Source organism: Adiantum capillus-veneris, chromosome 6 (genome assembly GCF_014529385.1).
Source record: "Adiantum capillus-veneris isolate H3 chromosome 6, ASM1452938v2, whole genome shotgun sequence".
NCBI classification, from domain to species: Eukaryota; Viridiplantae; Streptophyta; class Polypodiopsida; order Polypodiales; family Pteridaceae; genus Adiantum; species Adiantum capillus-veneris.
In genome coordinates, this window is record NC_140936.1 from 125901972 (window position 1) to 125974060 (window position 72089).

Sequence of the window (72089 nt, forward strand, 5' to 3'; positions counted from 1 at the left end):
TTTCATATAGTGTGAAGTTGATGCAACAAGGTGAGTGTGAGGTGGTGAGAGTGAAGCAAGGCGGGAGCTCTATCAAGGGTTTAATCCCTTTGTAAACTACTTCTTCTTTTGAAGTGCTAAAGCCATTGAGTGGCTGCTTTCCCGTGGACGTAGCCTACATTGGGTGAACCACGTATATCGTGTGTACTCTCTCTTTCTCTCTACTCTATAATCTCTTGTGTGTGAAATCTATCTCTCTCCATTAAGTAATCTACTCAAAAATCTATTTAGCTACGTCTTATTTTCTATCACCATCTGGGACCCAACTCTTTGCTTTGTCTCTCCTAATTAGGGCCCTAACCTAATCAGATTATCCTAACCTAATGCAGCCTGCACCTATAAAAGGGCACTAAGAGGTCACTATTGGGGACTGGCAACACTCGCATCAAGAGAGAGGGGATTTTGGGGCAGCACTTTGAGAAGTTAGCACTATGAGAAGGAAGCCATGTCCACACCCTGCCTCCAAGGGTTGTCACACATACACGAGAGTGAAATCTCCGTGCTTATGAAATCACCTCTAGAAAATGCACTATTAGGCTCTCTCTCTCTCTCTCTCTCTCTCTCTCTCTCTCTCTCTCTCTCTCTCTCTCTCTCTCTCTCTCCATGGTTTCCATCTCGCCAAAGATAAGGTTTTTGTAAATATTGCATTGAATCAATTTTCCCTCACATCCCGAGGGGTTTTCATCACCTCTCTCTCTCTCTCTCTCTCTCTCTCTCCCCCCCCCCCATTGGTGCATAGTGTTTGTGCTATTTTAAATCACCGTTATCCGCATTCAAAGCTAGGTGGTGCCCCCCCTGTTCATTTCCCGTGGCCAGCTCAGCGTACAAGGTCCTAACGTTTGAGTCCGTCGGGGTCTGTGTTGTGATTTGCACTCGTCAATAGCAATGTCTCTATGTAACTTTTCTGACACAAGGCAATACCACCATCACACTGCTTAAACTGTATGCCCAAGTAATGATGCAACAACCCCAAATCTTTCATCTTGAAAGTAGCATTCAAATGAGCCTTAAATTCAGCAATATGTCTCTCATTTGGTCCCGTGATAGCAAATCATCTACATAAAGAACCATAATGAGAAGTACATCATCCTCACGCTTTGCATATTGATGTACTTTCTATTGGAATCTTACGAAACACTCGTTTGACCAAATGAGTGTCAACTTTCTCATACCAAGTACGAGGAGATTGCTTCAACCCATGCAAAGCTTTCTTATCTGCACACTTTGTCCTCTTGTCTTTTCACGACAAAACCACAAGGCTGTGTTACATAAACTTCCTCAAATATGTCACCATTCAAGAAAGTAGTAACAATGTCTGATTGATGTACATCCCAACCAAAATGAGCTATGAATGCACATAGAAAATATTAACAGTAGTCATACGACAAGTGGGAGCAAAAGTTTCTTCATAATCTATGCCTTTTTGTTGTGCATAACCCTTTGCAACAAGTCAATCCTTATGGCGATCGATCTCACCATTTCTATTGCGTTTCAACTTGTAAACCCACTTTGTACCAATGGCCTTTTTTCCAGGAGGCAAATCATATAAATTCCATGTGTCATTTTCTTATAAGTGCATCATATTCTGATTCCATGGTAGCCATCCAATTTTCTGAATTCTATGCTTTATCAAAAGGTTCCTCAACATCATGTAAGCTAGACATAGCCAAAGCATAACAATCTGATGCATAAGATGCATGGCGAGAGCCTAAACGAGTTGGACTAGACAAAGCTGCATCCAATTTACTATCACACAAAGTATTCACCAGCCATTTTGGCATACCTCTAGCCTGCTCATTTTAAGTCCTTTCCTCATCAAGGACATCATGACATCTGAATCACTAATAGGCTGATTTATAACATTTTCAAAAAACCCCATAGGTTGTACATTTGCCTCATTGGAATTTACGTTCAAACTTCCACCACTAAAAAGAGGCAACAAAGTGTCATAAATGTCCTTTGAGCTTACATTATTGTCTCTAGTACACGACAGCAAGGGCTGAACAGAATCTTCCACAAACACTACATCCTGTGAAACCAAAATACGCTTTGTTTGCGGATGATACAACCTGTAACCTTTGCTTTCAGCACTATAACCAAAAAAAAAACATTGTACAACCTTATCATCCAATTTTTTGCACTGTGTTTGTGGCACCAAACCATAGGGCCAAACAACCCAAAACACGCATGCGCTATGAAAGAAGGCTTTCTATGATGCCATGTTTCATATGAAGTAATAGACTGCAAAGCTTTCGTACAACACCTGTTTAGTACATAAGTGGCACACATGATGGTCTCAAGCCAAAAAGATTGCGGCAAAGCTTGACTTTTGACCGTACATTGTGCCATTTCTGTAAGTTACCTGTTTTTTCTCTCAGCAACACCATTTTGTGAGGCGTATAAGGCATTGTACATTGGTGTTTTATCCCACAACTAGCCATAAATGCATTGAATTCATGAGACATATACTCCCCCCCTCAATCGGAACGGAGGGTGTCCATAGTACATTTCGAGACATTTTCAGCCATAGCTAGAAAACTTTTGAAGCACATAAAATCTTTGGACTTTGCTTTAAACAAAAATACCCATGCATGCCTGGAGTAATCATCAAAGGAAGTAAGGGAAGTAAAGGTAATTCCCCAAGGACGAAGTTTGCATGGGCCCAGAAACATCACTATGCACATGCTGCAAGCTGCATGTGGCCCTAGCTAAGCCATCCTTTGGAAAATTTGAACGCTGCATCTTACCCAAAATACAGCCTTCACAAACATGTTTGACAGGTGCTTCAAGAGGCGGCAAAGAAGCAACCATATCAGACTTCTACAAACGTAGCAAACTGGCAAAATTCAGATGACCAAAACGTGCATGCCAAAGTTTTGCATCTAAAATAGTCTTTGAATCCACAGTTGTATTTGCTAAATTTTGCCCACACTTGTCATACAAAGTGATCTTGTACAGCCCATGGCATAATATGCCAGATGCAACGATTTCATCACCAAAACTGAGATCATGAACTGTATATCTGTCATCCACAAATTTGACTATAAGTCCAAGTCTAGCAAGTGCATATATAGATAAAAGATTCTTCTTGATCCTAGGTAGATAAAGTGCATCAACAAGTGTGAAAGAACTACCATTCCCAGTAGTAAGCACAATCTGTCAGACTCCTTGAACTAGAAAAGAGGCATTGTTGGCACAAGTGACAGAATTCCCATGAGGGATAGACTCGAGAGAGGTGAACAATTCATGATGTGAGGTAATGTGCTTTGTAGCACCACTATTGAAATACCACACATGTGAATCTGCTGGAAATGGAGTCTGAAATTAGAACGAATCAGAAATCTGAGCAGACAGAGATCTACGAGTACACCCGAAATACTTGGTGACTTGCGAATGCTTGTGAAACCTCACTAAAATCGAAGAAAGTGAGCAGGCGTGTGCTGGAGCAACTCGCGACTAAGCCCAAAAGGACGCAACCTGCTCTGATACCAATTGTTGAAATTATGGTGCAGAGAAACGCACACAGCTTGGAGAAGAGGAAGGAAGCACAAGGCACAAAACAGAGAGTGTGTTACTTAGTGTGCAATGGAAAGATAGATAGCCCTAGAGTGATGGGCGTATATATAATGCACGGGGGAAAAAACCTCCTAAAGAGGGAAAAAATGCCCTAGCGGTCCTAGTGTGTTCACACACATCACTACCACATGTATATGGTAACAGTAACTCAGGGTGTACCTTGCTCCTAAATCGTGATAAACACCTTAATTTTGGGCATATATCTCAATTGTGTCGTTGGTTTGACATTTTTAAAAAATGCCAAGCAAATGGTTTTTGTAGAGAATTGGACCGAAACATATCTTATACGGACACTTTCACGCATAGCCTTGGTAGGGGTAGAGTGCACGTTGCAAAGGGGGAAATGGGAAAACCACTAGCACACTAACTGAATGCCTCTCTAAAGCCTAGTGATCTCGCAGCACCCCTATCCCCTAGCAAACACACACCTCGACTCCCAATCTGCAAACAATTATTGTCCAACCCCGATCCCGACCAACCCTGACTAGATAGATTCGATTGCAAAGTAGGTTCAAATAGCCTCCATCCATAATACTCTAGAGCACCATGTGAAATATAGGCAGTCCAATAACAATCGACACTCAAATGCCTAGCCCATCTTTGACATACACCCGTTTATCTTCAAGCTTGCAGACTTGTGCACACCAACATCCATATAGAAAGCACGTATACACCCATCGCCTTCGGAGATACACATATACTTGACCAATAGATAACAGAGAGAGAAAAGAGTGATAAATTTGGGGATAGATGTAACCAATATCAGGTAGACAAAAGCTCCCAAAGAGGGTGTACAATGATGGATCCTAGTTTGATTGCTTGGCCCATTTTCTGGTAGCTCCCAACAATACACCTTAGCTGGCGGACCCTCCCTCCTCGGTGTCAATCTCCCACAGGCTACTCTCGGCCTTCCTTTCTTTTTATATGCCGCGTCAAAAGATGTCGCACCCCTGTTGGCCGCTTGTAGCCCTGGCGGCCCCTCACCTTGGTGGGACCCGACCCCCAAAAGCTTCAACTCTGCAGCCCTCACATCAACAGCTCGGCCAGCCTCGGCCCACTATCATCCTCGGCCACCCTGTCGCCGAGTGCTCAGGCCCGCCACCTCTTGAGGCCACTTCTATCCTCCTCTTGCAAACGACTCCCTTCACCACCAACTGCGGCTCTGGCCAATAGCGACCTCGCTATTGGTCGCTCCCTCTATAAACTGGCTTCCCCACCGTACCTGTATGGTCCCCCTGTCATCCACTGGCGCTTCTCCCTAGTAGCAAAGCTTTTGAGCTTGGCCCCCATGCCCACACACCGCAACCGTCGTCTTCGATTGTCGATCAAGAAAACCTCCATCGGGACATCCCTTTGCATAGCCTTGACTTCTCAGGTCCCATTGTCTCATAAAACACCTTAATGTGGTTCACCGCTTCGGGAAGCACACAGCCATTATGAGGACCAACGAACTGTGCCGCAATCTGATAGAACTCTTTTCGCACAACGTATCCCGGATGAAAAGCATCACACCAAGAATGGTCTGGCTACCATCGTCGTTGACAAACCGGAGCCGAGCTACTAGCCCTCGACTTTCAAGAATTCAAAGAGGTTCGAAACCGTCGAAATGGTGCCCTCATTTTGCAACACTATAGCATGAACCGACAGAGGTGCCCATCAATCTTCTCAATACCTTTGAGCCTCCCAATCAATGGTTTTGAAAGCCATTCGAGCCCTGCCATATGCCATATCTGACATACACATCCTGGCCGGTAGTGTGTCCTGCAGACATCCCGCACAAAATCCCATATCACAAACTTGATGGTACCTGCATCCAGCATTTCTTGTCCCATTTCCAAGCTTGTGATATCTATACTTGCTCCTTCCTCCTGCAATAGCAACAACCCTCACAGCTCCTGCTAGCAAATGCTCCATCCCGATGTACCTGGACCCTAGCACCATCAAATACTTGCCAAATGCACCTACCACTTACCTGCAAACCACCATGAATGGACTTCTTGCACCTCCATAGGTCGACACAGTTTGGTTGTACCATCATTTCCCACCCCCTCGTTGAGCATTCATGGTCAACCACAGTATTATTTAGGTATTATAGTACTGCATAGAGAGAATGATATAAAATAGATATATAGACTGCATAAGATATACACATATTTAGGAATTTTGGGAAAAATGTGTAATTTTGGGACAAATGTTTGTGAACCAAGTTCTTGGGTGGTGGTTGGACTATGCTAGGTTGTGGTGTTGTAAACCATTGTTGTCAAGTTCCTAGGTAGAGTTTCCATTATGCCAAGGGGCTACTGACCCCCCATCAGTTTCGAGGTAAATTTCCCCAATAGTACCCCTCTCAAAATCTATAGCACTACTCTTGTACACTCTTACAACAAGGCTCAAACTAGAGGTTGAGGCATCAAGTGCCACCCACAATTCAAAGATTCCACTTTGGTACTTGAGTTGTAGCTAAGATTTTTGAAATAGAAAACTATAAGAGGAATGAAAACAAAACAAGATGAAATTTGCGAGAGATTTTAGACATTCTTGGTGTAAGAAACTCGGATTAATGAGCTTCTACTTGGGAGGCATTGCGCAACATTTGAGAGAAAGGGACCACATGTGCCCCCCATCAACATTGTGATCCTTTGCCCCAACAACACCTAGCTAGGTATACGGTGCACATTTCACAAAAGCTCATGCGTTTTTTTAGGTCATGGTTTAGAATGTATGATGAGAAATTGTATAAACACACTTGTGATACATAATTAAGGTGCCGAGGCAAATACTATTGGAGTAGAATGGAGATGAAGCACTGACTGAAGTTGTATAATTCCTATTTCGTATAGTTTGTCTCCTTCATGAGACGCTATACTCCTTTGGGATGATTGTCATGAATCGAGTCTCTCATAGCAAACTTGAGAGAAAAATGATGTTGTTGCACAAGAGAACCAAAGATATGGAATTTACAAAACCAACCCACCCTTACCAAAGTGCGATGCGTAGACCACTCCACTAGTTTGTTACTCGTAGGCCTGGAGATTTGGTGCAATATGATACACCTTCAATAACATTAGTAATGGGGGCCGTTACAATATTGGCCCCCTTACCTTAGGATTTGATACTTCTTTTACAATTGTTAGAGCTCCCCCCCCCCCCCCCCCCCCCCCCCCCCCCCCCCCCCCCCCCCCCGCCCCAGCCTGTCGAGTATGTGTAGGGCCTTCCAACTTTGGAAAGGCCTCTTAGGCGAGATATGCATGCCCATAATATCATTGTTGCGTATGACATAAATGCTACAATCCAACTCAAAGCAACTAAAACACCCTCGAGGTGGTTGAAGACTCCTTTTGACTAGTTGTGACAGGTTTGGAGATGATTATCTATTGTGGAGGGTGGTTCAACCAGCCCGTAGCTTGGGGGCGCCTAAGGAGACAACTTATTTCACAGAGTTGCAAAGACAACTTACATGTACATCAGGTCGTAAGTACAAGGCCCTCTATAATCAGCTTTGATGGATCTATGGGGAGTGTTGTTGAGGCTCGCGCTTTAGTTTGAGCAAGCTTTGGAGGAAATTATAGTCATTGACTAAGTCCGTCTAAATTAACGACTATGTTAGATTTCTCCATCAAATTTGAAACCCAACATTAGTTTTGAAATTTGGAAGTGACGATGGGCGCCTTGTTGCTATCCCCTAAGCCTGCCATGTCGCTTGCTGCTTTACTGTGAGCTCCCCATGAACTAGGCTAAGGAAAGATCTTGAAGCACCATGAACTGTTATGCCAGCTTGAGCCTGCCACGCATTGCAACATGTCTATCGCCTCAGCCGCCACACCTCTTGCTGTGGATCCATGTCAGCCATGCCTCTCATCATGAACTGCTGCATGACGCACCGATGATAAGGTGGCAGGTCGAAAGCAGAGGGCCGCCATAACAGTTGAGGGCACAGCTATTGGAGAGAGAGGAAAATGGCAGGTGAAGCAAGATCGACGCTACCCTTCAGCCTGATGCAGTGAAACAACACCCTGCCCTAAACTGTGATGTCTTGATCCCACCATGAATTGCAGCATTAGCTAAACGTCACCTCAGTCGCCGTGGAGGAGCCATTATTTGTCCGCCTTTGTCATGAGCTAATTTTCTTCCAAACCTGCACTGCAAAAGCACACTGAAAAATGTCGGCTCTGGAGAGCCCTAAATCCTCGTCTATATCCCAAAAAAGCTGCAGAGCGCGCTTGTGTGTACAAACGAGAAGCCCCATGTTGTTTTCAATTGCCGCTATGCTTGCTTCCCTCGTCCTCTCACGGCCCCCAAAGGCCCCTGCAGGTGGTCGCCTCAAAACTTCTACAGGTCTTAAAAAGCCTCTATTGCCTCTCAGAAAGCATGTGCCTACTTTTGCAGCATGATGTAGAAGATGGCCAATCCTTGCTTACTCTTCTGTAGCAATTGAGTCGTTGAAAGTGTAAAGTCCTAAGCTACACATTAACTAGCTTGTAAATACCTTTTTTTAATGTGTGCTGAGGTGGTATAAGAAAACTCAAGTGACATGCAGGTGTGCGGATATTTGACTTGGATGTGCAGTCTACACTGTCATTTTCCACCAAGCTTACAAGAGAGGAAGAGCTTGCTCGCCTGATACCTGTTGTGGAGGCAATTAAGAAGCTTCCATCCATGGAATCTGTATGGTCTACACCTGAATGTGGGCACATAATATGGAAAAGAGGACCTCCATACGAAGCAAGTGACAAGGATAAATATTGAGCAAGGGCTGCATGCATGCGCGCGTGCAACTGTCATCCATGCTCACCACATCCTACAAAGACAGTGACACTCGCTCTCTCTTTGCCAAAGGATCCCCCCCCTATTTTGCTGCCCTTGTGTTTTTGGGCAGGTATGCTAGCTCCTTTCTCTCTCTCTCTCTCATGCTTCTTGAAACAAAGACTTGCAATGTTCTTTCTAAGTAGTTGAGCATTTAGTCTATTGCTCTTAGGCTAGAACTTAAGTTCGACCCTCATATTGACCTGGATAGTTTTCAACAGGCGTCATGAGCACAATATAACTTGTTTTAGTTGAGCATTCAATTTTTGGATTCAAGGCTCCAACTTAAGTTCGAGCCTCATGACATAGACACTCAATTTTCAAGCATGAGGCTCCAACTTAAGTTTGAGCCTAATGACATGGATGCTTAGTTTTCAAGCCTCATGAGCACTCGAATATAACTTGTTTTAGTTCACTATTTAATCTCTAGTTTCAGGGCTCAAACTTAAGTTTGAGCATCATGACCTGGATCCTAAGTTTTCAAGCCTCTTGATTACTTGAATTTAACTTGTTTTCGCTGAAAATCCAATCTCAAGATTTGAGGCTTGAACTTAAGTTCGAGTCTCATGACACGGACGCTCAATTTTCAAGCCTCGTGAACACTCTAGTAGAACTCATCAGGCTCGAACTTAAGTTCGAGCCTGGCATGACACGGACACTCAATTTTCAAGAACACTTTCGATCTAGAAACTATCCTAAAGGGTTTGTATCTCACAAGGTTTGAATTGATTCTTCATGTTTTCCAAACTTATGTTTCGGTCTCATGATTAAAGACTCATTTTATAAGCATCATGAACATTCTAGTAGGACTGATCTTCCAAGCTAGAATCCATCTACAAGAGTCCTATCTCATGAGGTTGGAACTTAGGCTTGAGTCTCATGGGCCAGAGACTTTTTTAAAACTCTTTCAAGTTGAAATCCATCTTTAAACGTCTCTAGCGCATGAGGCTCTGACCCTCATGACCTTTAAAATCAATTATTAATCCTCATGAGAACTCTAGGAGGACACTTTATATCTAGAAGAGTCCTACCTCATGAGGTTGGAACTTAGGCTTGAGTCTCATGGGCTAGAGACTTATTTAAAAATCTTTCAAGTTGAAAGCCATCTTTAAACGTCTCTAGAGCATGAGGCTCTTGACCCTCATGACCTTTAGAATCAATTATTAATCCTCATGAGAACTCTAGGAGGACACTTTCTATCTAGAAACTATCTGCAAGACTATCTACAACACTAAGCGTGAGAGTCTCACAAGCTAGAGACTCTTGGACAAGTCTTTCCAATTGAAAGTCATCTTCCGAAGAGTGCCACAAACACTCTTTTTGACCAGAAACCATCCCCAAGTGTCTCTATAACATGAGACCCAGAGTTTAGTCTAACCCTCATGATTCAAAAATGCTTGTAAAAAAGCTAAAAGTTATCTACATCAGCGATAGAGCTCAAACTTCAACCTTGGGCCTAGTTATTCTCTAAACATTTGTGATAGCTTGACTCAAGATTTGGACCTATTCAGATTCATGTTATGCCATCTTATCACTAAAGGTACATGCCCAAGTATTCAGGTCCTCAAATACGAATGAGATTTACATAACTATGCATGTCATCTGATCACTAAGGTATATTCCCAAGTATTCATGTCCTCAAGTACGAATGAAATTTTCACAGATATGTTGTGTCATCTTATTACTAGGTTATATGCCCAAGTATTCATGTCCTCAAGTATGAATGAAATTTGCACAACTATGTCTAGCACTCAAAAATGAATCAAACATAAAAGAAGTATTAATGATATTTGTTTATCTTATTGTAATTTTTTTCATACTTTTAAGAGTTTTCATCATGATATATTCTTTTTTTTGTGGTTTTTGACTATATATCGTGTTTCTAAAAAGCACATTTGGAGTTTCATCAATTTCTCAAAAAATGCTATTATGTTCTATTCAAGTGATCAATACAAACAAATAGAGGCCACTCCATGCTCAGGGGATGTACTATGTAGCCATGTTAATGTACCTCGTGAGTTCAATGGGAGGGTTTTTAAATTCAAAAATTTTAAGCAATTTAACAAAGATACATTCAAGTAAGGGGTTTTTACATTCAATTTTTTAAAAATTGCCTAAAATACATAGTAATTTTAAAGTTCACTCAAACATGTTAAAATAGGAGTTTTTTAATTACCCTACGAATGCACACAATATAGGGGGGTATGGCATAGTGCACCGCTTGAGGCTCCATGGAACTATCTCACTGTCTCATGGAATTAGATCCCATAATACATACTAATCTCTCCCAAATGCAAGCATGTTTATGCTCATCATTAAGAGACATTTGTAGCATCGGTGCTCAAAGAGAGGTCATCCTCCAATCAACCATGCGATATAAGGTTGTGCATTTGAGTGATGAACCACATTCATCTCCTCTTTGATGATAATTGATAATGATGCTTTTTTGTTTGTTTAGCTAATCTTAACCTATTCAAGATAAGAAAAAGGTACCCTCCCCATGAAATTGTCTCATGGACATATCCTTCATATATGTATTATCTAGTTGCAAAAGCAGGCATGCTTGTGCTCTTCATTAGAGAAAATTCCTTGCTTTGCTCTCAAAGAGATGCCCTCCACAATCTAGCATGTGACGAGTAGTGGTTTATTTGGACTCGGAACTACATCTCTATCCTCTTTGATTTGCTAGATAGTGATGTGTTTATATTGTTATTTTAATATTTAAGATATACAACAAAATCAAAGGGTACTAAATACATGAAAATTATATCATAGAAGTAGCCTATATCTACATATTATTCACTTGGGATAGTAAGCATGCTCATGTTGTACATGCCAAGAGATTCCTTGCCTTTGTGATTAAAGAGATGCCCTCCCCCCTCATGTAAGTGGAACATGCACAAATATACTTTATTTTTGCAAAATTGTGTAACCTATCAAGTGAAGAGACTGAATTTTTTGAGGGGAACAATAGTCGCATGGCTACCTAGATTGATATATGCAAGGTAGTTGCATGGCTACCTAGATTGATATATGCAAGGTCAAGCAAGGATATACTTGTATCACTCTAGTAAATGAATTAGCTTGCAATAGAGAAACATTAAAGTATCTACAAGCGGAAACACAATGTTTAAGGACACATATGTATTAGGTTATCCGCTTGATATAGCTTCAAAGATCACATCTATCTTACTTTAAATATGAATTGCCTACATAACTAAGAATTCAGGTGTTAATATCTTTTTGTTCTTCATGTGTTATCTTGGTGTTTCTAAACACCATACTCATTTGAGAGCCCCTCAACATGAAAATTGCCTGTGAACAAGTCCAATTTTGTTGCTCATTTGTTATCCTAGTTTCTTAACATTGTACTCTTTGATGATGCTTTTGATTCCATTGGCCTTCCTTTAAAATGTCTTGAATTTGCAGACAATATATTTATGTGATTAGTGCAATGTTGGATGAAAGTGTTATTCATTAAAACTTACTCTTCCTTATCAACAATATTAAAGTCATGCTTCCAAATAAATTTTCATTGTATATACACAAGCACAACAACATATCTATGTGTTGAGGATATGGCTATGTGTTAAGGCTCAATTCCTGAAACCATTCTCTAGTCACATAGAGTTATCTTGAACTAGGTATGAACCTCATGCCCACTTGCTAGTTTAAGTGAGGTGTGTGATGTTATAATTAGCTTCAAACCTCCTCTTAATATCCTATAGAGCCACAATAAGTGAGGAGTCAATTTAGGTTTGAGTCTCACATCCATGTGCTAGTGCCTTGAACTAAGTTTGAGTGTGTCCACCTCCTAGTTAAGCAAGCCATGTGAGGCTCAAACTCAAATAAAATACTCTTCTTAATATCCCACATAGTAGCAACAAGTGAGGGTTGAACTTAATTTTGAGCCCCCAGTTCAATTTATATGGCACAAAGGGTCCCCACAAACAACCATGAGGTCAAACTTAACACAAAATACTACAATTTCAAGTCTCATTTTTAAAAATGGGCTGGGACTTGAATAATTCCCAAAATTCCTAAATATGTCTTAAAACCCCATAGGTTGTACATTTGCCTCATTGGAATTTACGTTCAAACTTCCACCACTAAAAAGAGGCAACAAAGTGTCATACATGTCCTCTGAGCTTACATTATTGTCTCTAGTACACGACAGCAAGGGCTGAACAGAATCTTCCACAAACACTACATCCTATGAAACCAGAATACGCTTTGTTTGCGGATGATACAACCTGTAACCTTTGCTTTCAGCACTATAACCAAACAAAATACATTGTACAGCCTTATCATCCAATTTTTTGCACTGTGTTTGTGGCCCCAAACCATAGGGCCAAACAACCAAAAACATGCATGTGCTATGATAGAAAGCTTTCTATGATGCCATGCTTCATATGAAGTAATAGACTGCAAAGCTTTCGTAGGACACCTAATTAGTACATAAGTGGCACACATCATGGTCTCAAGCCAACAAGATTGCGGCAAAGCTTGACTTTTGACCATACATCATGCCATTTCTGTAAGTTACCTGTTTTTTCTCTCAGCAACACCATTTTGTGAGGCGTATAAGGCATTGTACATTGGTGTTTTATCCCACAACTAGCCATAAATGCATTGAATTCATGACACATATACTCCCCTCCTCGATCGGAACGGAGGGTGTCCATAGTACATTTCGAGACATTTTCAGCCATAGCTAGAAAATGTTTGAAGCACATAAAATCTTCGGACTTTGCTTTAAGAAAAAATACCCATGCATGCCTAGAGTAATCATCAAAGGAAGTAAGGGAAGTAAAAGGTAATTCCCCAAGGACGAACTTTGCATGCGCCCACACACATCACTATGCACATGCTGCAAGCTGCATGTGGCCCTAGCTGAGCCATCCTTTGGAAACTTTGAACGCTGCATCTTACCCAAAATACAGCCTTCACAAACATGTTTGACAAGTGCTTCAAGAGGCGGCAAAGAAGCAACCATATCAGACTTCTGTAAACGTAGTAAACTGGCAAAATTCAGATGACCAAAATGTGCATGCCAAAGTTTTGCATCTAAAATAGCCTTTGAATCCACAATTGCATTTGCAAAATTTTGCCCACACTTGTCATACAAAGTGATCTTGTACAGTCCATGGCATAATATGCCAGATGCAACGATTTCATCACCAAAACTGAGATCATGAACTGTATATCTGTCATCCACAAATTTGACTATAAGTCCAAGTCTAGCAAGTGCATATATAGATAAAAGATTCTTCTTGATCCTAGGTACATAAAGTGCATCAACAAGTGTAAAAGAACTACCATTCCCAGTAGTAAGCACAATCTATCCAACTCCCTAAACTGGAAAAGAGGCATTGTTGGCACAAGTGACAGAATTCCCATGAGGGATAGACTCGAGAGAGGTGAACAATTCATGATGTGAGGTAATGTGCTTTGTAGCACAACTATTGAAATACCACACATGTGAATCTGCTAGAAACGGAGGCCGAAATGAGAACGAATCAGAAATCTGAGCAGACAGAGATCTACAAGTACCCCCGAAATACTTGGTGACTTGCGAATGCTTGTGAAACCTCACTAAAATCGAAGAAAGTGAGCAGGCGTGTGATGGAGGAACTGGGGACTAAGCCCAAAAGGACGCAACCTGCTCTGATACCAATTGTTGAAATTACGGTGCAGAGAAACGCACACAGCTTGGAGAAGAGGAAGGAAGCTCAAGGCACAAAACAGAGAGTGTGTTACTTAGTGTGCAATGGAAAGATAGATAGCCGTAGAGTGATGGACGTATATATAATGCACGGGGAAAAAACCTCCTAAAGAGGGAAAAAATGCCCCAGCGGTCCTAGTGTGTTCACACACATTACTACCACATGTATATGGTAGCAGTAACTCATGGTGTACCTTGGTCCTAAATCGTGATAAACACCTTAATTTTGGGCATATATCTCGATTGTGTCATTGGTTTGACATTTTTAAAAAATGCCAAGCAAATGGTTTTTGTGGAGAATTGGACCGAAACATATCTTATACGCACACTTTCATGCATAGCCTTGGTAGGGGTAGAGTGCACGTTGGAAAGGGGGAAATGGGAAAACCACTAGCACACTAACTGAAGGCCTCTCTATAGCCTAGTGATCTCACAGCACCCCTATCCCCTAGCAAACACACACCTCGACTCCCAATCTGCAAACAATTATTGTCCAACCCCGATCCCGACCAACCTTGACTAGATAGATTCGATTGCAAAGTAGGTTCAGATAGCCTCCATCCATAATACTGTAGAGCACCATGTGAAATATAGGCAGTCCAATTACAATCGACACTCAAATGCCTAGCCCATCTTTGACATACACCCGTTTATCTTCAAGATTGCAGACTTGTGCACACCAACATCCATATAGAAAGCACGTATACACCCATCGCCTTCGGAGATACACATATACTTGACCAATAGATAACAGAGAGAGAAAAGAGTGATAAATTTGGGGATAGATGTAACCAATATCAGGTAGACAAAAGCTCCCAAAGAGAGTGTACAATGATGGATCCCCATACAGACCACCATCCTAGTTTGATTGCTTGGCCCATTTTGTGGTGGCTCCCAACAATACACCTTAGCTGGCGGACCTTCCCTCCTCGGTTTCAATCTCCCAGAGGCTACTCTCGGCCTTCCTTTCTTTTCATATGCCGCCTCAACAGATGGCGCACCCCTGTTGGCCGCTTGTAGCCGTGGCGGCCCCTCACCTTGGTGGGACCCGACCCCCAAAACCCTCAACTCTACAGCCCTCAAATCAACAGCTCGGCCAGCCTCGGCCCACTATCATCCTCCGCCACCCTGTCGCCGAGTGCTCAGGCCCGCCACCTCTTGAGGCCACTTCTATCCTCCCTCTTGCAAACGACTCCCTTCACCAACAACTGCAGCTCTGGCCAATAGCGACCTCGCTATTGGTCGCTCCCTCTATAAACTGGCTTCCCCACCGTACCTGTATGGTCCCCCTGTCATCCAACTGGCTCTTCTCCCTCCATGCAAGCCTTTTGGCGACCTTCCCTCACGCTCTGCTCGTCTACTACAGTTGACAGAAATACAATTTTTTTTTTTTTTAAAGTAGCAAAGCTTTTGGGCTTGGCCCCCATGCACACACACCGCAACCGTCGTCTTCGATTGTCGATCAAGAAAACCTCCATCGGGACATCCCTTTGCATAGCCTTGACTTCTCAGGTCCCATTGTCTCATAAAACACCTTAATGTGGCTCACCGCTTCGGGAAGCACACAGCCATTATGAGGACCAACGAACTGCGCCGCAATCTGATAGAACTCTTTTCGCACAACGTATCCCGGATGAAAAGCATCACACCAAGAATGGTCTGGCTACCATCGTCGTTGACAAACTGGAGCCGAGCTACTAGCCCTCGACTTTCAAGAATTCAAAGAGGTTCGAAACCGTCGAAATGGTGCCCTCATTTTGCAACACTATAGCATGAACCGACAGAGGTGCCCATCAATCTTCTCAATACCTTTGAGCCTCCCGATCAATGGTTTTGAAAGCCATTCGAGCCCTGCCATATGCCATATCTGACATACACATCCCGGCCAGTAGTGTGTCCTGCAGACATCCCGCACAAAATCCTATATCACAAACTTGATGGTACCTGCATCCAGCATTTCTTGTCCCATTTCCAAGCTTGTGATATCTATACTTGCTCCTTCCTCCTGGAATAGCAACAACCCTCACAGCTCCTGCTAGCAAATGCTCCATCCCGGTGTACCTGGACCCTAGCACCATCAAATACTTGCCCAATGCACCTGCCACTTACCTGCAAACCGCCATGCATGGACTTCTTGCACCTCCATAGGATGACACAGTTTGGTTGTACTATCATTTCCCACCCCCTTGTTGAGCATTCATGCTCAACCACAGTATTATTTAGGTATTATAGTACTGCATAGAGAGAATGATATAAAATAGATATATAGACTACATAAGATATACACATATTTAGGAATTTTGGAAAAAATGCGTAATTTTGGGACAAATGTTTGTGAACCAAGTTCTTGGGTGGTGGTTGGACTATGCTAGGTTGTGGTGTTGTAAACCATTGTTGTCAAGTTCCTAGGTAGAGTTTCCATTATGCCAAGGGGCAACTGACCCCCCAACAAGGCTCAAACTAGAGACTAGATTGAGGCATCAAGTGCCACCCACAATTCAAAGATTCCACTTTGGTACTTGAGTTGTAGCTAAAATTTTCGAAATAGAAAACTATAAGTGGAATGAAATCAAAACAAGATGAAATTTGCGAGAGATTTTAGATATTCTTGGTGTAAGAAACTCGGATTAATGAGCTTCTACTTGGGAGGCATTGCGCAACATTTGAGAGAAAGGGACCACATGTGCCCCCCATCAACATTGTGATCCTTTGCCCCAACAACACCTAGCTAGGTATACGGTGCACATTTCACAAAAGCTCATGCGTTTTTTTAGGTCATGGTTTAGAATGTATGATGAGAAATTGTATAAACACACTTGTGATACATAATTAAGGTGCCGAGGAAAATACTATTGGAGTAGAATGGAGATGAAGCACTGACTGAAGTTGTATAATTCCTATTTCGTATAGTTTGTCTCCTTCATGAGACGCTATACTCCTTTGGGATGATTGTCATGAATCGAGTCTCTCATAGCAAACTTGAGAGAAAAATGATGTTGTTGCACAAGAGAACCAAAGATATGGAATTTACAAAACCAACCCACCCTTACCAAAGTGCGATGCGTAGACCACTCCACTAGTTTGTTACTCGTAGGCCTGGAGATTTGGTGCAATATGATACACCTTCAATACCATTAGTAATGGGGGCCGTTAAAATATTGGCCCCCTTACCTTAGGATTTGATACTTCTTTTACAATTGTTAGAGCTCCCCCCCCCCCCCCCCCCCCCCCCCTCATAGCCTGTCGACTATGTGTAGGGCCTTCCAACTTTGGAAAGGCCTCTTAGGCGAGATATGCATGCCCATAATATCATTGTTGCATATGACATAGTCGCTACAATCCAACTCAAAGTTACTAAAACACCCTCGAGGTGGTTGAAGACTCCTTTTGACTGGTTGTGACAAGTTTGGAGACGATTATCTATTGTGGAGAGTGGTTCAACCAGCCCCTAGCTTGGGGGTGCCTAAGGAGACAACTTACATGTACATCATGTCGTAAGTACACATCATGTCGTAACTACAGGGCCCTCTATAATCAGCTTTGATGGATCTATGGGGAGTGCTGTTGAGGCTCGAGCTTTAGTTTGAGCAAGCTTTGGAGGAAATTATAGTCATTGACTAAGTCCGTCTAAGTTAATGACTATGTTAGGTTTCTCCGTCAAATTTGAAACCCAACGTTAGTTTTGAACTTTGGAAGTGACGATGGGCGCCTTGCTGCTATCCCCTAAGCCTGCCATGTCGCTTGCTGCTTTACTGTAAGCTCCCCATGAACTAGGCTAAGGAAAGATCTTGAAGCACCATGAACTATTATGCCAGCTTGAGCCTGCCACGCATTGCAACATGTCTATCGCCTCAGCCGCCACACCTCTTGCTGTGGATCCATGTCAGCCATGCCTATCATCATGAACTACTGCATGACGCACTGATGATAAGGTGGCAGGTCGAAAGCAAAGGGCCGCCATAACAGTTGAGGGTCCAGCTATTGGAGAGAGAGGAAAATGGCAGGTGAAGCAAGATTGGCGCTACCCTTCAGCCTGATGCACTGAAACAACACCCTGCCCTAAACTGTGATGTCTTGATCCCACCATGAATTGCTGCATGAGCTAAACGTCGCCTCAGTCGTCCTGGAGGAGCCATGATTTGTCCGCCTTTGTAATGAGCTAATTTGCTTCCAAACCTGCAGTGCAAAAGCACAATGAAAAATGTCTGCTCTGGAGAGCCCTAAATCCTCGTCTATATCCCAAAAAAGCTGCAGAGCGCGGTTGTGTGTATAAACGAGAAGCCCCATGTTGTTTTCACTTGCCGCTATGCCTGCTTCCCTCGTCCTCTCGCTGGCCCCCAAAGGCCCCTGCAGGTGGTCGCCTCAAAACTTCTACAGGTCTCAAAAAGCCTCGATTGCCTCTCAGAAAGCATGTGCCTAGTTTTGCAGCATGATGTAGAAGATGGCCAATCCTTGCTTCCTCTTCTGTAGCAATTGAGTCGTTGAACGTGTAAAGTCCTAAGCTACACATTAACTAGCTTGTAAATACCTTTTTTTAATGTGTGCTGCGGCAGTATAAGAAAACTCAAGTGACATGCAGGTGTGCGGATATTTGACTTGGATGTGCAGTCTACACTGTCATTTTCAACCAAGCTTACAAGCGAGGAAGAGCTTGCTCGCCTGATACCTGTTGTGGAGGCAATTAAGAAGCTTGCATCCATGGAATCATTATGGTCTGCACCTGAATGTGGGCACATCATATGAAAAAGAGGACCTCCATACGAAGCAAGTGACAAGGATAAATATTGAGCAAGAGTTGCATGCATGCGCGCGTGCAATTGTCATCCATGCTCACCACATCCTACAAAGACAGTGACACTCGCTCTCTCTTTGCCAAAGGCTCGCCCCCCTATTTTGCTGCCCTTGTGTTTTTGGGCAAGTATGCTAGCTCCTCTCTCTCTCTCTCTCTCTCATGCTTCTTGAAACAAAGACTTGCAAACTTCTTTCTAAGTAGTCGAGCATTTAGTCTATTGCTCTTGGGTTGGAACTTAAGTTCGACACTCATATTGACCTGGATAGTTTTCAACAAGCGTCATGAGCACAATATAACTTGTTTTAGTTGAGCATTCAGTTTTTGGATTCAAGGCTCCAACTTAAGTTCGAGCCTCATGACATAGACACTCAATTTTCAAGCATCATGAGGCTCCAACTTAAGTTTGAGCCTAATGACATGGGTGCTCAGTATTCAAGTCTCATGAGCACTTGAATAGAACTTGTTTTAGTTCACTATTTAATCTCTAGTTTCAGGGCTCAAACTTAAGTTTGAAAATTATATCATAGAAGTAGCCTATATCTACATATTATCCACCTAGGATAGTAAGCATGCTCATGTTGTCCATGCCAAGAGAGTCCTTGCCTTTGTGATTAAAGAGATGCCCTCCCCCCTCATGTAAGTGGAACATGCACAAATATACTTTATTTTTGCAAATTGTGGAACCTATCAAGTGAAGAGACTGAATTTTTTGAGGGGAACAATAGTCGCATGGCTACCTAGATTGATATATGCAAGGACAAGCAAGGATATACTTGTATCACTCTAGTAAATGAATTAGCTTGCAATAGAGAAACATTAAAGTATCTACAAGCGGAAACACAATGTTTAAGGACACATATGTATTAGGTTATCCGCTTGATATTGCTTCAAAGATCACATCTATCTTAATTTAAATATGAATTGCCTACATAACTAAGAATTCAAGTGTTAATATCTTTTTGTTCTTCATGTGTTATCTTGGTGTTTCTAAACACCATACTCATTTGAGAGCCCCTCAACATGAAAATTGCCTGTGAACAAGTCCAATTTTGTTGCTCATTTGTTATCCTAGTTTCTTAACATTGTACTCTTTGATGATGCTTTTGATTCCATTGGCCTTCCTTTAAAATGTCTTGAATTTGCAGACAATATATTTATGTGATTAGTGCAATGTTGGATGAAAGTGTTATTCATTAAAACTTACTCTTCCTTATCAACAATATTAAAGTCATGCTTCCAAATAAATTTTCATTGTATATACACAAGCACAACAACATATCTATGTGTTGAGGATATGGCTATGTGTTAAGGCTCAATTCCTGAAACCATTCTCTAGTCACATAGAGTTATCTTGAACTAGGTATGAACCTCATGCCCACTTGCTAGTTTAAGTGAGGTGTGTGATGTTTTAATTAGCTTCAAACCTCCTCTTAATATCCTATAGAGAAACAATAAGTGAGGAGTCAATTTAGGTTTGAGTCTCACATCCATGTGCTAGTGCCTTGAACTAAGTTTGAGTGTGTCCACCTGCTAGTTAAGCAAGCCATGTGAGGCTCGATCAAACTCAAATAAAATACTCTTCTTAATATCCCACATAGTAGCAACAAGTGAGGGTTGAAGTTAATTTTGAGCCCCCAGTTCAATTTATATGGCACAAAGGGTCCCCACAAACAACCATGAGGTCAAACTTAACACAAAATACTACAATTTTAAGTCTCATTTTTAAAAATGGGACTTGAATAATTCCCAAAATTCCTAAATATGTCCTAAAACCCCATAGGTTGTACATTTGCCTCATTGGAATTTACATTCAAACTTCCACCACTAAAAAGAGGCACCAAAGTGTCATAAATGTCCTCTGAGCTTACATTATTGTCTCTAGTACACGACAGCAAGGGCTGAACAGAATCTTCCACAAACACTACATCCTGTGAAACCAGAATACGCTTTGTTTGCGGATGATACAACCTATAACCTTTGCTTTCAGCACTATAACCAAAAAAAAAACATTGTACAACCTTATCATCCAATTTTTTGCACTGTGTTTGTGGCACCAAACCATAGGGCCAAACAACCCAAAACACGCATGCGCTATGAAAGAAGGCTTTCTATGATGCCATGTTTCATATGAAGTAATAGACTGCAAAGCTTTCGTAGGACACCTGTTTAGTACATAAGTGGCACACATGATGGTCTCAAGCCAAAAAGATTGCGGCAAAGCTTGACTTTTGACCGTACATTGTGCCATTTCTGTAAGTTACCTGTTTTTTCTCTTAGCAACACCATTTTGTGAGGCGTATAAGGAATTGTACATTGGTGTTTTATCCCACAACTAGCCATAAATGCATTGAATTCATGAGACATATACTCCCCCCCTCGATCGGAACAGAGGGTGTCCATAGTACATTTCGAGACATTTTCAGCCATAGCTAGAAAACTTTTGAAGCACATAAAATCTTCGGACTTTGCTTTTAGCAAAAATCCCCTAGCATGCCTGGAGTAATCATCAAAGGAAGTAAGGGAAGTAAAGGTAATTCCCCAAGGACGAAGTTTGCATGGGCCCACAAACATCACTATGCACATGCTGCAAGCTGCATGTGGCCCTAGTTGAGCCATCCTTTGGAAACTTTGAACGATGCATCTTACCCAAAATACAGCCTTCACAAACATGTTTGACAGGTGCTTCAAGAGGCGGCAAAGAAGAAACCATATCAAACTTTTGCAAACATAGCAAACTGGCAAAATTCAGATGACCAAAACGTGCATGCCAAAGTTTTGCATCTAAAATAGCCTTTGAATCCACAATTGCATTTGCAAAATTTTGCCCACACTTGTCATACAAAGTGATCTTGTACAGCCCATGGCATAATATGCCAGATGCAACGATTTTATCACCAAAACTGAGATCATGAACTGTATATCTCTCATCCACAAATTTGACTACAAGTCCAAGTCTAGCAACTGCATATATAGATAAAAGATTCTTCTTGATCCTAGGTACATAAAGTGCATCAACAAGTGTGAAAGAACTACCATTGCCAGTAGTAAGCACAATCTGTCCAACTCCCTGAACTGGAAAAGAGGCATTGTTGGCACAAGTGACAGAATTCCCATGAGGGATAGACTCGAGAGAGTCGAACAATTCATGATGTGAGGTAATGTGCTTTGTAGCACCACTATTAAAATACCACACATGTGAATCTGCTGGAAACGGAGGCCGAAATGAGAACGAATCAGAAATCTGAGCAGACAGAGATCTACGAGTACACCCGAAATACTTGGTGACTTGCGAATGCTTGCGAAACCTCACTAAAATCGAAGCAAGTGAGCAAGCGTGTGCTGGAGCAATTGGCGACTAAGCCCAAAAGGACGCAACCTACTCTGATACCAATTGTTGAAATTACGGTGCAGAGAAACGCACACAGCTTGGAGAAGAGGAAGGAAGCACAAGGCACAAAACAGAGAGTGTGTTACTTAGTGTGCAATGGAAAGATAGATAGCCCTAGAGTGATGGGCGTATATATAATGCACGGGGGAAAAACCTCCTAAAGATGGAAAAAAGGCCCCAGGGGTCCTAGTGTGTTCACACACATCACTACCACATGTATATGGTAGCAGTAACTCATGGTGTACCTTTCTCCTAAATCGTGATAAACACCTTAATTTTGGGCATATATCTCGATTGTGTTGTTGGTTTGACATTTTTAAAAAATGCCAAGCAAATGGTTTTTGTAGAGAATTGGACCGAAACATATCTTATACGCACACTTTCACGCATAGCCTTGGTAGGGGTAGAGTGCACGTTGGAAAGGGGGAAATGGGAAAACCACTAGCACACTAACTGAATGCCTCTCTATAGCCTAGTGATCTCACAACACCCCTATCCCCTAGCAAACACACACCTCGACTCCCAATCTGCAAACAATTATTGTCCAACCCCGATCCCGACCAACCTTGACTAGATAGATCCGATTGCAAAGTAGGTTCAGATAGCCTCCATCCATAATACTGTTGAGCACCATGTGAAATATAGGCAGTCCAATAACAATCGACACTCAAATGCCTAGCCCATCTTTGACATACACCCGTTTATCTTCAAGCTTGCAGACTTGTGCACACCAACATCCATATAGAAAGCACGTATACACCCATCGCCTTCGGAGATACACATATACTTGACCGATAGCTAACAGAGAGAGAAAAGAGTGATAAATTTGGGGATAGATGTACAATGATGAATCCCCATACAGACCACCATCCTAGTTTGACTGCTTGGCCCATTTTGTGGTGGCTCCCAACAATACACCTTAGCTGGCGGACCCTCCCTCCTCGGTGTCAATCTCCCACAGGCTACTCTCGGCCTTCCTAATTTTCATATGCCACCTCAACAGACGGTATATGAAAAGACCTCAACAGGCTACTCTCGGCCTTCCTTTCTTTTCGTATGCCGCCTCAACAGACGGCGCACCCCTGTTGGCCGCTTGTAGCCCTGGCGGCCCCTCATCTTGGTGGGACCCGACCCCCAAAAGCCTCAACTCTGCAGCCCTCACATCAACAGCTCGGCCAGGCTCGGCCCACTATCATCCTCGGCCACCCTGTCTCCGAGTGCTCAGGCCCGCCACCTCTTGAGGCCACTTCTATCCTCGCTCTTGCAAACGACTCCCTTCACCACCAACTGCAGCTCTGGCCAATAGCGACTTCGCTATTGGTCGCTCCCTCTATAAACTGGCTTCCCCACCGTACCTGCATGGTCCCCCTGTCATCCAACTGGAGCTTCTCCCTCCATGCAATCCTTTTGGCGAGCTTCCCTCACGCTCTGCTCGTCTACTACAGTTGACAGAAATACGATTTTTTTTTTAAAAAAGTAGCAAAGCTTTTGGGCTTGGCCCCCATGCACACACACCGCAACCGTCGTCTTCGATTGTCGATCAAGAAAACCTCCATCGGGACATCCTTTTGCATAGCCTTGACTTCTCAGGTCCCTTTGTCTCATAAAACACCTTAATGTGGCTCACCGCTTCGGGAAGCACACAGCCATTATGAGGACCAACGAACTGTGCCGCAATCTGCTAGAACTCTTTTCGGACAACGTATCCCGGATGAAAAGCATCACACCAAGAATGGTCTAGCTACCATGGTCGTTGACAAACTGGAGCCGAGCTACTAGCCCTCGACTTTCAAGAATTCAAAGAGGTTCGAAACCGTCGAAATGGTGCCCTCATTTTGCAACACTATAGCATGAACCGACAGAGGTGCCCATCAATCTTCTCAATACCTTTGAGCCTCCCGATCAATGGTTTTGAAAGCCATTCGAGCCCTACCATATGCCATATCTGACATACACATCCCGGCTAGTAGTGTGTCCTGCAGACATCCCGCACAAAATCCCATATCACAAACATGATGGTACCTGCATCCAGCATTTCTTGTCCCATTTCCAAGCTTGTGATATCTATACTTGCTCCTGCAATAGCAAAAACTCTCACAGTTCCTGCTAGCAAATGCTCCATCCCGATGTACCTGGACCCTAGCACCATCAAATACTTGCCCAATGCACCTGCCACTTACCTGCAAACCGCCATGCATGGACTTCTTGCACTTCCATAGGTCAACACAGTTTGGTTGTACCATCATTTCCCACCCCCTCGTTGAGCATTCATGCTCAACCACAGTATTATTTAGGTATTATAGTACTGCATAGAGAGAATGATATAAAATAGATATATAGACTGCATAAGAAAAATGATAATAATGGCTATATAGATAGACTAGAGATAGAGAGAAAAGCATCTGTTGCATCATCCGCCAGGATCAAATGGAAAGCTCATAGCTTCCCCAATCATAGTGTAGGCTCCACCTGGATCAAAAACAAAACAATGGCTGTGGCCATCCACGTGTAAAGCATGCACATTCCAGTCTTCCTTTGCACTTGTAGGCCAATAGACACACCACCCTTCTTGTTCTTCATTGCTTGGAGCCTTGTCACCCTGAATCCATAATCCTTCGTGCCAATCATAAGCATACCTTCGATTCTTCTAAGAGCACCTGTACCATAAACTGCTACCATGCTATCCGCTATAGAACCCTCCATATCATCATTTTATCACATGAGCATTGAAGCCTGCATAGTACACCTTGCAAAACAACCTGGAACAACATAGCTATCAATAGCATAGTATGAAGCAACAATACCCTGCCATTTGCCTCCACTTGCTGCATAGCCAAACAAACGTGATCCCTTTGCAAACCTATATCCCAAACCCTCTGTAAACGGCTCACCAGCCATCTCTTTATCCTCAAGAGAATGACCTGTTAGAACGACAACCTGTTCTACAAACACCTCATCATCTGCAAGGTTGGTGTCACCTTCCTCTCTGCATGGAGCCTCACGCTCATAGGCTGCACCTGTATCCGCTTCCATAGAGTCATTTGCCGGAGCTAACTCTCCACGACCACACACAAACTCTGAAACTTCACCGTGCACCTCGACATGTCCCTCAAGGCAAGGTTGCCCCACCCCCTGCATAGACAAATCAACTCGACATACCTCTACTTCTGCTTCTAGCTCCTGCAAACCATCCTCAAAAACCTGCTCTTCAATTAAGTTTGATATACCATCAAACCATACCTCTTCCTCCAATAGCGACTCACCATCATAAGACACAAGAGATGGCTGCTCGACGGGCAAATTCACACAAGATATTTCCACACCTGCACAATGCGTCTCCTTGACCTCCAAATGGCTGGCAGGCAACTCACATACACTGTTCTCCACTTCATCTACATGAAAAACATCATAACTTTCATACCTAGAAGACATGGATTCTGTCTCCCATGTAGCATATGTATATCCAAACTGCTGTTGGAGCTATGAGATCTTTGGACTCCTCTTTTGAACTTTTCAATTCTTGGACCATTGCTACCTTCTCCGATGTCGGTTTGGGAACCAACACTTCTTCTTCAAAGAATTTTATTACCTCGTCCTCTTGACGAAGCAAACTGGGTGGCACTCTGAATATGCCCCTTTGTACCTTTTGAGCCCTGGTTGGCACTTCTTCAAGCTCTTCTACCCTGGCATCAGCTTCACGTTGTCAGGAGTTTTTTGGAGCAAGGGATTGCACATATGTACATATACATGCATCATGCATCAAATAAAGGATTTCCCATTTTCGAGAGCCAGGTGGCTACATGGGTCCCACATGTGTATAGGTAGGACAGCATATACATAGTGCATCGATTTTCATCGTTACCAGTACTATTGTGTTTTTTCTACAATAATGAGGAGTTGGTAGTGCGTAAAACTTCTCGAGGAAGCTATCCGCGGGCCGAAAACATGAGGTAAGCAGATGCATCAGATGGCATCTAGTGGCGTCAGGAGGTCGAATGGGGTCAATACTTGCACGTGGATGAGTACGGACACGACGTGGGTGTTTTCTTGTGCTAATTATGCAGAAAGGTCATCATGAGGACCACCTTTTGGTTCCACTTTACGTGGTTGCAAGACGCATTATTGGAAAAAGCTGAGTGCCAGGTGTGCGGATGATGTAAAAAGGTGACAACTATGCACTGCGAGGTCAGTTTTTGGCCTGTTCGGGGTCTGTTTAAGGTCATCTAAAAGGCCAAGGGTGCCCAACTAATAAAGCTAAGTGTGGGAACTGAAAAACAGAGAGAAGACCAGAAAAAACATGGAGAAGAGAGGAGGAACAGCCGCAGGTGTGTTTTTGGGGTTTTTGGAGCCTGTTTTGGCCGAAAACTACTCATCCGAGGTCGAAAGCCTCTAATCGTTCGACTTCGCCTGAAATCCTATCACTCCCTATTGCGTCTCTCTTTCTCTTCTTCGTACCTTTCAAGCCATTTTTGCATCGGCGCTGAATTTAGTATACAGAACTTCATGATCTTTTCTCGCATGGCTAGGTTCATTTTCTTCGGCACTCCTTGCCCTTGCGGCTCCTCTCCCACCAGTCTTGCATCCTCCTCATCGCTCCACAGTCAAGGCATTTCTGGGTCAGAAACGGATATAAATTCGGTCATCAATACAAGAGACTCTTGCACCAGCCATCCTTCTGCCATGCTCCCCTCTTGACGCGCTTTTTGGCAAACAAAACCCTTAAGTGTTTTCATGAACCACCACTGCAACTGCCACTGCAACCTCATCTACTACATGGACGAGCAAGTGCATTTGGATAGTTAGGCAGCTCGTGGGTAGATACTTCTCAATCATGCAAACTGCCTCAATGGAGTTAGCCCTTGCAACTGCAATAGATTCCTCCCGTATCTCCTTGGAAGAGATCCACCGAACTAGCTCTGAAATCTTGTATATGCAGGTCCGCACTTCCTCTGTTAGACACCCCTTGATCGCAATTGGAAGAATGAATTGCAAGAACTTATGCCAATCGTGTGATTTCAATCCTGACAATTGATCGTCACGGGTGAATGCTGTCTTGAGACATCGCATATATCCTATTGGCGTCCTGAACTCTGAAATCACCCTTTTCACTTGTTGCTCTTCGGTTTTTAGCAATACCCATGGCGCTCTTGGAACTTTTGTTTGGCCAGCTGCATTGGTGAAAGGCCATAGCTCTGGCATCTTTCCAACTGATTGCAAATCATCTCGTGAAGCTCGATTGTCTTTCATTCCCATGATTGTCTTTGAGAGGAGCTCTCCCACATCCTTGAATATACGCATTGGATCCAACAAATGGTTGATTAGTAGATCACCCCAGTACGGAAACGTATGGAGAATGGACAAACGTTTCATTCCTGGAACAGGTTGCCCCTCATATTGCTCCCATCGGCGACGCCACTCTTGTACATGCATAGGACGACATTCGACGCGACCAAGCTGACCTTCGCGCAAGTGATGGCCATCTAGAAGATAACGGTGGTGGCCTTGATAAATTGTCTTTCGAAGAGAGGCAGAAGAGCGCACATCCAAAGACTGCCCACAAATTGGACATGCATTGTATCCCAAAGTTGTTAGCCCTGCATATATTAAAGCATGAATCAGGCCAAGGCAAAGGGCTTGCGAGTAGGGAGAATTTTGTAAATCAATAACCATTACCAGAAGATTCTCCGTATCCTGGCCAATCATGCATAGTCCACATGAGAAGTCCATGGATCCTTGCATGTTGTTGTCCTACTGGTTCAACCGCATGTGCTATGTCGATCCCATGCCATAACTCCTGGAGCTCGTCAACTAGTGAAGCTAGATAAACATCCATGTTTTTTTCCTTGAACTTACCAAGTACAATAGGGCTTAATATCAAATGACCCTTCTTGATGGCAAGCCACGGCGGGAGGTTGTAATTGATAAGGCACATAGGCCAAGTGCTCCATGACGAGCTTCTCAAGACAAATGGATTGACTCCATCAATTGCCATGCCCAAACACAAATTGCGTGGTTCACTCTTAAAATGTGGCCAGGTATCTTCAATGTGCCTCCAAGCCTTTGAATCAGCGGGCACCCTAAATGTTGCGTCAGTGGATCTATTCGTAGAATGCCACCGCATCAACTTTGCAATGGAACCACAATGAAACATGCTTTTTATCCTAGGAATAATAGGGAAATTCTGCAACACTTTAGCTGGCACTGTCTCACCAACTGCATCTTGTGTGTAGCGCATTGCTCCGCACTTAGGACACGATAGACAATCTGGAAATTCATTGAGAAAAAGAATGCAATCATTTGGACATGCATGAATCTTGTTGTAGTCCAAGCCAACTGAGGTCAGAAGTTGCTTTGCGTCTGGCCTAGAGGGGGACATTTCATTGCCAACCGGGAGAAGTTTCTCCCGCAATAACCTGTTTAAGCCACATTAAAATAGAAAGCTCTTCGAGCACATCACCGTTGCAATCGGAAAATCTCTATTGTAAATTACGTACCTAAACAAAGCAGTGACGCTTGCATTTGACCACCCGTACACTGGCTGAAGATTCAAAAACTCCAGACAAGTACGAAGCATAGATATTTTGGTGCGAACTTCCTCAATATGTCTTCAGGAGATAGGCGCACGGCTTCTGGTGCTGCTTTGTTTGCGTTCTCCTTGCTTGTCTAGAAGAAGGCATCCAGCATCTCCTCCATGCCGTCGTCTTCTGTCTGTAAGCCCTTTTTTGCTTCCATCCGTGGCTCTATATTGGTCGGACCTTCATGCATAATCTTTTTTCTCTCTCTCTCAGATGTAGGTGCTATGTTGCAGAAATCAATGCCCGTTCCGTAGGAGTCGTATCGCAGATTCTGTACGGTTTCTCTAGCAAACTCTTTGTACTTGTGCACATGCTCATTACATATCCTACGCTTGCGCAGGATTGGATACTTGCAGAGCGTGCACGAGCATGCAATCTTTTCCTCCATGTTAGTTGATGACGTTGCCATCTACAATGATTATGAATGTTGTTTTAATATATATATATATATATACTCCTCACAATGTAAACTACCTCGCATTCTCTAGTCTTGCCCAATCTCCGTACACCTCTGTCCAGAGGTGTACGGAGATCAAGACCACCGGGTCAAAATCTCGTCTTTATTGGTCAAATCCTATATGGGTAGACACATACGTGCACTCCCAGGTGTACATGGAAATGCATGTAGCAGGCAAAACCCCTTTGCCTCTTTTAGTTCCATAGTTTCTTCTCTGTCTATATACCCTATCTCTCGATCTCGCTCTCGCTATCTCTCTTTCTCTCTCTCTCTCTCTCTCTCTCTCTCTATTTCCCTCTTTTCCTATCTCTCTCTCTCTCTCTCTCTCTCTCTCTCTCTCTCTCTCTCTCTCTCTATATATATATATATATATATATATATATATATATAACTCTATTCTCTATCTCTCTATTTCCTATCTCTCTCTCTCTCTCTCTCTCTCTCGCTCTCTACTTACTCTCTCTCTCTCTCTCTCTCTCTCTCTCTCTCTCTCTCTCTCTCTCTCTCTCTCTCTCTCTCTCTCTCTCTCTACTTCCCTATCTCTCTACTGATCGAACGAGCAACTGAGCTAGGGAGATCTAGACGCCCACGACTGCAGAGGACTACACAACATCGACAGAGGCTGCATCAGAGGATCTAGCTAGGTCACTTTGGCTTGACATGCACAACGCCCGGTCAGACTACTGACCATGGAGGAGATTGATGAGATTAGCCAGCGACGACGGATACTGGATCTCCTATGATCTACCTATCCTAGCTAGCTGGTTTAGCCGTTTAGTCCACACCCACCAGTTTAGGATTCCATAATATTTTATTTTGTCATCTTCTTACTCCGACTTTGTATCAGATCCATCACATTGTAACTTTCTTGTCTCATGTCTAATAGGTCACTTTGGCCTTTCGAAGACGTTAATATAACATTTCATTTCATTTCTCTCTTTAATTTTTTTTCTTTAATTTTAATTTCCTAAGCATACATTAATTCTCTCTCTCTCTCTCTCTCTCTCTCTCTCTCTCTCTTTCCTACACACACACACACACCGCTCTCTCTCTCTCTCTCTCTCTCTCTCTCTCTCTCTCTCTCTCTCTCTCTCTCTCTCTCTCTCTCTCTCTCTCTATTTTCTACACACACACACCGCTCTCTCTCTCTCTCTCTCTCTCTCTCTCTCTCTCTTTCCTACACACACACACACCGCTCTCTCTCTCTCTCTCTCTCTCTCTCTCTCTCTCTCTCTCTCTTTCCTACACCCACACAAAAGATGTAGAGAGAGAGAGAGAGAGAGGGAGGGGTTGGGGGGGGGGGGGGGGGGGGGGGGGGGGGGGGCGAAGATGGACATAATACCTGCGTAGAAGGTTTCGGCAAAGATCTGAGAAGGAGAAAATGGCCCCTGCACGCGGGTTTTGCTTTTTTCCCCCAAATTTTTATGCGTCGCTATACGCGTCGATATACACGTGGCAAATTAAGCCTTTCCACGCGTATAGCGACGCACACTGCGACGCGTATATGGACGCGTATAGTGACGGGCACTAACTGCGTCGATATACGTGTGGAAAGGCAGGGCCGTCGATATATATATGCATCGATATCTTCATGTAGTGTTGTAGTGTCGAAGACTGGATCATAAGATCAAGCTCCTATTTTGTTTAATGTTTTGATCTCTAAAGTCATTTTCAAGCATGCAGACAAAGTAAGTGCTGCCTTGGAGAATAACTTTCTATTCCAAAGTTTTAGCTTTCTAGTCACAATACTTTTGTCTCCCTTAGGGACACTTGTCTCTCAAAGAAGGTGATGTAAGGAAACAAAAGGGACAACAAAGTTATTTTACAAAGACCCTTGCCATGTGGCACTCATCCAAGCCAGTGCTGCAACAACCTTGCACAATGAATGCTATGGCCTTCCATACACCAAAAACAATAAATCTTTGAGAAAGAGGTGTAACACACAAAGGAAAATTGAGATAGCCTTGACATGTAAAACAAGGAAAGTGGCTTTTACTACATGATAGAGATACATGACACAATACAATAGGCCACCTTTGAAAAATATAGTTCCCTTGGTTAGCTCTCACTACGATCATGAGAAACCTCTCTCTCTCTCTCTCTCTCTCTCTCTCTCTCCCCCCCCCCCCCCCCCCTCCCGCTCCCGCCCTCCATCCAAAGAACATGCCACATACTTGTTGTTCTAACCCCAATAGTACTTTCAGAATGAAAGCTATCTTTTAGTAAGTCAGGTGTTCTCCTCTTTTGTAGGTCTCTCCTATCCAGTCAAATCCTCCCCATGTTGACCTTAAAAGTATGTATTGACACATTTTCTTTCATTTTAGGTTCGGGTGCTGCCTTGTGTAATGAAATTTCCACCTTGCCCTCAGTAACAAGGGGTGTACCTTGTTATCCCCCACTAACCAAGGCTGCACCTTGGTCCTAAATCACAATAAACATCTTAATTTTGGGCATAAATCCCAATTGTGTAATTGGTTTGACATTTTTAAAAAATGCCAAGCAAATGGTTTTTGTGGAGAATTGGGACGAAACATATCTTATATGGGCACTTTCACACATAGCCTTGGTAGGGGTAGAGCATGGATCAATAAGTGTGTCCACTTCTTGACTGCAAAGTCTATACCCTCTTGTCATCTTCCTCTCAAAGGCAGGGGTAGTCTCCAAATCTACCAAAAATAGTAGAGTTGAGTATCTAGGAAGCATTGATGGTGCATTTGAGGCAGCAATAGCACCCTTATGTGCATATGTTCTCTATGTTTTCAACAAGAGCACATGAAGCATAATCATAATTACATTTATAGAGGAGAGGTGTTGGAATCAAATCATATTAAAACACTCCAAATTTGTGATAGATGTGAGGTCCCAACTCACAGTCGCAATGTCAATCCAAACTATTTGGAAACTAGGAAATGTTGATGACGCATGCAAGATAGGACTAGCACCTCGATGAGTGGATCGGCTCTTTGTATTTGAAAAGAGCACATGACATAATATTTAAATTATAACTACATTATAAATTTATACAAAAGAGGTGTTGCCATCAAATCATATATAAGTACATTTATTGTTTTTTGGCGCAATGTTGAGAGGATTGTTACTCTGGCCAAACCATTTGTAGATCCTTGCGAGTAGTCTTGACAAAGACTCTTTTATCTTTGGTCGAGTTTATTGGTATATGTCAGAGGCATTACACAAAGTAAGACAACATGTTGGATTTGGTGCAAAGGACAAAGCTGCCATAATCACTATTGCCAACAAGTGATGGGTGCAATTGCATACGCCGTTGCATGGTGTTGCATTTGTATTGGATCCCAAATTCCAAATGCATCAACAATCGGCCAACAAAGAATTCATGACCGACTTCAAAACAATGTACTTTCGACTATTGGGACCAGAGCTCAGGGGGTTCCCCATTCAGTACCCCCCTATATAACGTGCGTTCACGGGGTATTAAAAAAATCCCTCTTTTAACATGTATGAATGAATAAAATGACCCCTTATTTTAGGATTTTTTTTCCACATTTGAATATATAACCCCTTATTTTAATGTATCTCTATTAAATTTCTTAATTTTTTATTTTTTTAAAACCCCTCCTTTCAAACTCGCGTTATACATTAACATGATTACATAGTGCACCCCTTGAGGATAAGACGATGAAAAAACTGCTATTCATCAACGATTTGTATGCTAATAGAACTTGTATATTCTAGGATCCATGGCATATAAATTCCACAAGTGCACCTCTATGGCGGAAGGAGTATGGGGGGAAGAAAGTGAATTTGTAACACATTGCAGTAAGGGTTTTATCTATTGTAGCATCAAGTGGAAACTGTGAGAGAAATTGGTCGGCATTTGATTTTATGCATATCAAGAAACAAAACCGGCTTTACCCTAAGTGGGATACTAATTTGGTCTATGTTTTTTGCAACATGAGACTTATCCATAAGCCAGTGGAACATTGAAACAATAGCAAAAGAAAAGCACTATGGTGTCTTCCAAACCCATGAAGCTATAGATATAAAAGTTGTTGTTGATGATGATATGGAATGGGAGATAGATTCACAATGCTTTGATATGGATGAAGTAGATGATATGGTTGGTGTGTTTGATGCAGACGAAGATGTGTGACATAAGTCCTTTAAGTTTTGCATGACTTGATTACTTGAAAATTATGGAAGATAGTCATGCTATACTACTTGATTCTCTCTCTCTCTCTCTCTCTCTCTCTCTCTCTCTCTCTCGCTCTCGCAAAGTTATTTTTTCAATAAGAGTCAAAACTATAGTTAGATACAATACAAATTCTCTTCAAGAATACAAAAAAGGATAGTTGAGGGGGTAAATGAAACTCCATGATTAAAAAAATTGTAGCACTTCACCAGTAGGAAGAGAATGGGGTGTAGGAGGGCCTCTTTATTTGCCATGAGCTTATAGAGGTGATTAGCATTTTGAGGAATAGGTGTATGCTATATGTGCAAGAATGGTGGGTGTGTAAGAGATGTGTAAGAGTGGTCAAAGGATGCACTTTTCCCCCCAAAAAGGAGATGGAAATTTTTATGATTTTTTGGCCTTTCATAACTCCCACATACGATCTCTGATTTGAGCGGAGATCATAGATCTGCAATCTACACGTTGAGCTCTTTCCATAGATATGCTACATGATATGGTTTTACTGACTATATTTTAAATTGCATTTTGGGGGGAAACTTTGAACTCAAATAAACTAGTTGTTTTGCATGTTCGAATTCAAAAGTTGTCCTTTGATTACTTTCTTAATACTAAAGGTTTGACTTCCTTAAACTGCCAAATAAAGAAGCCCTTCTAGACCCCATTCTCTTCCTAATGATTGGCTTCTTGAGAAAATAGATAGGGGTGAAGTGTACGAGGTGCTCAAGTCAAAGATTGTGTCAGCTTTTTGAGTAGCTCACTATGTTGAACTCAGTACTTCCAGGCTCATGAGATGGATATGCAAGTCCTTGTTGCAAAGGACTAGCCTATTCTGGCAGAGGCTCGTACAATGAGGCATATTGTTGTAGCTTGGATTGGGCCTCTGATAGTGAGGTGGTCCGGGGCGGGCAACAAGAAGAGCAACCTCTAGACACCCTTCAAGGCTCCCGTGCTGCTCAATGGGGCTGGGGCACAACACAACACAAACCAAAACAACAAACCCACAGCCAAATCCCAACTACATAAGGGGCACCACTTAGTTTAAGAGCGAACTAGGACGCAAAAGAGGAGAATCGTTAGAGCAACCTACAAACAAGCAAGGAATTTACAATGGAACACTCTCACACACTAAAACACGAGAGAGAGAGAGAGAGAGAGAGAGAGAGAGAGAGAGAGAGAGAGAGAGAGATGGTGTACAACTTAGCTTCAACTTTATATTTTGCACAAAAAGGAACTTAGAGCTTGCAGAATCAAGTGACAAGATTTGGTTATAGCATCACTAGCACATTGTCTTAGGGTTATGGGAGCCCTCTCACCATCCACCCTATTACAATGGTAGCCAAACAATTGCCAATGAATCACAAGCAACAAAACAACAACCTTCAATGAAACAAGTCACCTTATGAAGCTGAATGAGTTTTCCAAGCCAAATTGGAGGAGAAGCGTGAGCCTTTGGACATGAATTGCACCCAAAACTACCAATTCATTGATGTTGGGGTAGATACAACAATGGTAGGAAGAATATCTTTACTCGCACTCACTCAAACTAGCTCAAGCTTTTCTATGCACCAAGGTGATGGTGTATAGAAAGCTTACTCTCTCTTTACAACCAAGATAGAACTGGCGTGTGGTACGCTCAATCTAGTGTGCAATAGTATAGTCATGTCTTTTACAAAGAGGAATGGGTTCTATTTATAGGTTTTAGAAGCCTTGATTAGGATTAAGCCTAATCAATTTTATTAGGAAAGATCAAGGATTATGAATTTTTATGAATTTCAAATGAGAATGGGGTCTCTCTTTTCTCTTGAGTCACATGGATGTGGGCTCAAGTAAGAGAATTATTGATGTGGTGAAAGGAGAGAAACTTCCATGGGAGTGAGTGAATTTGGTTTACTCGTGCGGTTGCCTACTCCATATGTTGATAGTGTGGGTGCATTTTTACAAGAGAAGTTAGTTGTTAGTGGTAATAATCACTAGAATTGTTAGTGATACATTTACAATGGGTAGGATGAGTTGATTTGATGAAGGAAGAGGGGTGAATTAAAAGAGAATCATTGAGATGGTGAAGCTTTGAAGAAGCTTGAACTCACCCTTGTGTAGATTGTGGAAAAAATGACCGCTGGTCTTCTTCTTCTTCTTCGCTTCTTTACGCCGCCGCTACGGTTGACCACCACGATGAAAAGAGGATTTGTTGATGAAAAATCCTCAATTTGCAGAAGTTATCATGGTTAAGATGTTGAATTTTAGATATTTTTAGGAGAGGTAAATGAAATTGTAACATAGAAGCAATAGAGAGAGACATGGAGAGGGTGTATGTATGTAGAGGTTCATAAAAGAACTATAGGGATGAGAGAGAAGGGTAATGGTGAAGAGGGTGGGAGAAGCCATGGAAATTGTAGGTTTGAGTGAGGGAAGGAGAGGGAGGGATGTGTAAGAGTGAGTAGGTGTGTGGAAGGGTGAGAGAAGACTAAGGGCTACTTGTGAGAAAAGTGGGCAGACTGGGGTCCACTCAACAAGTCATAGCTCACCGCTGGTAGCTCCAAAAATCATGAAAAAATTTGAGGTGATTATTCAGAGCGTGGGCTACATGTTCTCTTTTGACTACCACTCCAAATTCGGAGTGGAGATAGGTGCCAAAATTCTCACCAAAAAGCCTGTTTTTATGCCTGCAAAAGTCTTTTAGTGGCCCCCTCCTTTGTTGAATTTGTACAATGCATCCAAGAGTGAGCCCCTCCTTTGTCATATTATAATACAAAGCATCCAAGTTGCCCTTGACCCATGCATGGAGGAGGATTATTGGTGAATAAAGAAATATATACATGGTGGGACTAGTGTATGGACTATTCATGGACTTTAGCTCAATGAGCACATGGTGTTAGAATAATGAGTAAAAATAATAATAAAAATAAGGAGGAGTTATGGATATGGAAAGATATTGGAATCATATGATATGGTCCCTCCTTGAATTATTTTGGGTGAAAGAGGAAAAGGTATGCAAGTAAATAATATAATAAACGTAACCAATGAGTAGAAATCAATTTTTTGTTTTCACGAGGGTGAGGGTGAAAATGTGGGAGTGATTTGTACAAAGGAAAAATATGAGGTTAGAGTATGTACATATTGGCAAAAAATATAATTATAGTGTAAGAGGATGAAAGAAGGTGTACATAGGTTTAATAAAACACACAACTAAGTATAAATATTTAAATAAAATACCAAAATAATTATTAAAAATCCCTATATCTAGGCCATATATACGATGAAATATTTACACACAAAGAGGCCATAATATACTTTTATTTTTTTATTTTTTTATTTTTTTGGCTCAACTAGCCCAGTGACTAGCTAGCTGAGGGTTTTTAAAAAGATATGGGAAAAGCCCCCTAACTCACACACGCCTATGTACAATGAAATGGTAGGGATAGCCATAGCGTTTGGGTGAATTTGGTAGGGTGAGGTATCTTACTATGGAAATTATAGAAAGCCAAAAAACGGCTATCATTAGCCTCCCCCTTAGATAATGGTACATTCATGTACCATTTATCCGATCATACAACATGTATATTATGTAACGTCTGTCTTTGTCTGCTCTTATCTTTGAAGAACCTTTGTTGTGTGATTAAAAAACCTTGTGTGATATGGAAGGTTCTCCGAGCCAATAGCAAGATGAAATGAAGTGACGGAGTAAACCTCCTCCATTGAGAAAGTTTCCATAAGCACCCCCCAGGATCAAAGATCTTGAAATATCTTTCCCAAAGCGAGATGTATGGTATGGAATCACTTACTGATTTCGGTTGAAGAAAGTTGTATATTTTACTGTTGTCCATCATTGCATTTATTACTATGAATGTGATATAAAATATTGGTTGCTCTTCCTCCTGTGTAAAGTTGATGTATCTGCTATGATCTTCAAGAGCTTGTATGAGAAAATTCTTGAACTGTAGCTCATAAAATTCATTCAACCTGGGTAGACTCATCAACAAGTAAAAAATTCTATGACCTTCATGATTTAGGAAAGCTTGATCCATGCTTCCAGCTGCTATTGGAAGATATTGCAAATAGTTTACCACATAAGTAGATAATAGACAAAGGTTTCTATTGCTTCCAATACATTGGAAGAGAATAGATTTTGGTACTGATTGATGAAATATCCACATGTAGCAATCAACAAGTTTTTCATCTATGATGAAGACCAGAAGCATCACAATGTGCGACCTCCATACACCAAAGAACCAAATGAAGAAGATTTGGAAACATCCGTTTATCACCAAGTATTCATGTCCTCTTCCGCTTAAGAAGGTATGGTGTCCCCGATGAAAGGTATATGTGAAGAGAGGAGAAGTTGACGTTGAAGAGGTGAAACCCAATATGAAGATGATTGGGGCTTCAAAAGCTTGGATTTCCTTGCTAAGAGATTGTCCCATGAATGAAGAGCCACCCACTAAAACACCATTGGAGAGAATGATACCCTTCTGATAGTTTCCTTTTATGATTTTATCTTTTACTACTCTCCCATGTTCTTCATCCCCTTCTAAGCCCCCCCTTTGGCAAGGTTGTAACTCCTCACATCGTACCACTTCAAAGGTTGATGGATTACTGTTCCTCCATGCTTAGCATACATGGGTCATACCAATGCTTTTCAACATCCTCAAACACTTCTTCAAGATTATCCTCACATGGATTCAACTCACACTCTTCTACTTTGTTTTGGAGTTGGCATTCCATGTACACAATCATCTCTTTATGATCAATGTGGTCCATGATCTCTCCACCTATGATTTCATCTTCTTCTTCACTCTCTTCTTTTAGACAAGATACACTCTCAGAACATTCCATAAGATCAAGGTTACCTTCAAGGTCTTCATTCTCCATAGAGTCATGTTGCACAAAAGCTTCGTCTGCTCGGACTAGAAATTGATCCTCCGCCAAAAGGTTGGATGTATCCATTATTGAAACATCAATGCCATTTGAGATATCTTGTGTCGATTTTTGCATGCTTGTGATAAAGGTAGAAGAAAGAGATTCCACATTTGAATCTTGGCCACACACTTTAGCACTTGAATAATCAGTTGGCATGTAAGTAACTTCTTCAACATTTGTCGGAGTAGAAGGAGACAAGTATGGCAAAGGAGATGACTCCTTGATAGAAACACTTTCATGATGGTTGGTTCTTCCAGCATGATGGAAACCAGTTTTGATGTAGAAGTACTTGTGAAACTTCCTTCGGGCAATAGTGACCGCTTCTTCAAAGGTAGAGGGTCCACTACAAGTAACCTTAGTCTTTAGGAAAGGAGACAAACCCGAAATAAATTGATCCATTTTTACATAATCTGGAAATGTAGAACTAAATCCACATCCTTCCCATTGACGAGAAAAAATATCCTCATAAGCATAGTAGTCTTCACCATGTTGTTGAAGTCTCCGTAGTGAAGCCCATGCTTTCTCCGTTGTTGGAACTTTAGAGAATCTGGCCTTCAAAGCTTTGGAAATTTGGGTATATCCATCTTCAATCTGAGAAGACATACTCCAAAACCATTGCTCAGCGTTGCCTCTAACGCATAGCAATAGAAAATCCCCTTTTTCAATGTCATCCCTTTTACCAAGGATATGACAAACCATTCTAAAATCAGCAAGAAAATCATCAACATCTTCTTCTGGATTTCCAAAGAAGATTGGGATATCATCAAAGGTATAGCGTGTCATAGTCTCTCAATGCTAGAACCACACAAAGATTAGTTCCAAACAATCATCAACTAACTACACAAAGTTTTGAAAGGTCTTTCAACATGAATTCTAGACTTTTATGTGAAAATGTTTTTTTCCTTTCTTATGTTATGCATAATCCGAACCATATTCTAGATCAATTTTTGTCTCCTTGAAATTAAACTCGGTCTGTTTTCATGATTCATAAAATCTACTTGATTATGCTGAAATTCAAGCATTCATGCAATACAACAACACTAAGCACACAATCGTTCCTCAGTGGGGGCACAAAATTGAGGCGGTCTGGGGCGGGCAACAAGAAGAGCAACCTCTAGACACCCTTCAAGGCTCCCATGCTGCTCAATGGGGCTAGGGCACAACACAACACAAACCAAAACACAAACCAAAACAACAAACAAGTTTTTCATCTATGATGAAGACCACAGAGAGAGAGAGAGAGAGAGAGAGAGAGAGAGAGAGAGAGAGAGAGAGAGAGAGAGAGAGAGAGAGATGGTGTACAACTTAGCTTCAACTTTATATTTTGCACAAAAAGGAACTTAGAGCTTGCGGAATCAAGTGACAAGATTTGGTTATAGCATCACTAGCACATTGTCTTAGGGTTATGGGAGCCCTCTCACCATCCACCCTCTTACAATGGTAGCCAAACAATAGCCAATGAATCACAAGCAACAAAACAACAACCTTCAATGAAACAAGTCACCTTATGAAGTTGAATGAGTTTGCCAAGCCAAATTGGAGGAGAAGCGTGAGCCTTTGGACATGAATTGCACCCAAAACTACCAATTCATTGATGTTGGGGTAGATACAACAATGGTAGGAAGAATATCTTCTACTCGCACTCACTCAAACTAGCTCAAGCTTTTCTATGCACCAAGGTGATGGTGTATAGAAAGCATACTCTCTCTTTACAACCAAGATAGAACTGGCGTGTGGTGCACTCAATCTAGTGTGCAATGGTATAGTCATGTCTTTTACAAGGAGGAATGGGTTCTATTTATAGGTTTTATAAGCCTTGATTAGGATTAAGCGTAATCAATTTTATTAGGAAAGATCAAGGATTATGAATTTTTATGAATTTCAAATGAGAATGGGGTCTCTCTTTTCTCTTGAGTCACATGGATGTGGGCTCAAGTAAGAGAATTATTGATGTGGTGAAAGGAGAGAAACTTCCATGGGAGTGAGTGAATTTGGTTTACTCGTGCGGTTGCCTACTCCATATGTTGATAGTGTGGGTGCATTTTTACAAGAGAAGTTAGTTGTTAGTGGTAATAATCACTAGAATTGTTAGTGATACATTTACAATGGGTAGGATGAGTTGATTTGATGAAGGAAGAGGGGTGAATTAAAAGAGAATCATTGAGATGGTGAAGCTTTGAAGAAGCTTGAACTCACCCTTGTGTAGATTGTGGAAAAAATGACCGCTGGTCTTCTTCTTCTTCTTCGCTTCTTTACGCCGCCGCTACGGTTGACCACCACGATGAAAAGAGGATTTGTTGATGAAAAATCCTCAATTTGCAGAAGTTATCATGGTTAAGATGCTGAATTTTAGATATTTTTAGGAGAGGTAAATGAAATTGTAACATAGAAGCAATAGAGAGAGACATGGAGAGGGTGTATGTATGTAGAGGTTCATAAAAGAACTATAGGGATGAGAGAGAAGGGTAATGGTGAAGAGGGTGGGAGAAGCCATGGAAATTGCAGGTTTGAGTGAGGGAAGGAGAGGGAGGGATGTGTAAGAGTGAGTAGGTGTGTGGAAGGGTGAGAGAAGACTAAGGGCTACTTGTGAGAAAAGTGGGCAGACTGGGGTCCACTCAACAAGTCATAGCTCACCGCTGATAGCTCTAAAAATCATGGAAAAATTTGAGGTGATTATTCAGAGCGTGGGCTACATGTTCTCTTTTGACTACCGCTCCAAATTCGGAGTGGACATAGGTGCCAAAATTCTCACCAAAAAGCCTGTTTTTATGCCTGCAAAAGTCTTTTAGTGGCCCCCTCCTTTGTTGAATTTGTACAATGCATCCAAGAGTGAGCCCCTCCTTTGTCATATTATAATACAAAGCATCCAAGTTGCCCTTGACCCATGCATGGAGGAGGATTATTGGTGAATAAAGAAATATATACATGGTGGGACTAGTGTATGGACTATTCATGGACTTTAGCTCAATGAGCACATGGTGTTAGAATAATGAGTAAAAATAATAATAAAAATAAGGAGGAGTTATGGATATGGAAAGATATTGGAATCATATGATATGGTCCCTCCTTGAATTATTTTGGGTGAAAGAGGAAAAGGTATGCAAGTAAATAATATAATAAACGTAACCAATGAGTAGAAATCAATTTTTTGTTTTCACGAGGGTGAGGGTGAAAATGTGGGAGTGATTTGTATAAAGGAGAAATATGAGGTTAGAGTATGTACATATTGGCAAAAAATATAATTATGGTGTAAGAGGATGAAAGAAGGTGTACATAGGTTTAATAAAACACACATCTAAGTAGAAATATTTAAATAAAATACCAAAATAATTATTAAAAATCCCTATATCTAGGCCATATATACAATGAAATATTTACACACAAAGAGGCCATAATATACTTTTATTTTTTTATTTTTTTATTTTTTTGGCTCAACTAGCCCAGTGACTAGCTAGCTGAGGGTTTTTAAGAAGATATGGGAAAAGCCCCCTAACTCACACACGCCTATGTACAGTGAAATGGTAGGGATAGCCATAGCGTTTGGGTGAATTTGGTAGGGTGAGGTATCTTACTATGGAAATTATGGAAAGCCAAAAAACGGCTATCAATAGCTCTATATCAAGATCAAAGATTCTGCCATGGAACATGTCAGGTGTCTCTCCTTGGCTTGCAAGATCCTACCCCTGGCTTGCTAATACAACAAGCATCTTTGATTCTGTAGGATGTAGAACTATATGACGTTTGTGTGTAGGCATTGGGTTATTGGTGTTACTTGTTGCCACTTTGTTTGCAATCCAACCCCGCCTAACACCAAGATTCTTTGGGCGGTCTGACCAATCTACCCGCCTCCCAAGGAATCATAAGCATAGCACTATTGTATGAAGTAAAGTACCTTTTGGTTATTGTTTGAAATAACTCTCTCTCATCGTTGAGTCTTTGTACAAATACTCGTGCTAGCCCTTTGTGCTGCAAATCTGATTCCTTTGCATTGATGTTGATTCAAAATAGTTACTGATGCACAAAGTGCTTTGGACCTAGGTTCTTGCACTCTTTGAGGCTGAGAGGATTGCCTTGTAACTCGGACTCGTCCTCTTCAATTCTAGCAATAGCTTTGAGGTCTTTCTCTTGGCCATTGTGCTCTCTCTCTCTCTCTCTCTCTCTCTCTCTCTCTCTCTCTCTCTCTTCTTTGTAGATCACCTGAGCTTCAGTGTGGTGAAGTTCTTCTTAAATATTTGCAAATCAAGCAAATATGTCACCATTAGAAAGCTCTAAAATGAAGTTAATAAGTCATCACATTTAAATCACTTATTGAATACAACAGTTTACATTTGCTTACTAGAGAGAAAACAACAATCAAATCATCACTTTAGTCATCATTTATTTGTAGACCAGAAGTCATTACAATGTCACAGCCCACTATATGGGCACCTTTTAGACAGAGAAAGAGATTAAAAGCGTTAGGTCGGGTTAAGGGATTGTTTTGCTTGCCACTCTCAAGGTGGGTAAATACATTGATTAAAAAATCCAACATGCACTTTAAGAGCCGTTTACTGTTACCATATGCATGTGGTAGTGATGTGTGTGAACACACTAGGACCGCCGGGGCATTTTTTCCCTCTTTAGGAGGTTTTTTCCCCCGTGCATTGTATATACGCCCATCACTCTAGGGCTATCTATCTTTCCATTTCACACTAAGTAACACACTCTCTATTGTGTGCCTTGAGCTTCCTTCGTCTTCTCCAAGCTGTGTGTGTTTCTCTACAACCCTAATTCCAACAATTGGTATTAGAGCAGGTCACGTCCTCCCGGGCTTAGTCGCCAGCTGCTCCAGCACATGCCTGCTCACTTTCTCCGATTTCAGTGAGCTTTGGCGAGCTCAAAATTTCGATTTGGGCTCATTTTGGCCTCCATTTCCACTACAGGCAGTACTGCACAGGCTATTTCATCATTTTGTGCAGAATTTCTTTCAGTGCCGTTTTCTTCATAACAGGTGCCTTATAGTCTTCTACGGTTTGTGCTATATAGCACGGTTGTTCTCGCTCTGTTTCTCCTATTTTCACGCAGTTTTCACATCAGGTGCAGCATTTACTATGGCTGTCAACAACAACACAGATGTGTTCAAGATGTTTGCTGATGAGGACATGTTGGATGGGGACAACTACCCTATGTGGGATTATATGATGCAACATGTTCTTGTGTCAAAGGGTGTCTGGAACATTGTGTAGGGCATTGATGTACGTCCTAGTTCTGATGATGTAGGGGATGTTGAGGATGTTGCAGGTCTTGCTGCAAGGATTGCAGCTGTTAGAGTTGTTTTGCCTACGGCAGAACAAGCTCGTTGGGATGTTAAGGATGTGTAGGCTCATGCATTGATTGCGTTGTCTGTGAAGCGCACCATTGTTCCTCACATCCGTTCAGCAAAATCTGCAAAACAGGCTTGGGATATTTTAGCAGGTCTTTATGCAAGCCGCAATAAATCCAAAATTGCTTTGCTGCGTAAAGAGATGGAGTCCAAGATTATGCATGAGGAAGATGATATGGACACTTTCCTTGCTAGTGTCAAGGATATTAATGAGCAGCTTATTTTTGCAGGTGAAGTCATTTCAGACAGTTCCCTTGTGCAGACTGTTCTTGATGCCTTACCAGATTCCTACCAGACTTTTGCTAGTACTTGGAGACTGATGACCCAAGGAAATCCTGAAGTTGTCAAGTTTGATGCATTATGCACATTGCTGTTGCAAGAGTCACTTTCTAGAAAAAATAGGACTAGGCAGCGTGCAGTTGAACAGTCTTTTATTGCTTCTCAAAGAAAGGGTGGTAACAGTCATGCAGCCACTTCTTATGGTTTTGCTACGAGTGGCAAAAATTATGTTCCAATGCTTCTGCTGGCAGAACTTCGTCTGGAAATTATGGTGATAAGGGCAAAAAGAAGATGCGTTGCCATTATTGTAAAGCCAATGATCACTTGATCAAGTCGTGTCCTAAGTTGAAGGCCAAAGAGGCTAAGAAGAAAGAGGGTGGTTCCACTGCAAATGCTCGTTCCACTACAAATGCAGCCATTGTTGAGTCTTCTATGAAAGAAGACTGTAATGCTGATGTTGATGTAGAATGGGCTTTTAGCGCAGAGTGCACTTACAATCCTATTGTCCATGATGCATGCTTGTCAGTTCCTACAGATTCACATGTGTGGTATTTCGACAGTGGTGCTACAAAGCACATTACCTCACATCGTGAATTGTTTACCTCTCTCGAGTCAGTCCCTCATGGGAATTCAGTCACTTGTGCCAACAACGCCTCTTATCCAGTTTAGGGAGTTGGAAAGATTGTGCTCATTGCTGCTAATGGCAGTTCCTTCACACTTGTTCATGCCCTTTATGTACCTGGGATCAAGAAGAATCTCTTGTCTGTATCCGCACTTGCTAGACTTGGACTTGTAGTCAAATTTGTGGATGACAGATGTAGAGTTCATGATCTCAGTTTTGGTGATGAAATTGTTGCATCTGGGCTTTTGTGCCGTGGGATGTATAAGATCACTTTGTATGACAAGTGTGGACAAAATTTTGCAAATTCTGTTGCAGATTCAAGGGCTATTTCAAATGCAAAACTTTGGCATGCACGTTTTGGTCATCTGAATTTTGCGAGTTTGCTGCGTTTGCAGAAATCTGATATGGTTGCTTCTTTGCCGCCTCTGGAAGAACCTATCAAACATGTTTGTGAAGGCTGTATTTTGGGTAAGATGCAGTGTTCTAAATTTCCAAAGGATGGTTCAGTTCGGGCCACATGCAGGTTGCAGCTTGTGCATAGTGATGTTTGTGGGCCCATGCAAACTTCATCCTTGGGAAATTACCTGTACTTCGTGACTTTCATTGATGATTACTCCAGGCATGCATGGGTATTTCGGCTTAAAGCGAAGTCCGAAGTTTTTATGTGCTTCAAACAATTTCTGGCTATGGCTGAACATGTCTCAAAATGTACTATGGGCACCCTCCGTTCCGATCGAGGGGGGGAGTATATGTCTCATGAATTTAATGCATTTCTGGCTAGTCATGGGATAAAACACCAGTGTACAGTGCCTTATACACCTCAGAAAAATGGTGTTGCTGAGAGGAAAAATAGGTCACTGAAATGGCACGATGTATGGTCAAAAGTCAAGCTTTACCACATTATTTTTGGCTTGAGGCCATTATGTGTGCCACTTATGTACTTAACACTAGGTTGGTAATGGGACACTTTTATGTCATGGAACAGTTTTATGTCCTGTTAAGTGACCATTTTCCTTGAATTATCTCAAGAGTTTCAAAATGGATTTTGAGGTGCTATCTATCTAGAAAGTTGTGTCATGAGCTTAAAAAAACTCGACATTTTTTTGGAATATCAATTCCATCTTTAACATTGTCCTTGCACAACATTTCACAACCTAAACTGTGTGAAAAACGGGTCCTGTTTTTGGCTTTTTTCAACTTTTTGCAACTATACCACTCTAGAATTCATGTTTGTTAGGTCTACAATGCTAGAGAACTATCTTTAGTAGTCCTCAACATGTCCTGATGCTTCTAGGGAGAAATAATTATTAAAGTTGTAAGTTATGACCAAATTACAAAAATTATCAAATCCTGTTTTTTAGCCAATTTTAGCTCTTCTATGATTTTTTTGGTGAATTTCATGATATCCAAATGCATTTTTGATTTTCTATGTCGCATATTGTAACATAAAGCTAACATTCCTTGAGTTTTGGTGCACCTAATATCCTATTTTTCATAGTACACAACGATGGTTGATTTTTTCAATTATAGAAGAAAACGAAACATTCTAGTATATCAAGTATAGCTTTTTCAATATTGTTAGTTTCTTGTGACAACTACATGCATTTTGTAGGTAGTAACCATATCTAGTCATAAGGATCAAATTTGGCTAGATATTGAATAGTTTCTATGGGATTCTACAACTCATAATGTTGAACCCAGTTTTTTCATGTTTGCTGTATTTAACACTTCATCTTTGTCCCCAAGATTCCCCTTGGTAAGCGATGTATTATTCTTTTGACATTCTCCATGGCTCCTTATGAACATAAAGGACAATAGGGAACTAAGAAAACATGCATATTATTGAGCGTGGCTATAGAATCTTTGATGATAGGTTTGCAAAATGGTAAAAATTTAACTTTTTTGTACGTATTTATTTTGGCAAAACAAAAAATAGTGAGTGAGAAGCAATCATATGTTCTGATCACCAACCGATTGAAGTTAACTAGGGAATTTATCTCAAGTCCTACAAAACTCCCTAATCTTATTTTTATGCAACAAAACGTAAGAAATGACTGTTTTGATGAAAATTCACTGGTCCATCAACTTTGGAGGCTTGGTGTGACCAAAAGATGAGAAATTTTACAAGTTTCTTATTTTTTCCATGTTTAATAGGCCTTGAACTATAACCTCATGAAAGGATTTTACAAAATGAGTGGATCTACTATGGTTTTGGAGGTTTTTTTCAAAACCCTGAAAGGACACTTTTATGTCCTGTTAGGTTACCAACCTAGTGTTAGGAGGTGTCCTACGAAAGCTTTGCAGTCTATTACTCCATATGAAGCATGGCATGATAGAAAGCCTTCTATTGAGCACATGCGTGTTTTTGGCTGTTTGGCATATGCTTTGGTGCCACAAGTGCAGCGCAGAAAATTGGATGATAAGACTGCCAAATGTATTTTTGTTGGTTATAGTGCTGAAAGCAAAGGTTACAGGTTGTATCATCCGCAAACAAAACGTATTCGGGTTTCTCAGGATGTAGTGTTTGTGGAAGATTCTGTTCAACCCTTGCTGTCATGTACTAGAGACAATGATGTAAGCTCACAGGACATTTATGACACTTTGTTGCCTCTTTTCAGTGGCGGAAATACGAATGTAAGTTCCAATGAGGCAAATGTACAGCCTATGGGGGTTACTGAAAATGTTTTAGATCAGGCTATTACTGATGCAGATGTACATGATGTACTTGATGAGGAAAGGACTGAAAATGAGCAGGCTAGAGGTATGCCAAAATGGCTGGTGCACACTTTGCGTGATAGTAAATTGGATGCACCTTTGTCTAGTTGTACTCGTTCGCCATGCATCTTATGCATCAGATTGTTATGCTTTGGCTGTGTCTAGCTTACATGATGTTGAGGAGCCTCTGTCTTTTGATGAAGCACAAAATTTAGAAAATTGGATGGCTGCCATGCAATCAGAATATGATGCACTTATAGAGAATGACACATGGAATTTATGTGATTTGCCTCCTGGCAAAAAGGCCATTGGTAGGAAGTGGGTTTACAAGTTGAAACGCAAGCCAGATGGTGAGATCGATCGACATAAGGCTCGACTTGTTGCAAAGGGTTATGCACAACAAAAAGGAATAGATTATGAAGAGAATTTTGCTCCCACTTGTCGTATGACTACTGTGCATTTTCTATGTGCATTGGCAGCTCATTTTGGTTGGGATGTACATCAATCAAACATTGTTACTGCTTTCTTGAATGGTGACATATTTGAGGAAGTTTATGTAAGGCAGCCTCGCGGTTTTTTCATAAAAGGACAAGAGGACAAAGTGTGCAAATGTAACGAGGCTTTGTATGGGTTGAAGAAATCTCCTCGTGCTTGGTATGAGAAAGCTGACACTCATTTGGTCAAACAAGGCTTTCGTAAAACAGTCCAACAGAAAGCACATTGTATGTAAAGCGTGAGGGTGATGTACTTCTCATTGTGGTTCTTTATGTGGATGATTTGTTGATCACTGGACCAAATGAGAGACATATTGCTGAATTTAAGGCTGATTTGAATGCTACTTTTTGGGGCTGTTGCATCATTATTTGGGTATACAGTTTAAGCAGTGTGATGGTGGTATTGCCTTGTGTCAGAAAAGTTACATAGAGACATTGCTATGTAAGTTTGGACTTGAGGATTGCAAACCTATTGCCACTCCCATGGAAACAGGTTTGAAGTTGAGTCTACATGATGCTGGTGATCCTGCTGATGTCACTCTTTAACAAATTGTTGTTGGCTGTCTCATTTATGTATGCAACACGAGGCCGAATATTCATTTTGCAGTCTCACAGGTCAGCAGATTTACGCATAGCCCAGGGTCTAAGCATTGGCAAGCTGTCAAGAGGATTTTCTGCTACCTTAGTGGAACTTTACATCTTGGCTTGTTTTATCCCAAGGGGGGATCATTGCCGCCAGACTTACATGCTTTTTCGGACTCAGATTGGGCTAGTTGTTTTGACATGCGAGTGTCCACAGGTGGTTTTTGTTTCATGCTTGGCAGTTCATGTATATCATGGTTGAGCAAGAAGCAACCTACTGTGGCCACTTCGAGTTGTGAGGCTAAGTACAGGGCAGTCTTCACAGCTACGGTTGAGTGTGTATGGCTCAGACGCGTTATGGCTGATTTGGGTGTTGGACAAGACACTGCCAACACTATCTACACTGACAGTCAGAGCGCATTGGCAGTTGCGAGGAACCCAGTTTTTCATGCTCGCACAAAGCACATTGAGGTGCATTACCACTATGTCAGGGAGAGGCTCTCAGAAGGAGAGATCAGCTTGGCTTATGTGCCAACACAGGACAACCTTGCAGATCTTTTCACAAAGGCATTGTCTCGTGAGAAGCTGGAAGCTTTCCGCAAAGCTTTGGGCTTACTCCCCTTTGTGGACTGATCCTGTCCTCAGGGCATGGCACTTCCCTCTACTCATGTGCTAGCTCTCGTTCACCGCATCACTCCAGGGGGGATTTGTTACCATATACATGTGGTAGTGATGTGTGTGAACACACTAGGACCGCCGGGGCATTTTTTCCCTCTTTAGGAGGTTTTTTTCCCCGTGCATTGTATATACGCCCATCACTCTAGGGCTATCTATCTTTCCATTGCACACTAAGTAACACACTCTCTATTGTGTGCCTTGAGCTTCCTTTGTCTTCTCCAAGCTGTGTGTGTTTCTCTGCAACCCTAATTCCAACATTTACAAGTATGAAACATGGAGAAGATGTCCATGGCTTTATTCTAGGGAGGGGGATTAGTAGATATGCATTTTGGGGTGGCCCATGGAAAATCTCTCTCTCTCTCTCTCTTTGCTTTCTAGTTTCTTTTTTCAAGTCAAGGAGAGGAGGAAAGCATGCCATTGTTTTGGTCTTTGTATAATAACCCCAATCCATAATGTTTGCATAGACCCCCTTCTGTCCAGAATGAAGCATCATGTTGCGGGAGTGCAGGTCATTGTGGAGATAGTTGTGCACATGTAGATACTTCAGGGTATGAAGAAGAAGAGCGTCAATTACCTTTGAAATGTTATTTTGGAACAACTCTACTATTCCTTCAGTGGCCACATAATTGCGATTGACTACCATTTGCATTGCACTCTTTTATCCACTGCTCTACATGGCCGCCATTCCAAAAACGTGAAATGAGCATTGGACGCTCTGCATGGTGAACCATGGCAAGTGGATAAATAATGCCACAATGAGTGATGTCCAAAATTGTGGCCTTGTCTTTAGACTGCTAATCCACTGTGGGTCCATGCAAGTGGAATTTGAAGATCTTCGTTCCATACATTGGATCTTTAAATGCAGGATGGGTGACACCCACATGCTTCATGTGTGCCTTTCTCCTTTCTCCAAGTTGTGGAGCCTATATGTTGAAGATTGTAGTATCTGGTAAAAGATGAAATACTGGGGGGGAGTTGTGGCTGGTGGTCCAGAGCTAGAGCTATTGCTTGCATGCATAGATTCTTGTCTTTAAGGTGGGCTACTTCCACTGCCAACTCATATGTTGCAGCGAATCTCTCCTTCACCTTCTCTTTAAGAAGTGACCACATGCCATCAATGAAATGGTCCTTCTTGGGGAAATTAGGTGCTCCTTCACCTTCCTCCAATGAGGCAACCCATCACTCCCACAAATCCACAAACTTGGATTTGTAAGTGGAATATTCTAGCAAACCTTTCTGCCTGAACTCTGTCAGCATCTGCCTAGACTATTCTGAGGTTGTGCCTCCACAAAACCTCTTCACAAAGGTAGCATGTAGTAAGTCCCATGCATTCTTGGTATCTTGGAGCAAAGCATTGTACCAAGACTTAGCCTCTACTTTCATCAGTAGAGGAAAGATTTGTAGCCATGAGGCGTCATCATCCTTGTTGGAAACCACACAAGTGATGTCAAAGTTATCCAAAAATTAGTGTTAATGTCTTCTCTCTTCCTGCCCCACTGAATGTGGGAAGAGAGACACTTGCCATGGTAGTAAATCAACGAGTAGAAAATTAAAAATCCCTGGCACATGGCCTGACCTCGCTAGGAGGACCATTTCCTTGGCATTATTTACAAATGATGATGCAAGCTAGATGCTCTCTAGTTAGTGGGTGGCCACCGCTAGAGAGAGAAGAAGAATATACAATAAATTTTGGTTTTTTCTAAAATTACAAGAAAAGGAAAGGGGTAATGATAGGTAGAGTAGAACAAGAAATTTACAAGTGGTTGTGTGAGTGTGTAAGTGTGTGTGTGTGTAGGAGAGAGGAAGAAGAGAGAGAACCATTGATTTTTCCAAAGAGGGAAAAGATAGAGAATTTTAAGCCATGGAGAGAGTAAGAGATTAAGAGTAAAGAGTGTATGTGTGTATATGTGTGAGTGTGTATGTGCTAAAAATTGGTTGTTTTCAACTTGTGTGTGTGTGTATATATGTGTAAAAGAGAGATAGAGTTTTTTTGTTGATGAGAGAGAGAGAGAGAGAGAGAGAGAGAGAGAGAGAGGAGACAAGGAGGGCCCTCCATCCTCCTTTGTTGACTTTGGCTTCATTATTAGACACCCTATTTTCAAAGTATAGATATTATATTGCTAAAATAAATTAAGAGTGGAACCCCATGGGAAGAAAATCATGGGAAAGAAAGATGCTCTCGGCTCCACCAATGCTTGGCCATAATGCACCCTCTTGACCATTTGTCCCATGGAAATGTCTCGTAAGAGACGTTTTTTCCAAGCTTCGAGTCTTCAAGTGGATGTTCATTGGCCAATCCTTGACGCCTTGCTGTCAAGTACATACCAAGAGAGAGATGAACCAAAATTTGAAAAGCGGCCCTCAATTGCAAGGTATATTATATAAAAGAACGTATTTCATTACAAGGTACATTTATAAAAAACCCAAATGTAATCCAATCATGATAGCACTTCACTATCTACAACAACTAATAATTCAATTCCAAATATATCAATCTTTATCATTTTTTAAAACTAAGCTCTACTTTCTTAGCTCATTCTTCCCCTCCATTCCCTTCTACGTACTCTTGTGTCACGCAGGGATTTCATTAATGTAATCACGATCGTGTGATTACGTCAATAACTCCACTATTTACACAAGAAAATCACGTGATCACGTTAATTGTTAATGTGACTTTGATTATGACCTGCAAAAACCCATAGAACCGGTTAGCCCTCCGGTTTTTTTTCCCTGCGAGACCTGCCGGGCTTTTTTATTTTCTTGGCGGGCCCGTCAGGTATCTACAAATTCTCGATGGGCGTAATTATATTAGCTAGGCAAATCCTTGGGGAGTGTATCCGAGTGCCGGGTATAGTAATCTCCTTGTGAATTGACCTAAGGTTACAGAGTCATAGGTCCTTTTTTTGGGCCGAACTTGATTCTTAATTCAGTAACCACTTCTAAAAAATTTTAATTTGTTTATCGATGTAAAGGTACGAAACCAAAACAGTTTAAAACTGGGAGAGTCATGCTCATTGCGAAGAAGCCATTGGTCCAAACGAGGGCTGTAATTGGTTTTAGAAGATGAGCATATGTAAATGATGAGTCGATAGTCAAGGGTCGGATGTCCTGTACTAGTGTACTGGGCATATAAAGATCCTTGAAGTCTTACATTTTTCACCATCATAGATTTGAGTTGATTTACACTATCACTCCACAATATAAGAGCTATAATCCTTAATTGGATTAAAATAGCTTTTATATATTGAATTGGTTTCATGGGGGGCTACAATCCTTCACTGGGTACAAGTAGTCCTATATTGAGTGATTATATTGAAGATTTATTTGTGTTAGTTCATGCATTGGTTTATACATAGAGTGCATTATGTATTACGATAGATTATTAGTGCATGAAATGACCAATCATATATTTTATTGCTTTCATTTTTTTTTTGTAGCAATTGAAATTAGATGTGTAAATAATCATGATAATAATTATTGCATTGAGAAATTCATAGCATTGTTGTAGTTATTATGCCGTGCATAGACTGTATTGCAATGTGTATGTTGCTCACATTATAGGTGATCGATATGTGGATTCACTAGCGTGCATTGAAAATCTCATATTGTGCCTCATCGTTACTTTCATATTGAATGTTTTTTAATTTTAATATATATTGAAATAAGAAAAATGTTTCAAAAATTGAACATCTGGTTCTTTTGTCTTCAGTTTTAATTTAAAATCAATGGAGCAAAATGTGGGCGCAAGTGGTACAAAGAAGCCAACGAATAAAAAAGCTCTTGGCAAAGAGTGGGATTATGCTCACAACATATGCGGCCAATATATGGAGTGGCAATGTAAATTTTGTCACACGAAAAAATTAGGCGGTGCACCACGTATTAGGGATAAGTTTCCGGTAGCGTTAAAAAGAGTTGTAAGAAATGTGAACATCCTCACGCACCTGCAGATGCAAAGCGTTTGAGAGAAGAGCTTGTCAAAAATGGTGGCAAGAGACAACAGCTATATAGCTTTGTGTCTTTGAGTCAAGAGTTCTCAAAGCCAAATATTAACTCCACAGATCCTATAGTGACGCTGACGGGAGCAAAGCGAACCCCGAACCCCCGGCGGCCTCTAAAACACCAGGGACCGAATGGCGCGCCTCGAGCCTGTCATGGTAAAGCAAACAGGGGGCACCACCTAGCTTCAGCGGCTAGGACGCAAACAACACACCACCACAACAAAGTTTTCATCCAAGAGAGATGGATGCTTGGGAGTAATGATGAAAAGGAAAGGGAATGAGATCAAGTGTGAGAGAGAGAGAGAGTGTGAGGGAGGGGGTATAGCGGCTTAGTACTTAGGCATCACAAAAGGATGGCGAATCCGCACACCCATCACATATACACAAGCTCACTCCAAAACACAAGACTAGGTGGCGATTCCGCACACCTCACATGGGCAAAACATTACAAGAAAACATACTCACAAAACCTCAAGCTTTATTTAGAGAATTAGGCGATGAAATGGGGAGCATAGGGTAGGGGAATGAGAAGGGAGAGAGTGGTAGAGCACATGGCGGATAGGTGGGAGTTGATGGCGAAGACTCGCACGAGGATTATGGACATCATCCTTCATTTAGTTGCCCTTCATCTTCCATAGCCAAGGGTGTAGAGGTCATGCTCAAGACAAGCATGGTGATTGCGGTGATGGTGATGGTGTGGGTGTGTGTGTGTGCACTAGGCACACACAGTGCATAGTGTGTTCTTTGGTGATGTTGTGTGTGTGTCTAGTGTGATGGTGACCCCTCTTTATATAGGGTAGGAGGGGGAAGAAATTCTAGAATTTAGAAATGAAGAAATCATTATCTACACAGGCCATGTGACTGTGGGCCCCACTTGTCTGGCTGTATGTATATGTGCCAGAACAGCAGTCTCATGAGAGAGAGACTAAGAGAGAGAGATGGGTGAATGGAAAAAAGAGAGGTGACATGGAGAATAAAGTAACTACAAGAGGGAAGAGAGGGGAGTGTGTTCAGAGGTGAATCTGTGTGCAGATGTGTGTGAACACAAGAAAAATCAGGTAACCACCGGGTGGGGATGGGTCTATGGGCACCTTTTTCAGTGAAACTGAGTGTGTGTGAGTGTGGGGGAGGCCATCTGGCTACAAGACAAGGAAATTTGGAATTTTAGAGAGAGAGAGGGGGGTATTTGGATCATGGAAGAGTGTAGGAGAGAGAAAAGGGGGGGTGGGGTATACTGTTTTGGAAGATAGGAGAGGTGGCATGTGAGTTAGGGTGCATTATTGGTAAGGACAGGGGGTGGGGTAGCTTCAAGGGAGAGAGAAAGGAGAAAGGACAAGGGGAAGAGAGAGGGGGTTGACCTTTTGAGTGGAGGAGAGGAAAAGGGACACGCGGAGGGGCAACAGTGAAGAAAAAGGAGGCAAGGTGGGGATGGGCTGCCCCGCAGGCATGAGGTGGCCTATTTTACCTTTCTTATATATTTACATAATCATACTTTATTTTTTTCTTACTTTTTCCAATGCCTTTTATCACTCCCTCCCTAAAAGGAGGTTTCCATGGGGTGGGGACGAGAGAAGAGGGGTATGTGAGCTTGGCTTGTGAAAAGCCCCCATCGTTAGCCCTCTCCTTTTGGCTAGAGGCATTCATGCCTCTAGCTCATCTGTTTCTTCTTCCGCTTAGCTATAGGATCCGATATCGAGTTGCCTTCTGAATTAGTCATTCCATTTGGCCATTGGTGAGATTTCTGGGATATTCATGAATGTGTAATAGATCGGAGTGATAACTTGTTTCTTGGAATAGTGTCGGTTGATTAAAGGGGAAGCCCATGGCTTCCAGAACTTTGTGCCAATGTCCTCTTGGATCCCAAGTGAAAAATAGGATCATTGTTTGCAGTGTCCGAACAATAAAATTTGCATGCCAAATTGGACCAAATTTGTAACCACCAGTAGCGAGAGGGGAAATGAGAATCTTGGCTCCTGCAAAGACAGAACTGAAAATTATGATTCCCAAGAGTGTACCAAGAATCCACCATATATGGCCGCCTTGTTGGTGTGGTGAGCTCAAGTTGTCTTCAGAATCCTTCTTATTGCCATGACTAGAAAAAACTGCAAGCATATCATGCTTCTTTTGGGTGTGCTCAAACATGTCAGCTTCCTTTACTGATGCTAATAGCAAGCCACCTACCTTGCGGCTTAAATACAAGCGTAATCCACTTACCTTTCTCCAAAGAGAGGATGCACTATTTGTAAAAAATTGTACCAAATTGCAAAGGAGGTCTTCATTCTTGCATTCTATCAGGCTTTTGTCTATCCATGGCTCCTTAGCTTTTATCTCAATGCTGATCTTCTCTCTATATGTTATAGCGGCTAGCCATAGCCATAGGTCTGATGCATCCCATGCAAACACAATGCTGTGTTGTGGAGGAGTTTGGAACATCCTTAAAAGGTTGGAAACATATTGATCATCAAACTTACTATGAACATCCTCACATAAACTGGAGGCATTACCCATCTCCAAGTTTATAACATCTTTCAGTAGACTAGAGGCATTACCCATCTCCAAGTCTATAGCACTACACAATAAAATCTTGCTCGGCTGCGAAGCCTCTGGAGAAATATCCAAATCCAAACCTTCAGTCATACTTACCTCTTCGTTATGGTCCTCTAGTGAAACTTCCTTGATGCAAGATTCCTTTAGCTTGCTACATTGTCCTGGGTCCATGCTGTTGCACAGGCTTCCGTTTTCAAAGCCCTCCCCTTTGCTTGATATGTTGTCCATCTTCTGCAAAGCCTTGCTAACAGGCTGGTTTTCCTCTTCTCTTGTATCTTTCATGACCTTTGCATTCCTCTTATTCTGACGAGGCCTAATCAACACTTTACACCCTCTTACCCTTACTGCCCAATGCTGTCGATTGATCGCTTTGGTGCCTATTTCATCCAAGGTTAAAGATGTACTCACATTTGTAACACAATTTTCTTGACTTACCTCCCCCACCTGGGTAGCATCTTTTGATTCTTTAACCTCTTGTTCCACTGCTTCAGTTCTTTGAATAGTCTTCTTACTTAATCCTTCTTCCGTTACACTCATCTTGACCTCTTCTGCAAGACCAATGATACTTGGTGTGCGGGTACCAATTGGTGGTGGGCGTAGGATGATTGTAAGTGGTGATTGTGGCGGTGGTTGCATTGGTGACTGGCGTTGAACTGGTGTGGCTAGCTGTGGTTGCACCGCTGGTGGTGGGATGTGAACAGGTGGGATTGGTTGCCTGAGTGGCGGTGGTCTTGCTCTTGGTAGAGAGATCTGATTTTGTCTCCCCCCTCTATTGAAATTATGCCTCCTCCGGTGTGGACAGTAGTACATTTCATGACCATCTTCCCCGTAGTTGTCACAGTGGTACTCTGGGTTTTGCCTTCGTTGTCCTCTTCCTTGTTCTGGGTTCCTGCCAGGTGCATGCCCTTGCTGCACCAGATGCACAGATAAACTCTCTAGTTGGGTGGTGATACGACTCAGCAGGTCTTGCTCTTCTGATGCCTCCTGCGGTTGGACTCTATGATTGGCTGTTGCAGTCACTGGGGTTGGTTGGGCTGAGCTTGTTTCCTCTGACTCATTTACTCTTGCTTGCATGCGTAGCTTCTTGTCTTTAAGGCGGGCTACTTTGACTGCCAACTCATATGTTGCAGGAAACCTTCCCTTCACCTTCTCTCTAAGAGGCGACCATAGACCAGCAATGAAACGGTCCTTCTTTAGGAAACTAGGCGCTCCTTCACCTTCCTCTAGCGAGGCAGCCCATCTCTCCCATAAGTCCAAAAATTTGGACTCGTAGGTGGCATACTCCAGCAGGCCTCCCTGCTTTAATTCTGTCAGTAACTGCCATAGCCTCTCCGAGGTTGTGCCTCCACCAAACCTCTTTACAAAAGCAGCCATTAACACATCCCATGCATTCTTGGTGGCCTGGGGCAATGCATTATACCATGACTTGGCCTCTACTTTCATCAGTAGAGGAAAAATTATAAGTCGTGAAGCGTCGTCATCTTTGTTGGAGACGATACAAGCAATGTCGAAATCATCCAAAAAGTCGGTGGTGAGATCCTCTCCCTTCTTTCCACTGAACGTGGGGAAAGAAACACTTGCCATGGTAGTGACTTAGGAAATTACAAACCTCTTTTTCTTTTTTTTTCTTTTTTTTTAAACATTACATTAACAGTAGCGGCTCATAGCAGCTTTTTACAGGGGTGGGTGGATAGGTTAAAACAAGATAAAGATAGAAACATTAAAGGAATGATGGTAATCTAATATGGAGAGAATGATAGGGTTCGGGGAATTGAGGATTTCTCCTAGTACCGTCGCACCGAATAGGTGTACGATCTTCTATTGGTAGAAGACTTTCCTATCTACATAGATATTCACATGCATATGCTGCAAGAATCTGAACGGGAATGCCGTTGGCCCGTTTTCCATCATGCACAGAGGATGAAATACTTACTTATACTCTTATTGTGCCAGTGTTGATGTGTCGGTGCATCCACAAGAGGTCGTCGCCTTTCATGGGCTCTACCTTTCCTTCGTTGCTCAGCACGTACGGGGTGATGGCGACGCGTCTGACCACTCCCAGCCTCTTGGCTAACAAAAATTGCAGGTAATTTCCGTAGTCGGCGTGCTGCATGAATTCTACTCCATTCAGTTGCAACTCGTCCCCAGCCCACTGGGTTTCTCCCGTGGTAGAGAGCTTCTTCAGGATAAGTTGTACAGGGAGAGGAGGAAGATACTCCACTCTCTTTCCAAAACAGCGAGAGCAGTAGCCGAACCACTCTTCTCTAGGACATGGGAATCTTCTTACCACTTCTTCTTCCGGATTGTCGAAGTGGATTGGTAGCACTCGCATGCGTCGTGCAAATCGGTAGGCGACCTTTCGCCGCTTAGCTTCGGATGACCTCCTCTTTGGAAAACTGGGTACAACCCGGATTTCTGAGCTTGAAGCACTTGCTTGGCCAGATGCTTCTCCCTTCGGGGTCATGTGTTTCCAGATTGGCTTATCTTCTCCTTGCCTTTGGCTCGAGCAGCCCCTTTAGGCCACTTTGGAGTTATAAATTTGACTGTAGTTTCTTTAGGGAAAAGAGGTCTCACCGTTTGCTTCCCTTCCTTGATGTGAATGACTTCTTTGCGATGAATGTCGATGTAGATGACTTCAGCCCTTTCGCTGCCTTCGTTGCTGGCACTCATTGACAGTGTGCCTTGGTTGACAACAGTGATGGCACTTCACCGACCTCCCACCTGATGCTCTCAATTTATAGTTAGAACGAGCGACACGAGATGGAGAGTTTACCTCTTGAATGCTCACGACACTGCAGCCTGGCAGTAGCACCTCAATGAAGGCGGCTAGTGCCTCCTTCGTCTCTTCTTCTTCCGTCCTCCAGTTAAAAAATTCCTTCAGCCATTCGTCCATGATTGATAGTGGGCGTCACTTTCAGCATTGTAAACTGAAGGGTCTTAGAAATCCCTCCTCAGTGGGGGCACCAAATGACGGGAGCAAAGCGAACCCCGAACCCCCGGAGGCCTCTAAAACACCGGGGACCGAATGGCGCGCCTCGAGCCTATCATGGTAAAGCAAACAGGGGGCACCACCTAGCTTCAGCGGCTAGGATGCAAACAACACACCACCATAACAAAGTTTTCATCCAAGAGAGATGGATGCTTGGGAGTAATGATGAAAAGGAAAGGGAATGAGATCAAGTGAGAGAGAGAGAGAGAGAGTGTGAGGGAGGGGGTATAGCGGCTTAGTACTTAGGCATCACAAAAGGATGGCGAATCCGCACACCCTTCACATATACACAAGCTCACTCCAAAACACAAGACTAGGTGGCGATTCCGTACACCTCACATGGGCAAAACATTACAAGAAAACATACTCACAAAACCTCAAGCTTTATTTACAGAATTAGGCGATGAAATGGGGAGCATAGGGTAGGGGAATGAGAAGGGAGAGAGTGGTAGAGCACATGGCGGATAGGTGGGAGTTGATGGCGAAGACTCGCACGAGGATTATGGCCATCATCCTTCATTTAGTTGCCCTTCATCTTCCATAGCCAAGGGTGTAGAGGTCATGCTCAAGACAAGCATGGTGATTGCGGTGATGGTGATGGTGTGGGTGTGTGTGTGTGCACTAGGCACACACAGTGCATAGTGTGTTCTTTGGTGATGTTGTGTGTGTGTCTAGTGTGATGGTGACCCCTCTTTATATAGGGTAGGAGGGGGAAGAAATTCTAGAATTTAGAAATGAAGAAATCATTATCTACACAGGCCATGTGACTGTGGGCCCCACTTGTCTGGCTGTATGTATATGTGCCAGAACAGCAGTCTCATGAGAGAGAGACTAAGAGAGAGAGATGGGTGAATGGAAAAAAGAGAGGTGACATGGAGAATAAAGTAACTACAAGAGGGAAGAGAGGGGAGTGTGTTCAGAGGTGAATCTGTGTGCAGATGTGTGTGAACACAAGAAAAATCAGGTAACCACCGGGTGGGGATGGGTCTATGGGCACCTTTTTCAGTGGAACTGAGTGTGTGTGAGTGTGGGGGAGGCCATCTGGCTACAAGACAAGAGAGATTTTGAATTTTAGAGAGAGAGAGGGGGGTATTTGGATCATGGGAGAGTGTAGGAGAGAGAAAAGGGGGGGTGGGGTATACTGTTTTGGAAGATAGGAGAGGTGGCATGTGAGTTAGGGTGCATTATTGGTAAGGACAGGGGGTGGGGTAGCTTCAAGGGAGAGAGAAAGGAGAAAGGACAAGGGGAAGAGAGAGGGGGTTGACCTTTTGAGTGGAGGAGAGGAAAAGGGACACGCGGAGGGGCAACAGTGAAGAAAAAGGAGGCAAGGTGGGGATGGGCTGCCCCGCAGGCATGAGGTGGCCTATTTTACCTTTCTTATATATTTACATAATCATACTTTATTTTTTTCTTACTTTTTCCAATGCCTTTTATCACTCCCTCCCTAAGAGGATGTTTCCATGGGGTGGGGACGAGAGAAGAGGGGTATGTGAGCTTGGCTTGTGAAAAGCCCCCATCAACGCCAACTAACCTTGGAGAACAACCTGCCCACGGAGAGGAAATTCTAGGTACCGTTCCTTTTAAGCGTCACAATGAAGGTGGACTTGGTCAAATGCATCAAAAATCATTATATCAAAGCTTTCAAGTGTAGTCTCTAGAAGAAGCACAAACTGCAATCACCAAAGCAATATTCTTTACTGGAAGTGCTTTGGTCATGGTAGACAACAATCATTGGAAGGCTGCTTGGAAGAGAATCGATGAGTTTGGCCCAAGATTTTCAACTCCTTCTTATCACACGATACGAATGTTTTCTTGGACAAATGTTACATCAAAGTCAAAGAGTGTGTTGAAAAAATAATACTTGGGAACATTTTGCTTTCAGGATGTACGATTGTGAGTGATGGCTGATCAAATGTTCAAAGAAGACCGCTGATCAACGTAATGCTGGTTTGTTCAAGGGGAGAAATGTTTATAAAGGCAATTGATAGTTTTGGTGCAATTAAAAGTGGCAAATACATTTTTGAGGTCTTGATTAATGTAATTAAAGAAATTGGTGTTGAACATGTCATTCAAGTAGTTATGGACAACGCAAAGAATTGTAAAATTTTTGGTAAATTAATAAAGAAGTTCTTTCCACACATTTTTGCCAATGGTTGTAATACGCACAGCTTAAACTTGGTGCTGAAGGATTGGTACACTAGCAAAGAAACCACATGGTTCGCCAAAATAATTAATACACCGCATGAGATTGTGAAGTTTATTTTGAAACGACAAAGAGTGCTCGATTTGTATAGGATGCGCATGTCAGTGATGTTGAAACTTCCTGCTAAAACCGGTTCTGCACGCACTTTTATACCTTGGAATCACTTCTCCGTAATAAATGAGTTGTGATTGACACATTCAATTGCACGACCCTTGATGAATGGCAGCTTGAGCAGAAAGATAAAGTGAAAGATAGAATTACATGTCTACGTGGCAATGTAAACAAGGCTGCTTGGTGGAGGAGTGTAATAATAGCATACCATGTAATGATGCCCGTTATGTTCGCGATCCGCAACCTTGATCAAAGGGCACCAAACTTGGGCAAAGTGTGGATGACATGGTGGTCAATCCAATAGAGTCTTGAACATCCCAAAGAGCTGAAAGAGTCTGTAGTAGAGAAGGAGTGGCGACTACCATTCTCTGGCAGACAACAAAAAATTTTGGCCAAGTATTTCCATGCAAGCTGGAAGAGCGCTCATAGTCCACTCCATAGTGTTTCTTAAATGCTCGATCCAGAGTATTGGAATTTAGATCTGATGTCCAATACAGAGGCGGTAAGCGATTTTTATCACGTGGTCAACACATTCTACTCCAACGTTCAGGACCGAATTGATTGCATCAAAGAAATGAGTGCATTTAGATTAAAAGAAGGACCTTTTGTGAATGATTCTGTACAGTTAATGGTAAAAGAGCAACGTGCATGGAAGTGGTGGATGATGAATGGTGGAGAGCATTACTCTACCTTACGTCCCCTTGCAATGAAAGTACTACCACAATGTGCAGCAAACTCAAGTTCAGAGAGAAAGTGGAGTATGTACAAGTATGTTCACAACACTATTTGCAACAGACTATTAGCAGACAGAGCGGAAAAATTAGTGTATATGTTTTGCAAAAAAAATATATTGAATCACATCGAAAGTGCTGGCTACGAGGAGGAAATTCCAAACTAGTTGTATGATTGTCAAAACGAAGACAAAGAAGAGTTCAATGTTGGTGTATCTCAATGCACTATAGACGAAATAGAAGGGAATTTGATAATAGATGTGGATGTTGAAATACAAGGAGAACCACAACACTCAGACTTAGAACCAGACAAGGATTTTAATTACGCGATGACGCATTTTGTTAAATGTTAATTATTGTTGTTATTATCACTATTTTTTTCATGTTAATAACATATCTAATGTCATGACCTACAAAAACCGGTAGAAAATGTAGAACCGGCGGGACAACCAACAATCCCGGCAAGCCCGGCGGGTTTAATATGAAACTCGGCGGGCCCCGCGGGACAAGCAAGAATCCCGTCGGGCCCGTCGTGTACCCCCTCCATATTTGGTGGCTCTATATAACCCTTTTATAAGCATCACATCACATCACATCACATCACCTCTTACTCTAAATTTGGTCATCCTTTAAAATTTAGAAGAAAAACTAAAGGTAAAAAAATGAATAGTCTTTAAAAAAAATTAATACTTAATGTAACTCTGATCATGGATCATTAGTTCTTTTTTGGACTGAACTGATTCTTGAAAGGAGGTAGAAAGGTGAATCTTTGGGTCGGTATCTCTACATTTGGGATGGACTGATCTCATGTTTGGTTCATCGTTATATTTGCTAAATTGATTGCTATATTGATTGCTATATTGATTAGAACTTCTATCATGGGTCATTAGTTCTTTTTTGGACTGAACTGATTCTTGAAAAGAGATAGAAAGGTGAATCTTTGGGTCAATATCTCTACTTTTGGGATGGACTGATCACATGTTTGATTCACCATTGTATTTGCTTGCTATTCCGATTAGAGCTCCAATCATGGGTCATTAGTTCTTTATTGGACTGGACTGATTCATGAAAGGAGGTAGAAAGGTGAATCTTTGGGTCGATATCTCTACTTTTGGGATGGACTGATCACATGTTTTATTCACCGTTGTATTTGCTTGCTATTCCGATTAGAGCTCCAATCATGGGTCATTAGTTCTTTTTTGGACTGGACTGATTCATGAAAGGAAAATAGGAAGGTGAAACTTTGGGTCGATATCTCTACTTTTGGGATGGACTGATCACATGTTTGATTCACCGCTGTATTTTCTTGCTATTTTGATTAGAGCTCCAATCATGGGTCATTAGTTCTTTTTTGGACTGGACTGATTCATGAAAGGAGGTAGGAAGGTGAATCTTTGGGTCGATATCTCTACTTTTGGGATGGGCTGATCACATATTTGATTCACCGTTGTATTTGCTTGCTCATGTTTGAGTAGGAAGGTGTATTTTCTTGCTATTTTGATTAGAGCTTCAATCATGAATCATTAGTTCTTTTTTGGACTGGACTGATTCATGAAAGGAGGTAGGAAGGTGAATCTTGGGTCGATATCTCTACTTTTGGGATGGACTGATCACATATTTGATTCACCGTTGTATTTGCTTGCTCATGTTTGAGTAGATTCAGGTTTATTCCCTTCAAGCTTCACTACTACGCTTGTGTGTGATATTGATTATAACACTAATGTTTGGTTTGAATAATACTTGAAAGAAGAGATAGCATATTTAGCTATGTTTATTGGTATTGCAGGCATCCAATAAGTATGTCTTCCACCGGGAATGTGAGCGGTGATGTTGGTGTCTCAAGCCTGGCTTCCTTGAGGAGACCTCCTACCTCGATGCCAGGTCCTGCTTCGCAGGGCAAGCGAAAGGCAGGTGGAAAAAGTCCAGGACCCGAGTGGAATTTTGCCAAAAATTTAAATAAGTATCAAGATTGGAAATGTAGCTTTTGTGGCAAAGAGAAATCTGGAGGAGCACCAAGAATAAGGGATCATTTGCTAGGTGGCAATACCAGAATCCAAGGAGGAAAGTGCAAGGGCTTAGGTGCAGAAGAAGTAGCTATGCGCTTAAAATCTTTAATTGGTAAGCTAATTTCCACGAGAAAATCGCTTGCCGTGTGACGATGATTGCACTGCTGCGAATGTCCTCAACCGTCATATGAGGTGTCCTTGAGCTGAAGTCCAATGCTTCACCCAAGACATAATGCATGTATAACATCTTGGCAAACCACAATGGACAATCCATATGATGCATAGGATAACCCATAACATCAAGATATATGTTCTCTCCATTGTCTCGTATGTCTGCATTAATGCATTGTGATAGCTTGAGTCGGCCTTTCTTGATGTTGTCATCTACAACGCCTGGCCATATGGATTTGACCATTTCTCGGTCAATCCTAGAGTTCACCTCTTTCCATTGTGTACCCACTGGGAGCAACGAGCTGCAATTCGAGCGGTGTCATTCACTCCACCGCCTTGACACATGGATCTGAGACACTCAAAAGCGCGCTTAGCCCTTTTATTATCATTATCCATATCCTGATTAAACACTATACTTCAGTTATGCATACAAACTTAATGATAATCAATTGCTATAAGAGTAACCACCATTTTACGACAATCAATTGGTATAAGAGTAACCACCATTTTTACGACAATCAATTGATATAAGAATAACCACCATCTTACGACAATCAATTGATATAAGAGTAAACACCATTTTTTAAATCAATGAATGACAATCAGTGATTCCACGTGGCTTATTGCTTGAAACTTAAGAGAAAAAACAAAACTCATAGAAAATTTGTTGTCTATTGAGATATAACAAAGTTTTTTTATTACTCATACATCATCCATGGCGCATAAAACCCAAATTTTAAAAGTGCTTTTATAAGTCAAAAGTCTCAAAAAAACCTGCTTCATAAAGTACATCATATATCCATTAAAAAAAGGCTACACTCACTTGAGAGGGAGGGCGTAAGCATCGTTCTGGATGGGCTTCAAATCTTTCTAATTCTTCGTCCAAAAGTGCCAAGGTCTTTCTCTCTGTGGATTTCTTCCTCACCCAACCTTCCACAACAGTCCTAGATATGGCTTGTGCCTCCACTGAAACCTTATGTTTGAACCAATCTGTGCTGTAGTAGTCAGAGAACTCTCCACAAAACTTACAAAATTGCCATATCACCCATCCTATGGCGTACACATCTGTGGCCTTGGTCCATGGGCACGGGTGATTGCCATCTAGTAACTCAGGAGCTCGCCAAGGATGAAGCTTTTGCCAGTTTTCATCGGTATTATTGGTCTTTTGTGTCTCTAAGCCAACACGCAGAGCCAATCCCCAATCAATTATTCCAATACGGGGAGTGAGATCCTTGGTAAAGTCCAACATGATGTTCCATGGATGGAGATCATTGTGGATCACTCCCTCGTCATGTGCGAATCGCAATGCCTTCACCAAGGCATGGATCAACGAGGGATCATGATTGCACAGGCTCTTGATACGTGTTTTTTGGTCTTCAGAGGGTTGCTCCCATTTAAAGTCTACAGGGATCTTTCCTTTCCCCTCTTGATGCGCTACAATCGTCGTGAAAGAGCCATGTGGATGGGGCACTGTCTCCATAAGATCACTTAAACTTCCCCCATTGAAGTAGGAATATCAGAAACCATGGCAACATTATAGAGTGGGCAATACTCCTCACAATCCCTCTATGGTTGAGATCTACCCCACTTTCTGATGCAAAGCTTTTCCACTGATGCTTGGCCTGTTCTTTGAACTCCTTGGCACAATAAGTATTCGTTGCAGGAAGGAAACTGATCCCTTTGATTTGAACTTGCCACCCTGTGCCATAAGCCCCTGACCCAAGTTTCTTGATCTTCTTAATGGACTTATTTGGAATGACCAGAGTCATACTACATTCAGAATTGTATATACTGCTCTCCAGGTGATTGGCAGAAGCAGTAGAACCCGATGTTCCCTAAATGGCAGCCTCCTCAATAAACGGTTCTCCGACTTGGCTGCTCCCCACAACTCTGGTGACAGCCATTCGCATTTTCTTGCTTAGGCCAAACTGTGTGTCTATGTGGGATGCTCGCCTTGACCTCTCCTTTTCAGCTCTCCATCTAGTGTTCCAATGCTCTAGCTTACCCTTGTCTACTTCTTGAGGGCATTCCTCTTTCAAATCAGAGGCCACCTTGGGCAAATTGCCCACCCAATTGCTCAGTAATAATGAGTTTATTGATTCGGTTGTTTTGTCTGGATATAACAACAACATTTTGCGGGAAATCTCACTGTATAATGATTGCAATCTAGACTCATCTGCAACAATCTGCGCTATATCGTCGAGATCTAGTGCACTGACGATCGTAATCAACAATTGTCTAATTTTCTTTTTGAACTCTATCATTGAAGTAGTAGAAGGATCCATTTTGCATGCAATGGTATTATTGCAAACAACACATTGTGAAATATAACTATGTGCCACTGCATTTGGATCTTTTCTACGTGAAAGAAAAAGTGCAATATAGACCATAGATCTCGTACGCTTTTGCAGTGACACACCTAATCACAATTGCAACCATGTGCCAATGCCTCACTGTACGACAACTTACAAATAGATGCTCATGTCATTCTAGCAGCAACACACCTAGTCGCAATTGCAACCATGTGAATGACTGGGAGCAACATAAAACATAGTCACCCTACGCTTTTGCAATGACACACCTAGCCGCAATTGCAACCATGTGCTAGTGCATCCACGCATGGTGACTTCTTCCAAACAGATGCTCCTGTCATTCTAGCAGAAACACACCTAGTCGCAATTGCAACCATTGATTTTGAGGTGTAAATTTCTACTTACGATGAGATTAGGCCGTGGGTCGGCGATGCCAAAAGCTATGAAATATTGTGAAATGCTTATGTCAATGCGTAGAGCTCTTACCTGCGGTTGCAACACAACAGACACAACCGCAATGTGACAATCGGGGAGGGAATAGGAAGCGCGAGAAGGAGAAAAGTGATCATTTGTACGTCTTCGGTATTTAGCAGCTTTTGTTAAATGACATTGACTCAGTTAACAAATCTGCAAATATCAGTAGAGTTACCTCTCGACATGGCACTCCATATTTGCTATAAAGATGCGTCTTTTGAGTGAAAATAGACTTTTTGATACTATTTAAACAACATTCCATAGCCATATATTGAAAAACATACTATATTTAATGTTTCATGGTCGTTGCATTTACCTAGTTAGAGAAAATCTATCAATTTGGGTCACATTAACAAGTAGAGCCATTAGGTGAAATTTGAACTCACAAAGGGGCTCTTTAACACTAGTTCTGTAATTTGACACTTAAGTGTCCTGAGACACTAAAGTGTCCTGTTTTCCTTCCAAGTTTTGGCAATTTATTTGTCAAGCTAGAAAGAAGTTTTTTATACCTTGCTTCTATCATAGGTTGGTCATGAGGGAAATAAAACACTCGATTTTTCTCCATGTCAAAATACAATCCGTATGGATAGAATTCTGGTAAGTTCTAAGCCATAAATTTTAGTGAAATTTCAAGCTGTTTTTCCAAAAAAAATCATAAAATTATTATATCTTTTTGTAGAGATAGCCCTTTTTATGTTTATAAAATCCAAGTGTTAGCACTTAGTGTTACAAAACAATGGAATGCACTTTAAAGACAAGTTTCTAAGTCACATGCAAGTTATACACATAATTTCATACTTGAGCACCTGTTGAATTAGAGCATAATTTTGGTCTTCCAAAGCTCCCCTCATGGAATTAGGGCTATTCTAGTGCAATTTGACAACTACAAATGACTGTATGTATTCAGACCAAGAAACTACGTCGTTTTTGGGCTCCCTAACTCAATTAAATCTCGTTGCTTGAACTCTATCTTGAATTTTTTATCGTGGAAAATCTCTTGAAAATCTTGAGTTCTCCATAATAACATGAAAACCAAGGTTTTGGGCACCCCAATTGTGTATGTACCATGTACTTTGATACATTTAGTTGATCTATATAGAAAGTTTGATATTATTTGAGGTTTTGAATGCTTATGTCTCAATAATGCAAATATCAAGGTTCTCTCTTATGCTGTTTTGAATATTTAAAATAATCCAATAATTGTTGCATACCAAAGCCCTTCTACTTGCCACCTTGAGTCCTAGATGGAAAGGGTAAGCAATGCATCACTTTCTAAAACTCACAAATACATCAAAAACATATTTTTCTTTGTATACAAGGCAAGGCAATGGGAGAGAAAAATGTTACCTTTTCAAGATGTCTACAAAAGGTCATGCATCAAGTGTGGATCTAGTAAATCAAATGAGACAAACTGGGCAAGGTGACTTGAGGAATGCTTGGGTTCACTTTGATCATACACATAGGATAGATGGAGGGGCAACAATGTCATGTTCCGTGTATGATCCAAGGTAAATGTTTTTAACTGGAAATATGAAATATTTATCCTTCAAAAGGTTTGTCCTAACATTTGCATCATATTTTGCCAGCATGCAAGCGTTGCAGGTTATCACAATTTGTAAAGAAAAAGAGGAGGATGAGGAGTCTCAAGTATTGTTTTGGGAAACTCTGAATGCTACCATGTCTCAATGGGAAAGAACCACCTGATTTTGCAGGGTTCATGTCAGATGAGGCAGGGGAAAACTGGTTGCCAATAAGAACAGTGTACAATGGAGGCCCGTGTAATATTATGGAAGGTAGAGAGCGCTCTAGCTTGTTCCATTGGGAGAAAATCTTGCACAAGTACACAAGAAAATCAGGGCCTACACCAAAGCAAAATGAGCACATTGGATTGTGCGAAGCATGGAGACTCGCAACAGTTGTAGAAGAGGCTACAATTCAAGCAAGGCATACCAAATATTGGTGGTTGATTCATGTCCCAAAAGAGAACTTAGAGGTGCTTCAATGATGGTTTAAATGGTGGGAACAACGAATTGAGCATTGGAAAAACATCAACAAGAATGTGAGTTTATATTTTATCCCTTTGTGATCCAAGAAAAACCATGTCCAATTACTCAACTACAATTTTGTGGATAGGCTAATAAAAGTCCATGGGAGAAGGCACAAATTCCAAGTATAAACTTGTCTGTCTGAGAGCATTCTTGCTAGAGGGTTGGCTGCTGATGGTTGGTTGCTGAAGGGGGAAGAAGAAAGACTTCATTATATGATGCATGTGTTAGCGATTTCTTAAACTCATATATACAATGTGCAAAGTGTTTGGGATTCTTGATAGGTCGTTATATAGGCACGGGTCCACACTTGGATCTATGCTCTCAAGAGTCCATAGACAACGAACTCCAAGTCTAATTGTCATTGCAAGGGTGGTGCAAAGAGTTGTTGCAGGCACCCCAATGTATGAAGATCCCACACTGCATGGTGACAAGGAAATCATGCAATAAAAAAAGAGAGGGACAAGAAAATCTATTAGTTCTCGTCGTCCATAATATGTAATGGAGTCAAAACAGTGCAAAGTTCATGGTCGTCCATGACATATCGGATTTGAAACCATGGAGTCAAGAAATAGTGAAGAAGAAGAGATTGAAAAAGACTACATGCCTCAAAATGAACATTTGGCATGCAACAGAGCAATCAATCTATGTAGAGGAACATGATGTTCCACGTGAACAATGGGCCTTTGTGCAGAATGCCCATTCATTGTAATAGGAAGTGTTTTGGTGTTGTGGGTAGGAAAAATTGTGGTAACACTCTTAATAGTCATGGTACACGTTTGGTCGCACCATGATTTTGGTCAAAAAGATGCACCAAAGACAAAACCATAGAGCAATGGCTATGGTTTTGCAATCATGATGTGGAGCACACAAAGGAAATTAAAGAGCAGATGAAGGAGGTACCAATAGCCCCTATGATCTAGCCCATTGCAAGGGGGAAAAAAGTCTCAAGAGAAGAGCTCGGTAGTCTTACAATGGCTGGTTTTCAAGTGGCTGGTATTAGCACACCAAACTGACAATAGGATTTCCTCATTATGTAGAGAAGGAGTTCAAGTAGTAGTCAACAAAAGTGGAGGCATGGTATTTCAAAAGAAGCACAAAAAAGGATTGAGGCAGCTGCAGTGATGGTTGGAGCCTTCTTAGAGGAAATCTCTATGATTCAAAAGAAACATGTTATGTTTCTTTTATATACTTACTGAAAGCTATTATGATGTTAATATCAAAGGTGAGCCAAGCTGTACATGTCCAAATTTCCAAAAAAGGGGGATACCTCAAAAGTCATTCATTTCTTGTAAGCACATGTATTATGTGTATGTGCATGTCTTGGGTCTGCAACCTAAGGAGCACATGGTAATACATCAACGTACACTGACCACGATATATGTTTCCTTCATACTTAGTCAACCCCGTATTGCAATCCCCGTGCTATGAACCCTTAACTTTCTACATTAAAAAATAGGCATCCCCATTTTTCCCCTCTCTCTATTTAGTGAAGTAGTACGCTCTCAGGTTTCTTTCACACAATGTTGACGTGGTAATGCTTTTTATGTTTAATGATGCAGCAATTTATATATATATATATGTATATGTATGTATGTATGTATGTTTGGTTTGTGACACTTATTGTGCTGATAATCCGTTTGTTCTTTTGTGTATAAAATTACCGGGTGGTTTTGGACATTGTTTAGAACTTGTATATTTACTCTAGAAAACGACTCTAAAAAGCTCAAAAAATTGTGTATTGTTTAAAAAGCATGAAAATAAAAGCTCGTTAAAAAAATGCACTCTTCTAGATGAAATCATACGGCCAAAATTGTCAAATTACATCTAAAAAACTCCCAAAAGGGTCCCATGTTGGCATGTGGGACCCTTCTAAGAGGCTTCAAGGCCTTTCTTTAGTCTAATATCTCATCCATAATTATCAGGATGAGACATATGGGTAGTCATTTCTAGGGTTTTGGGGTGTTTTGGATGCATATGTGTGGTCAAAATTTTCAAATTCTAATGACTATAAAGAAAATTAGATCGTGCAAAGGTTTTTGAATGTGTTCACTTCATTTTGAGTTCAAAACTCCATTTATAACCATATAATGAGACATATGGATATTTACTTTTAAGTTTTTGGGACATCTTAGATATAACGGTGTAGTTAAGGTAACTAAATTCTCTCTCTCTCTCTCTCTCTCTCTCTCTCTCTCTCTCTCTCTCTCTCTCTCTCTCTCTCATATAATCATACATAGAAATATTCAATGAATTAGTTTGTGTAAATGTAGATATTTTAGGAGGGGATTAGATCATTTTCAAGTTGAACATCTCTTCCTTTGGAGATATGTGAGGCACATGGATACTTCATTCTGAGTAAATAAAAAATAAAAATTACCTTTTGGTTTTTAGCTCAAAATTGTGTTTTTAATGTGTGTTCTTCTTATGAAACCATGTAACACTATCAAGACAATGTTGTCTATCGGTGTTTGTAATGTCCTCTTGTTTGTAAAAATAAAAAATAAATATTCATCTTCCATCTTTTGTATAGCTACATTGTAAGATTGTGGTCAATAGAAATTTTGTGATGGAACTACTTGAAAATATTTGCTTGTAGAGAAAGGTTGACTTTGAAAACTCTTTGTTTTCAAGGTTCTTCTGACTTGTTAACATTTTTTGTAGCAACAACATAGTCTTTGATCTCTCTGGTTGTTTCAACCATGCTTTGTGTGGTTGTCTTTGTATCCTTTATGATGGTGTAATATCCAATTTTGGGTCATCTTTGCTTGAATTTCTAATTTGCTCAATTTTATTTGCTCAGGTAATGGAAATCCTCTCTTCAAATAGCAATAGGCCACTGAAATTTGGTTATAAAGGCAACAAGAAGTTGAAATGTCATTACTATAGGAAAATGGGTGTAGCATATAACATGTCATCATGATTTGTTTACTTGTCATGAGATTATCCCCAATAAGATTATTGTCATATATGGGAACATTGCCTCTTATCTAGTTCAAAAGAATTGGGAATATTGTGCTTACTTCTGCTCTTTTGCACTTTTGGATAATTTGTATGCACATGGGATCAAGAAGAATCTTTTATTTGTGTGTTCACTTGTAAAACTTGGTCTTGTAGTCAAATTTGTGGATGATAGGTGTATGTGTATGATCATACACGACAAAGAGTTGTGTGTGCAGAGTTGCTTACGTCTACAAGCGGGTGAAGGAGGAAAAGACCAAAATCATCATCTCTCATTCTCAGAGGTTGCACAAGGGCCTGTAGGCCACTTCATGTCAAAGTTTCTTACGCCTACACGCGGGTGAAGGAAGACAAGAGTAAAATCATTAT